This window comes from Hyposmocoma kahamanoa, unplaced genomic scaffold, assembly GCF_003589595.1.
Source record: "Hyposmocoma kahamanoa isolate Upper Pololo Valley unplaced genomic scaffold, ASM358959v1 232, whole genome shotgun sequence".
In the NCBI taxonomy this organism is placed as follows: Eukaryota; Metazoa; Arthropoda; class Insecta; order Lepidoptera; family Cosmopterigidae; genus Hyposmocoma; species Hyposmocoma kahamanoa.
Genome location: NW_020653750.1, coordinates 9,630,846 through 9,702,934, shown reverse-complemented (window position 1 = coordinate 9,702,934; position 72,089 = coordinate 9,630,846). Strand labels below are relative to the sequence as shown.

The window sequence follows — 72,089 nt, the reverse complement described above, 5'->3', positions numbered from 1 at the left end:
ATAACAAATATGCGTTTTATACCTATGAGAAAGCTGTGTATAATTACAGAGTCTAGATCCTACTTGATGCAACAAATTTCGTTGGCCATGCTGCGTGGTAATGCTGCCAGTGTTATGGGGACGTTTGCACCAGCTAAGATTCAGAGCGGTCCTTTTTCTTTTTTTCTTTTTTTTTCTTTTTTTTTCATTAATTATTTGGATAAAAATGGTTAAGTCTGGCGAATTGCATTATTAATTTTTATGTGACGAAGTTTGTTGATGATTTATATTTGTGTCTTCCTGGCGAAGCCTAACATATAATAATATAAAATAAGCCTAATGTAAAATAAGCCTGAAAGTTATAATTATTAAACAAAGATCTAACACTTAGCAAAAAATCACTTCGATCCGGCTGGATTTGAAGCAACGTCACCTAACAAACCGTGCCAGTCGCTACGCCAACTAAGCCTCATGAATTTTTCCATGTTTTTGTTGCAGATCTTTTGTTTTTTGGTTTTCAATAACTTTTTATGAAAGTTTTTCTTCACACGGGCACGGTATGCTGAAGGCGCTGGTTCGAATTCTAGCCGGATCGAAGGAATTTTTCTTAGTGTTCGATTTTTGTATTAATAAATTGTAACAAAATAGTGGTGTAACTTCCCAAAAAAAAAATTGAATATCATCATATACATATATATCATGATTGAATATCATGGTAGTAAAACATTCTGATATTCAATAAACTTCATACATTATTTATATCATTTCATATACATAATTTGTTGCATGTAGTTCGTATTATATTTATGATTTTCAAGCGATGATTTTTGACGTATGATCATATAAGGCTTTATTATGCGGAGGGTACGCAGGAACTGGTAAAAAAATACTACAACACAGTAATCTTTTGCCGAAACCAGTCACCGAAGGCAAATTAACTAGCTTCACCCTAGATTACTATCAATTTATTTTGCACGAACTTTTTTTCGTAACCTTGAGCTTTTTCAACAAGTCTGTTGTGACACGCAAAGTCACATAAATTGTGAAGTGAATAAAACATAATAAGACTAAAATTCCTATACTGCCCTCAGAACGAAGTAACAGGTTTTTTAAGTTTGTTAGCGTAAAGTTTTTTTTTTAATTTATTAACTGCCCCTGTGGCCGAACGGTTACCATGCCGAACTCAAGTCCCAAGTTGGATTCCCGGGCCTACATTCATTTCTCTCGTGAGTTTGGGTGTAATTTGTGGTTGTCTATGTGTGCCCATGGCACCTGTGACGTAGGGTTTCCCTAGTGCGGGGCTATGTGAAATATGTGCGTTATAACTAAAAAAGAAAATTCGGTACATTAAGGTATATTAATTGTTAAAAGTTAAAAAACTGTATTCGGAAAATATTGTTATTGTGGGTATTTATAGAACTGGAAACGGAGATTTTAAACAATTTCTATATTCAATAGAAAAATTATTGTCAACAATATTTGACGAAAATAAAAGGTTAATTTTGGTCGGCGACATAAACGTAGATTATTTAACCGACAACTCGGACAGGCGATGCCTAGACGACCTATTGAGTTGTTATAACACAAAAAATATTGTCGATTTTCCTACACGCGAATGTGACACTTGTAGCACTTCTTTGGACTGTGGGATAGTTTCGAGCGATGACTGTAATTACATAACCGTTTCTCCTTTAGATACGCCGATAAGCGACCACAACGCACAGCTATTCGTATTACCTGTTACGCAACACAAAAATGTAAACAAATTTATACATCGACGTATCTTTGCAGAGGAGTCTATTAATTTATTTTATATGGACATTTATAATTATGATTGGAGTTTCATTCATGTGACTGATATTAATATTAATGAAAAATTTAGTTCATTGATAAGAATATTAACTTATTATATTAATATTCATTTTCCTATTAAAAAAATATCTTTAAAGAGGAATACTATTCCATGGGTGAGTGAAGAACTTAACCACCACATTGCAATGTATAATAATTTCTGCTCAATGAAACACCAATTTCCACATGATAATGTTTTAAATAAATGTCTCCAACATCATTCAAATTTAATAAAATCTATGAGTTTGCGTGATCGTCGTCTATTTAATGATAATAAGATGATGTCTACTAAAAACTCGAGTAAGGTAATGTGGCAGATTGTGAACGATGAGGTTTCAACTAGGAATCACCAGCAAAACGTTCGACTGACTCACAAGGGAGACATTGTGCCTGTAGACGTGATACCTGACTACTTCAATGATTATTTTCTTACAATAACTTCAAAATTACATCTACATAATAACAAAGAAAAATCAATGTCATTTTTAAGAAAATGCGTGGGTGAATGCGATGTTCCTCAGTACAGCCTTCCAACTGTCACTCGTGACTCGTTGGAGGGGGTAGTGAGGGGTATGTGGCATGCGTCAAAAACTGCTGGACATATACGATATATCTATACATATATTAATGTCGGTGTGGCCAGTGATTGGAGACATACTCGTTATTTTAATAAATGAAATGTTTAGAGAAGGTATATATCCTGATATTTTAAAAAGTACTCGTGTATGTCCAGTGTTTAAGGGGAAGGGGGACGTGACCCATGTTGAAAGCCACAGACCGATAACCATAGTTCCGAATATATCAAAAATAATAGAATCTATTATATCAACAAGTATTATGGATAATTTCGAAATGAACGATTTGTTATCAGATAGACAATATGCTTATAGGAAAGGTAAATCCACCGTAGTTGCAGCACAAAATATAGTAGATTCTATTATTACCAGTATAGATGATAAAACTGCAGGCATTTTTTGTGACCTAACAAAGGCGTTCGATGTAATTGAAAATGATTTATTAATTCAAAAGTTAGCTGTGTATGGCGTCAACGGAGTCGCCCATAACCTATTAAAGTCTTTTTTATCAAACAGACGGCAAACGGTTCAGGTCAGTACAAACGGTACAACAACTAGGTCAGCGGCTGGTGACGTCACCATTGGCATCCCACAGGGATCTACCCTAGGTAATACACTATTCCTGGCATTCATCAATGATCTGCCATACTTTATATCAGGGGGTCTTGTGGTTCTATTTGCGGACGATACAACCGTTATAGTGTGTGCTAAAACCTACAATGAGTTGGAAGAAAAATTTGCCTGCACGTATGAGCAGCTGTGTGAGTGGTTCTCTGCGAATGGACTTATTCTTAACGAATCGAAGTCAAACCTTATGTTGTTCTCAGGAAGAAATTCTATAACAAAGCCAATTATCACCTCCATTGTTCCATTATGTAACACCTGTAAATTCTTGGGTTTAACGCTAGACTCAAATTTGAACTGGAAGTCACATATACAAACTCTATGTCAAAAACTTGGAAGTGCTGCATACGCACTGAGGAAACTGCGTCCTCTTGTCTCCAATGTGGTATTGAGGCAGACGTATTATGCATATTTTCATTCGTTGATGTCTTATGGCATCACACTGTGGGGTAATTCAACTGAGTCGATTAGGGTATTTATTCTTCAAAAACGTGCACTAAGAACAATAGTAGGCATAAAAAAGGGTCAGACCTGCAGAAACCTTTTTAAGAAATACAATATAATGACCATGTACTCACAATATATTTACGATATAATAGTTTATGCGCGTCAAAACTTGGCTACTTATGAGCGACGTACGGGCGGAGGCCGAGCGTTACGAAACGCGGGAACACTAAAATCCGTTGCCCACCGTACCGAACTTGCAACTAGAAATCCGCGGGTAATAGGTCCCCGATTCTACGAACATCTACCCACAGACCTGAAAAGTGTTAGAAACGATGAAACGTTTTGTACCCGACTAAAAATCCTTTTATTGGATATTGAATTGTACAGTGTCGATGAGTTTCTTTTGAAACAATTTTAATTTTATTTTATTCGACAAGCAGTAGTTATACTACTTTATTTTATATTCATTATTATTATTATTATTTTGTTACTGACGATCATAGTTATCCCTTGACATTGTATTTCCAATTGTAATATTGCGACATTGATAACATGAAATAAACGATTCTATTCTATTCTATTCTATTCTATAATTGCATCATATATGTACGTAGTTACAGATCTTATATTAAGCGTACAAGAAAACATTTATGAACCCAGCAGGGCACTGCAACATGAGGTCGACGTTACAGAAATTTATCGTCCAAATATTGTTGCAATTTATAGTAACTTTTATTAGTAACATGTTTTTAAGTTATTAATGAATTTGTTTATTTTTTATTTATTTAAAACGAAACAACTAATCTACACGAAATGGACTAGTCGGCGTCGTGTGGCGCAATCTGGTGTCAAGTAACCTGTCTCAGAATCGCCGATATATAACACCCTTGTGACGGTGTGACCTCCTTACACCGTCATCTCACCTCTTTGTATCGCCTCTCTCCGCTTGTATCTTATGATTTTTTTATTTTACATGTATTTAAATTTTAAATTTGAATTGTTCCATCTTCCTTCTCTTTCTCATTTTGTTTTCGTACCACGGTCACTCCCAGCTCGACCGCGAAAAGAGTCGGAGCGTTAATAAGCTAATCATGTTTAACATTTTATAAGTCTACAGCCTTCATGTATCTATTTCTGTAATTCAGTGTCTCGGCCCTTTTGGGGTAAGTGCCTTAATAAGTGTAGGGAGTGTTTTATACTGTTGTACCTGTTTTTTTTACATTTACCTTTTATTTGTTACAGCCCTTTCTTTAAACTTTACTTCTTTAATAAAATTTGTGGACCGGAAGTTTCCATTTCATTGTCGTGAACCAGATTCACGGCTAGTTAGGGTTACAACCCTTGCACGCTTCTGTCAAAACTCCTCCTCCATGAAGGTCGACAGATGTTCGGTAGACACTCTCACCACAAACGAATTAAAATTCACGTTGTGGCGTGACTCCGACCACTTGACCTTCGGGGTGTATTTGGCTTTTAGTCTGATGTACTTCACCATCTCCTCAGACGTCGTGGAGTAATACAATCGCGACAGGTACAGCAGTGTCGTCGGTATGGCCGGACTCAGCAGACAATTCGGTTTTATTTTCTCGTTTCATATCATCATCATCATCATCAACCCATTTATACGTCCCACTGCTGGGCACGGGTCTCCTTTCAGACGAGGGTTTTAGGCCACAGTCCGCCACGCTGGCCCAATGCGGGTTGGGGACTTCGCACGTTTTCCGATGGTTGTGAAAACCTTTAGGTTTCATCACGATGTTTTCCTTCACCGAAAAGCTCATGGTAAATTTCGAATTAAATTTTGCACAAAAATTCCGAGAAATTAAGAGGTGCGAGCCCGGATTCGAACCCACGACCCTCTGCTTGAGAGGCAGTAGATCAAACCATTAGGCTACCACGGCTTTTTTTATATGTTTCATATGCTTAGGTAGTTTGTTGTATATTTTTATTGACATTACATACGTAATGTCGGGTTGAATTTCTGCAAGTTTAATTTTGATGACGTCGCGCCGCATCTCTCAGTTTAGTATATATGGCATGTGGTTACTTTTTTACAAATTTGCAGGTTTCCAAAATATCAATCGATACCTCCAATGAACACTCAGCCAACTTAACTTTTGGAGCTGTTCTGTTTTCATTTTGTTTTTCGTTTCTTTGTTTTTTTCTCAAAATTCGCATTTTTGATTTTTTTCGAATGTTGTTTTTCGTTTTTTTAATTTTTTTTACAAAAATCAGCGAGCATAATATTAGTAAATAAATATGGCTGTTTACAAAATAACAGAAAATGACCAAAAAATAAAAATGGCATAGTGTTCATTGGAGGTCTCGAAATAGATGTTAGGGTTTAAAATTGCTTATAGTCCATTTGTTTAGGTATTTAACTAAATGTAAACAATCTTGAGATATCTATTTAATGAAATATACATTTATAAAATGATTTATACTTACCTTCAAATACAAAATACGAATATTTCGCTTCATTTGAAATTGCATGCCTATTTTTATACCTATTTATTTGTAAAGCATATATTTCAATAAAAAGATGTATCAAGACTGTTTACATTTAGTTAAGTACCTAAACAAATGGACTATAGTAATGTACAGAAGTGTGCCTTTATTATGTAGTTCAATTACAATATAATAACATAAAAAAGGCACAACAATACAATTGTGACCTTTAGTTCTATTAATGAGTCAAGTATTAGAAGTCACATTTAAATGTTTTGTTTTTTTTAATAAAATTTATTCAGTCAAAAACCAACTTAATCACATATGTCAATTCGCAAAGTAGGCCCTGTCCTGTAGACCGAAAAATGAATCAGCAAAAGGCTTCGTCGCTTAATTCGCCAGACTTAACCATTTTCATCTAACTATAACAGTGAAAAAGAATATCTGAATCATAGCTGGTTCAAACATTTAAATTAGTTATGCCCGTTATATGCAGTAATAGTTCAATTTAAAAAAGTAAACAAATTAAAAACCAAAAACAAAAACCCGACAACAAAACAGAAAAATTCGTGAGGTCCGCTGGTTCGTTACGTGGCTTAGTTGGCATAACGTCTGACACGGTTTGCAAATTCGGCCTGATCGAAGGATTTTTTCTAGGTGTTTGATTTTTGTATTAATAATTATAACAAACTAATGGAGTAATGTTACAAAAAATGAATATATCATAGGAAACGAAACTGTTTTTCCGGATTTAAATCGCGTATATTTGTTTTTTCAAACAAACCGACGTTTCGGGCCCTTTACAGGTTGACTGTCAACCGTGACCATGGGATCTGTAAGAAAAATAGTTTCATTTCCTATGTGTAACAATCGCGAAAACCATAAGAACTCGATATGAATATATCATATTCAATTTTGTTTTGGTAAACATCCTGACATTCAATAAAAACTTAATTTTTTTTTTCACGACGTCAAAAGATAAATTTAAGGTGTTTTTAAAAACGGCTGATAATAATGCAATGAAAGTTTATGTATAAAACATATAGCACAGTCAAGAGCACGTCAAGCGACACTGTGAACTTTGGACCATTTTTCGATAAGAATGGTCCAAATGGTCTATGCCGCTTACGATTAAGCGGCATAGAGTTGGATTTAAATCTTAAGTGTCAAGCTTGATGTGCTATGTACGTATTTATAACATAAATAAACTACTTAACCTAATCTATTTTTTAACAATTCTTTTTGTAAAATATGACAAGTAAATTTAGTATTTGCAGTTTGTGCCATTCTTTCTACGAAAGGCAGTTTAGTACCACTTGTGCGTACCCAGACGATGTTTATTGTTTAGTTGTTGTGAATTCCTCTCAGTAAGTTACCGCGGCGTTAAGCGTCATATTTTCTCTGAAGCTTTCTCGCGCAAAGTGTGATAACACTTGTTCATAAGTTGGGAACAACTCATAGTTACAAGGCTGGGATCAGTTACACGCTGTTTGGACACTGTTGCGCTTGATTAAACGTGTTTAGCTAGGGTCATAATACGATATATTATGAGGTGCCTGACTATGTTATGACTGATATCTTGAGAAAAACAACCACATAACAACTTTTCATATAATGTATGAACATGATCGAAAAAGAACTATATGCGATACACATAATCGCACCTCTCATGGAAAAATGGCATAAGTGGAATTACGTCTACAATATCAGTCGATAGTTTCACAAGAATTGGAGAGAATGTGAGTTATATTTTTCTGTATCTAATGGAGCAATAAACGTTTTTGACTTAACTCCACTTATGTCATTCTTCCATGAGGGGTGCGATGTTATGTTTTTTTATATTATCAAGTGACGGGACGAAAAAGTCGTGCACCTGATGGTAAGCTACACGCCTGTCCATGACAGTTGCATTGCGACAAAGAGCTTTGAATCCCAAAGATTTGAGGCCCGAAACCATAAGTTGACAAGTCCCATATGCCTGTTATTTCACCCTTACCCCTTAAAACCGAAACACAGTAATGCTAACATTACTGGTTGGCGGCAGAAAAAGGTGGCAGTACTTTCCTGAACGAATTCTTTCACAAGGAGCTCTACTGCTACTAAATGTGTGTATCGCATACAGTTCTTTTTCATGTTCATTATATTAAGGAATTTTTAAATTGTTTTTAACTTTGTTATTTTTTTTACTGCCTTTGTGTGTGGCCGAACGGTTACCATGTCGGACTGCCACGCATAGGTCCCAGGTTCGATTCCCGGGCCTACATTTATTTCTCTCATGAGTTTGGGTGTAATTTGTGGTTGTCTATGTGTGTGTTCATGGCACCCGCGACACAGGGTTTCCCTAGTGCGGGGCTATGTTGAGTATGTACATTATTATTACTATTATAACTTTAGAGCTGTTCTACATGATCTGATGACATGACCCATTTACACGTCCCACTGCCGGGCACCGATATTCTCTTAAGCCAGGGTTTAAGCTATTAGTTAGCCGCGTTGACGCGGGTTTGGGACTTCACACGTTTTCCGAGGGTTGTGAACCTTCTTCTACGTGTAGGTTTTATCACATTTTCCTTCACAGAAATAGCTCGCGGTAACTTTCAAATAAATTTATCACGTAAATTCCGAGAAACGGCCTCTGTTTGAGAGAGGGCCAAACCATTAGGCTACCATGGGTTATAAATAACATCTAACTAACATCATCAGCTTATACACAAACAATAATAATAAATTCCTTTATGTCATAAATTTTACTGAAAATTTGACATTGATAATGAGTGTATTATTTATTCAAAAGTCATTCATAATCAAATTTTGCCACCCACAGAGGTGGAATATTTTCATCAAATTGTGAATGAAAAAATGGGACCACTACTGAGGTACCTTCTTTCCAACAAAAAAAGATTCATCAAAATCGGTTCACAAATCAAGAGTTATCGCGTAACATACATGCAAAACAAAAACATACAAGTAAATTGAGAACCTACCCTTTTTTTTTAAGAAAGTAGGTCTCAGAATGTTAAGTTTAAATGCAAAATATATAATTTTAGGTGTGATAGCCGCCTCCCTGAGAGTGGAGGAAGTGACTGAATATTATGTGGGACGATGTTTGAGTTATATGTCAACTAAAAGTCTGAACGAAAGAGTTTAACCACTTTCGTTTTATAGCACCTACGAGAACATAAATAATCGCAGCTTTAGTCACTTTGAATCATCGAGTATGTAACTAGAAATAGAGACGAAATAAGGGCCATCAGGCAAATGGGCTTTATATCACTTTTAAATATCAAATCTCGTTTCCACTGAAATTACATATTACAAAGCTGTAATAGTACAGCGCCAACAACTGACCTGTGTGTGTGTGTGTTTTTCTATATTCCAAAAATATTATGTATTTATTGTAATAAATATAATATCTCTAACTATGGGGGGCTCTTCCATTCGGTTGTGTGAGAAAAACAGCAGAACTCTAATTACAAAACAAACTGAATCACATTTCATCGATAATTAAATATTAAATATGTAATTTTTCAATTATGGTCCATTATAGCGAAGCTCAAGTTAAACTGGTCGATTGAAGTGAAACAATTGTCTACACCCGTCAATTGTTTGTAATTAGGTTTTTTTTATAACAATCGATTTTATTTACGCAGAAGTTTTTATCGTGAATGTGAGCGGGTTCAAAAAAGAAGATATTTTCTGATTGGGATCGTGATGTTCCGTTTGACAATTTGTGTATTCAAGAATTAATAATTAATGTTAACGAGTGATGACGAAATGATTCCCATTCATATGGGGAAGAATCTGACAATTCATTATAATAAACAATAAGAATTTATTATAATTATTTATAATTTAGGAAATGAAACTATTTTTCCGGATTTAAATCGCGTATATTTGTTTTTTCAAACGGTTGACTGTCAACCGTGACCATGGGACCTGTAAAGGGCCCGAAACGTCGGTTTGTTTGAAAAACAAATATACGCGATTTAAATCCGGAAAAATAGTTTCATTTGCTATGTGTAACAATCGCGAAAACCTAAGAACTCGATATTTATAATTTATTTAATTTCATCATAATTGATTAGACAGGTACCAAAATTTATCAACTTGAATAATCTTCGATACATAAAATGTTGGCTCGATAAATATCGGAGCTAAACAGCACGTCGCTTCACTAAAATTAAAAAATAAAAGAGTCCAGGAAGTATGACATTTTTTTGTCTATGGTTGTATGTCAATAATTGCGGAACTACGAATGCACATGTCAAAGTTAAACAAATGGTTGGACGGAGTATAGAAACTAAAATTAGGATTAAATTATATGAACAAAAATTGAGTTCCCGCGGCAAAGTGCCCAAGACACTGGCAGTGTTCCCCCTTTGTATGGCTAATACGTTGGGCTAGCTGCCGGCTATTGGGTTTCCCAGACAGTCTATTATTTATTTAAATAAAATTTTGTCCAGATGAAGGGCACGGGAACCACACGGGCCAAGGGTTTCGATAAGATTACATTTCAAAATATTGTAAAGAGAAAATCTTCTCTCTCTCTCTCTCTCTCTTTCTCTCTATAATTTGCAGTGTCCTACGGGGACCATGGGCACTGTTAACTTAACTATAAGCCTTTTCCATCCTGTGTATCACATTGTAGTAAATGCAATAAAGATTTGAAGTGAACTGAATTTAATATATTTTCTGACTTCAAAACACGCACTAAAAGCCAACTAAGTAAGTATAGTCGCTAAATTAGTTCAGTGACTCCATTAAACAAGGTGAGGCAGTTAACAGGTAGCTACAAATTGGTTCACATAAAGTTGAACCCTATTTTTTCTTTACCTTGACCAAGTTTCTACTGTAGCACGCTCGTTCCACTCGGTCCTTCGTCTCGTGCAGTGTAGATACTGTTTTAACTCCACTTCAGGGGTAACCGACGACTCAAGGCCATTTACTGTAAACAATTTTCATCGCAAATAACAAATCTTGAACTGCCTCGATAGTCACGGTAATTCAGTGAGGTTTCTTGTATTTTTTTTTATAAAAAAACATTTTCAATTTAAAGGATGTCAAAACTGACTGCTATTACTATTCAATGGCTATACAGCCACCATCTTAAAAAGATGCTAAAGAATTATAAAACTTTAAAAATAATGCAATATTAAAAATAACTAAAATATTAAATCGTGTAAAAATTGTGACACAAAAACCAACATAGCCCCACACTAGGGAAACCCCGTGTCGCGGGTCCCATGGACACACACAAATTACACCCAAATTCACGAGAGAAATTAATGTAGGCCATCCAAATATTTCTCCCGGCCCGAAAATCGAGCCTGGGACCTCTGCGTGACAGTCAGACAGATAGTAACCGTTCGGCCATGGAGGCAGTGGATAGGTTAATTATAGCTCGGTCAATTATGACGACGACTTTGCTTGTGGACAAATTTAGTATTGAGTTATACGTCTATGATTTGAAAATTATTATCGTTTTGAAATTGCCCGGTCACCCTACTAGTATAAAAGTAACCTTGTTTCTCGTGACCATATTCACTAGTCTTGAAACCTTTGAAAAATAAATCATAGTTCATTAAAAAAGCGATTTTTAGAAATATTATACAAACACAACATACATTTTGTATTTGTATTTGGTTTGTTTGAAAAAACAAATATACGCGATTTAAATCCGGAAAAATAGTTTCATTTCCTATGTGTAACAATCGCGAAAACCTAAGAACTCGATACAACATACAGTTTTTCATACAGTTCAGTTTTAACAGAAAATTGGGTGGGTTTTTGTGGTCACACCGCATATCGCACTACTTTTAGAGTTTCATAATTCTTTATTATCTTTTTAAGGTGGTGGTTTTTTAGCCAATAAACACCGTGAACGCTGGACGCGGAGGTCCAAGGTCCGGACCAATTTGAAAAATTAACTTTTCTAAATTGTCGCGTTCTTAGGTTTTCGCGATTGTTACAGATAGGAAATGAAACTATTTTTTCGGATTTAAATCACGTATATTTGTTTTCTAAGTTGGTTTTTTTATATATTAAGTAGGCAGCAAACAAGCATACGGCCCGCCTGATGGAAAGCGGTCACCGTCGTGTATAAACTTCTTCAACACCAGGGGCCTCACGAGCGTGTTGCAAACCCAGACTATTCTAACCTCGTCAGGGAGTTCATTCCAATGGTCTGGATGTTCTGAGAAGTGTCACAGGGAAGTCCCTAGTTTGAGACTAGGCAATTGGTGTGATTGTTTGGAGCACTGCACGAATTATTGTATTATAACCTTGTAAATAAAATTTGTGTCGATAGAATTTTACTAGTAGTACAATTTATGAGTTGGAAATATATGACATAAAATAATAGGAACCATGATGTGTATTATAAAATACTTAATACATAAATAACTGCACCATAACTCGAAAAGACTAATAAGGCTCCCCGGTGTGAATTGTAACCAGCTACATGGGAGTTAAGCGCTCTTCCGACGAAACTTTTACTGCTCCTAACATATAATATATAAGTTTCTACTAGCTACACTCAAAGTTGTTTGTGGCCATATTAGGAACCACGCAACATTGCCTTTCATAAAAATCCAAAACGTTTGTTGTGTGCTCATACTTATATCGGTAGAGTCATCAAATACAAAGGGTCATTACGACCCAAAAAAAAGAGAAAACTACATCTCAAAAGTACTTACAAAGTAACACACACGAGCGAAGATATCGTTCCGCGGCCGCACATAGGCATTTCCTTCACATATCACAGTGAGAAATGGTCTACCCTAATGGCTTTACAAAACGACGCAAATCGTAATCATATACGTTTCCCTTTAGAGCAGGTAATTGTACTAGAAACGACAGGTAGCGGCCATGTTTCATCCCCTAACTGCAGCATAGTTTGTTTAGATATTTTAAGTAAGAAGCTCTAGATGGAAAGCCGCAAGGAAATGGCGATTTTCTCGGTTGTAATTCATTTCTCGCACGCCATTTTTCCATTATCTAATATCAATATTGTTTCGTCTTCATCGTTCAGAAATGGAATTCAGAGGCTACACTAATGATGGCATTGCATGACCTTAGAGAAAAATCGTATTTCACGTGTGTGTTATTTTCCTATGTTGCGTCTTTTAAACGTAATAGCGATTAGCACAAATTTCGCATGAAGGTTGTTATTTACTTATAAATTATTGCTTTTACACCAGAAACAAAGAAAACTATGTGATATGTTTAGAAACACTGCCTCCTTGTGATAACTAAAGCATTTGCATTTCGATAACTTTCGAGATACATAAAGTTTCCTTTTGCTAACAAAAAAATGTGAATTACGCTGATTAAAACTACATAAAATAAAATTTGTATTGGATTGATATTCAATTATTTTTTTGTGAAATTACTTCACCAGTTTGTTATAATTATTAATACAAAGATCGAACACTTAGAAAAAATTCCTCCGATCGGGCCGGATTCGAACCGACGTCTTCTAACAAACCGTGCTAGAAGCTATGCTAACTAAACCTGTAATATCCCCGTCATAGAATTAAAGCTCTCTTTTAGACGGCAATCGTAGTAATTCACAGTCGCGGGTCGCAACTCGCCAGTTTCTAGTCTATGCACCTTACATAATCATCTAAGCATTAACATCAATAATCTAAATACATTTCGCACCCCTCATGGAAGAATAGCATAAGTGGAGTTACGTCAAAAACACTTATTGCTCCTTTAGTTACAGAAAAATTTCAACTACAACCTCTCCAATTCTTGTAATTCCGTCTACAATATTAGTCGATAGATTTATAGATTTAGATTATAAATAAAATATAGATTTTTTATGATTTGTATCTCATTAGATACAGAAAAATATAACCGAGTAGATGGAGAGGATATGCATCCACTCTATCTGCTCCATTGAGCAATAAACATTTTTGACGTAACTCGACTTATGCCAACTTCCATGAAGGGTGCGATTTCACGATTCTTTGTTTAAATTCCGTAGGTTTATCACGTCATCGTGACCTATTTACCTTTTTTTAGGCACAAAATATATTGTGGTACTACACTTTACGTTTATCTATTTTATTTATTTTTGTTTACTATCGAAATGTCTCCGTAAATACGAGTCGAGCACATATCCATCACGGACTACTTAGAGGTGTCCACTTTTTACTTGCATGCTGAGGTCGTCTGTAAAAAAATGTGCAATTAGTATAGTACAGTCATATACATGGGATACCTGACACCCTAACATACCCAAACCGACCTTTTGGTTCTAAGAGCCATCTTACTTTAAAGTTGTACTGAAGTACCTCAGTGTGTATGGAAAACACGCGAGGGTGGCGCGTGCGGTTCTACCGCGCCTCCGCGCGGAGGAGCGCGGCGAACCGCAGGGTACGTACTACCGGTGGAAAGAGGGCTTGGCGGATCCCCCCTATGGTGCTCGTACCATAGAGGCGATTCGCCCTGTTCTCGTAGAGTGGGTAAACCGGTCCCACGGGCCATTGTCGTACCACCTTGTGCAGGTGCTGACCGGACACGGCTGCTTCGGTCACTACCTGCACAAGGTGGCGAGGAGGGAACCATCCCCGTCGTGGAACGAGTGCGGCGCTGCGGATGACACCGCGCAGCACACCCTAGAGGTGTGTAGCCGGTGGGATGAGCAGCGCCGCACTCTGACGGGGACTATAGGGCAGGACCTCTCGTTGCCGAGCGTGGTTGCCGCCATGCTCGATAGCGAGGAGTCCCGGGAGGCGGTGGCCTCCTTTTGCACAGAGGTTATGTCGCAAAAGGAGGCCGCGGAGCGGGTGCGCGAGGACGCGGCAGACGCGCACCCGCTCCGGCGCAGACGTACGGGGAGAATGCGAAGGCAGTTCGCTGCTTGCCTGATCCCCTAGTGAGACCAGCGGGCTCTGGACAGGGACTCCGGAGCCTGCATTGCACGGCCATTGCATCGTCTGGGGGGCGGGTCGGAGGACAACCGACTCGCCCCACCGTTGGCGCGGGAGCCCTAGCGCCGGGCGGCGTCGTGGTGAATTTTCACTGATCCCACGGCGCCGACTCAACCGGCGAGAGGGAAACCCGGGGGGGTTTTAGTGGGGTAGGCCTTCCAGTGTGGAGGGAGAGTCCCCACATAACCCCTGAGTCTCCCTGGGCTCAGGGGTATGCATAAAGATTTCCCCCGTCAAAAAAAAAAGGGTACGCACTGCCGCGCAGATTTTTAAGCTTAAGGACATGTTTAGTTTCCTACAATAGATCTCGACGTCGATAAATTAATATTTGCTATTGACAATCGACCAAATATATCTTCATATTTTCTTAAATCTTTGTAATGAAGTTGAAATTATACATTTATCGATCTGGCCTTCCGGTGAGTGTCGTCAAGACTGACCTAAGAGACGAGCAGTAATATCCCCTTATATAACTAATAAATTGCAGATATACTGCTATAGGAAATTGCCGATCAAATGCCGCTGTTATATGGCAAGACCACACATTTCGGAATTTTCAACAAGTGACTGTAGCAGGTTGATGGGCACACAAAGTATATTATTCACAACATAGTAGTTAATGATTTCTAAATATGTCTATACTTGTAAACTCAATTGATCTGAAGGACAAAATGTAACTTTTCAGAAGAAGCGGAAGACGTTTTTTGATCTATAGTTTTTGATGTTTACAAGAAGAATCTAACAGTGTTTGGTTCTACAGCAAAGTTAATTTACTATTATGAGCAAACCTGTATTTTAGAAGTTAGTGTCCTTTACACAGCTGGTAAATAAAATTGAATTCATTTTACACTGAAAACCTCGCATGCGCCTTTTCACATGTAAGTTCGTTTTACTGATATTTGTTGGAGAAAAACTTATAAACTTCTCGCTCAAATATATTATTAAAGTAATATAATATCTGAAAGAGGTATAATTTAACTAATTAAAATGCTAACTACAAATATTATTGCGTTTACCACATTTGACACCACATTTTTATCTTTGTCCTGAAAAATTACGTACAAATCACATACGAAGTATTCACTCTAATACGACGTTATGTCCTTTACACACCACTGTGTAAAAAATAATATATATAATGGTTTATATCGTAAGTAGGCATTGTCTCAAATAAAATTGTTGCAATTTTTGGGGTAAAGTATGTATAAACAAAATTAAACGAAATAATATCACCTGAGGTTGAACTTACTGTAAGTAGTACAAGAAATGGAATTATCCTTTATTTCAGTTTCATGAACTAGGTGTGGTATTTAGTTCACGCAGTTATTTGATTGATTATATCAGTTACAAGAGAATTATGTGGTTGTTGTGGCCTTATACGTGGCCTAATGCAGTTGTTGTGGTGTTTTACTTTGTCATTATTACCTCACGGTAGTCCTTCATTAGATTTATATGTATATATAGTAGCAGTAGAGCTCCTTGTGAAAAAGAGATTAACCTGGGAAGTACTGCCATCTTACCTATTTTTGCCGCCAAGCAATAATGTGAGCATTACCGCGTTTCGATGTTGAAGGGTAAGGGTGCTAGTGATATTCGCAGAGCGGGTGCGCGAGGACGCGGCGGACGCGCACTCGCTTTGGCGCAGACGTACGGGATGAAGGCGAAGGCAGTTCGCTGCTCGCCTGATCCCCTAGTGCCAGCGGGGTCTGGACAGGGACTCCGGAGCCTGCATTGCACGGACTCATTCGTCTGGAGGGCGGGTCGGAGGACAACCGATCTGCCCTTCCATTGGCGTTGGAGCCCTGGCGCAAGCTAGGGCGGCCGGGCGGCGTCGTGGTGAATATTCACCTATACCATGGTGACGACTCATATGGCGAGAGGTTAAACCCAGGGGGAGTTTTAGTGGAGTAGGCCTTCCAGTCTGGGGGGAGAGTCCCCACGTAACCCCTGAGTCTCCTGAGTCTCTCTTGGCTCAGAGGTGTCTGTAAAATTTCCCCCCGTCAAAAAGAAAAAAAAAAGGGTACTAGTGGTTACAGGCACATGGGATTTTTTAACTTATGTATATCTCAAGGTGACGGGCGCTGTGGCAGTGGTGAGATTTAAAGCTCTGAGTGGCACTGCTATTGTTATGGACTGGTGTGTCGCTTACCATCAGGTGCACGACTTGTTTGTCCAGTGGCTTAGTATCATAAAAAAAGATACCATCATTTAAAAAAGCCGTGGTAGACTAAAGGTTTGACTTACCGCGTCACAAGCAGAGATCGTGGGTTTGAATCCGGGTCCGTAACTCTTAAGTTCTTAGAATTTATGTGTGAAATTTGAAATTTACTATGTGCTTTGCAGGAACACATCATGTTGAAACCTGCACGTCGAAGAAGGTTCACAACCCTCCAAAATCGTGTGAAGTTTCCAACCTGCATTAGGCCAGCGTGGCGGAATATAGTCTAATTCGCGCCTGAGGGGAGACCCGTGCCCAGACGTGGGATGCATAAATGGGTTGTTGATGATGATGATGTTGATTATTTAATAATTATTTAAGTCATTTCACAGAAAAGCTAAAAGCTTACTTAACTGCCTCTGTGGCGGAACGGTTACATGCTGGACTGCCACGCAGAGGTCGAATTCTCGATAGAAATATTTCTATGGCCTACATTTTCTTCTCTCATGAGTTTGGGTGTAATTTGTGGTTGTGTATATGTGTGTCCATGGCACTCGCAATGCAGGGTTTCCCTAGTTCGGGGCTATGAGTGTGTGCGCGTTAAGATTATTATGTTAAGATTTTTTCTTGTACTCGACTGAAGGTCGGATATTTGGAACCAGGTACGGGCCTAAACCAAGTATTCTGGTTCGGTTGTGGTATGTGAGTGAGTGGTGATTTTTTGTGGAGTTTGTTGAATCAGGTGTATTTAAGAAACGGCGGATTATCGAGCATGTGTCTAGTACAATTGACTTTTGTAGAGGTATGTAGGTTTTAGGATGCAGATCTATCATTTTTAAGGCGGTATGTAGGGTCTTCGGTATGATACCAGTTGACGAAAATATAATGGGGACTATCTTAATGGTTTCTTGGTGCCACTTCTGTTTGATTTTGTCTGCTAAAGGTTTAATTTTTTCAATGTGTTTCTGTTTTAGGTTGTTTGTATTGGGAATGGCAATATCTATGATGATCTGTTGCTGAGGATAGTGCGGTCGGTGATGATTTCTCGATCCCAGTAGAGTTTTACTTTATTATTTTCCAGCACATTTTTCGGTTTGTATTTGTAGTAGGGTGTATGTGTTTCTGTCAGACTTTGTTTGAGTGCAAGTTGTTGGTGAATGTATTTGGCAACATTGTCATGGCGGTGTGTCCAATCTTTGTTGGCGAGTACGCTGCAACCTCCTGTTATATGATCTATAGATTCGGTGTATTGGTGGCACAATCGGCATTTGCCGGGGTTCTTTTGACTCTTTTAGGATACATATATTTGGAGTAATTGCGTGTTTTATTTACTTGGTTCTGTATAGCTACCAGGAATCCTTCTGTTTCACTAAATATGTTTCCTTTGGTAAGCCAAGTGGTTGATGCAGTTTGTTCTATGTGATCTTGTTCCAGTTGATGGGGATATTTGCCGTGAAGTGCTTTGTTCTTCCAGTTTTCTAACTTTTGTTCTTGTTTTAGAATTGTGGTTTTTGGGTCAAATTGGTTATTGTTCAATTGTAGAGGTGTTCCAGAGTGAAGTAAAAGTACTATTACTTTGTGTAGTGTGCTGTCGTTAGCTTTTCTGATGAAATATGTTCGCAGAGAAGATCGCAAGATTCGCAGATTGTCTATTTGGGTATAGTGTAGGTTTTTAATGTCCATGAATCCGCGACCACCTAATTTTCTTTTCAGTGTAAATCTTATTATTATCTTTATTTTTCTCAGCTTGTTAAGCATAGTTAATTATAACTAATGTAGCAGACAACTACAGTAATTCTGCCGCCGTTAGTAGAAAGGGTGACATTTATTTAAAAAAAAAATTGTATATTGCCGTCATCTGTAAAAAAAGCTGATCTTTCACTATTTTTATTTTTTACTAGGTGGATAAAGTATGAAGTTACCGCAAGAGAAAAGTATGTAAATATTTTTAATTTCATTTAACATTACTATTATTCGGTGTTGAGTTTTTATCATAAACGTCCTTTCAACTAACGGTGGCAGAATTGCCTGGTCTCAAGCTAGGGAATTCCCTGTACTATGAGTACCAGAGTAACGGAATTCACTCCGGGACACTTTCCAGAACACCCAGAATAAAACCAGTTTAGAAAGTTCATTTCCTATATTGGCCCTATCGGGATTCGAACTCGGAACCTCCTGATCCCCACAGTGAAAACCGTTGGACAACCGAGATCGTCAAAAAATTTTGCGGTGCACGAGTAAACCTCACTCAAGTTTTTGTTGTGCCGCCATGTAAGTATTCTTTATGTAATTTTTTTAATAAATAAAAAACATTCATTATTTGTTTCCAACAGCGAACTATTTAAATGAAATCTCAATTTAAAACACTCTTACGGCAAATAACAAATAGTTCGTGGAAAATTCTGCTGGAATTCGCTTAATTTAGCAATATTGTTTCATTTTGCAAAGGTAAACGAAAATACGCTATTCCAGTTATTTTTCAATAATATGACTTATTTACCAGTAAATATGGCACCATATATTATAAGTACCTGTACTCAATTACCACATAATTATACGTTTAAGCTGTAATTTATATTATTTAGCATTCTGTTTTCAACAATACTTCTAGTTGTATGTAATAATGATATATTCTCGTCGCCCTTACAAAATTTAAAACATTTATAAACAAAATGGGCAGTGTTGTATGTTTACAAAAGTAACTATGAAGCAGCAAAAGGTTAATTTTATAAAAACTTACGGTTTTTAACTAACTTCTTACTCACAAACAAATTACTTAACTTTGTGTGCTAATTATGAACAGCTACTAAGATCAATCTAATTATAATAGAATCAAAATTAGTTTGAGGAAAATTGTGAAGAACTCACAAAAAATATGGTTTTGGGTAATTTTCAAATATACCTTTTCGACGAATGGTTGATGTAAACGAGCGGATAGTATGAATGGAAGTTATTTTGATGAGCGAATGGTTGGGGTGAATGAGAACAGATTATGCGAGATGACAACTTTATTTTATTGAAATAAACTATTTAAAACAGTATTAAATAGTTTGGTTTCCTTCACACGATCGCAGATTTTGGGATTATTTGGGATCGCACATATTGGAAGATTATTTCTTCATGATTGTATTCTAGAATGTTCATCACTTCATACTTCACATTCATACTGAAGTATAGTGTCTTGAAACATTGCTTAACGATATTACATACTCGCATTGTTAAATAATAAAAATTGCCACCGAATGACGTAGAGAAAACCAATCTGAAAATTGATCTTTTACTATTATGCTTAAATATGCTTTTATACGCCTATAGCTTTTATTGTTGATTTTAAATTTTGGTACTTTTGCCCTCGAGACATAGAATGTTGGTATTAAACAAAAGAAAAGTATTGGTAAGTAAATTTTTTTTAAATATATCAAAATTATCCGAATCGAAAGAATCAGGAGCTGGAGGACATCGTGTCTGAGCCCAATATTATCTGAGAAATCAAGTTCGCTGGATTCCATTGGCTCGGACATCTCGAAAGGATACCAGCTCATAAGGCGGTAAAAATGGCTTACATGAGACGTCGTAGTGTTGACCGGTTGGTCGTCGAATACTGATCCAAATACTGATCGAGATACGAAGTGGAGAAAGGCCTCCGCGACCAGCACCCAGACAAGGGAAGAGGTCGCGCGAGACGGGGTGAGCTGACGCCAACTCGACTTGGATACGTAAGTATCAAAATTTTAAGTATACAGTTCGATAGTGCTTAAAAAACCTATATTAATAAACTGATTTCCGACATTTTAAATTTTGATTGAGTCTAAAGTTTTATCATTCAAGTGTATGCTAAGAAAACAACAGTGTCGTATGCAGGTAAATTAGAGTAAACTGTCCACAGATTCTGTTATTTTAGCACAATGTGATGTAAGACAATGTGTACATTACTCGAGTTCGTCGGCAGATTGCGGGTTGACATGCGGTCCACGTACATACATCAAAGCTGTGCTGTAAGCTGATTCAATCCGCCTTTGACATTGCACTACAAGTGTAATGTCAACTAGTACATAATACGCCATAGAACGAAAGCTCGTATACAAGTCAAACATTTACTTCGCTCCCATAAAGAAGGTAAACGTATTTGTAGTATGGGAGTTCATTCGTGTTATTTTTCTTCACCATTAGTGGTAAATAATCGAAAAGGGCCGACCTAGTTTGGAGAGAGAGCCCCGTAAACTTGTGTTTTAAGTTGCGCGTATCATGATCAAAACTTCGTTTATACACATTTTTATCTTCTTTCATTGCTACGCCATTCGTTACTAAAGCAGGTTTAGTAATAATCGAACTCGTCTCGGTGATTGTGTGTTCGATTTTCTGTAATAAAAGCTTATTGCATGACTATAACAGAAGCGAAGATGTTTTTTAAAGATTTGGTTACAATTAAATGAAGTTATGTGATAGCACTTAATTTGGATAATTAAAATGATTACCGGATTGAGAAGCCGGAAAAATTTTGTCAAATGTGTGATCCTCTGAGCATTGAGCCGGCTCAGGCGAGGTGCAAACTATGCCGCGAAAGAGTACCATCTACGTTTGTCCCGTCTTCTGAGAGTCTTCCTCCTGGACACGAATTGCCATTGCCGATCTGAACATCTTTGAATAAGCTTGAAACTCAGGTTGGTCGGACCAAGGACAATTTGTTTAGGTGGGGACCTTTGGATGGTTCTAAGTTGAACTGCTTGTGCGGTGCGACTCAAATGATGGCCCGATGGATGGATTTAAAGGCGGCTGCCAGTGACACGGTCAGCGTGGCTGAGTTCTGGGTCACAATAATATAATGTATGTCATCGATATGATAAGAAGACAACTATAACGCTAACGCGATGGTAATGCTTTTGATTTGCGCAAACTAAACTAACTTTTAGGCTGAGATTTATAAAGCAAACTTTGATTTCGGCTAGGTAAAGATGGCGAGTTAATCCAGTTTATCATATTTATAAAACGCACTTTAACTTAGTTTAAGGCGAGATATTTCAACACGAGACTAGATTTTGGTAGGTGAGATGTTCGCCTCTCGTGTCCCGCAATCCGCGCAATGAAAATTATATGAATAAACACGTGGAGAAAATTCGACACAGATCCGACGCCGACAAACACCCGATGAGGATGGGGGGCACATGGCGTGCGTTAAACGGCTGGAGAATTTTCAAAACTGTGAATTAATAAATATAAAGGCTAGAAACAGTTGAAAATCAAGCAAGCTCAAGAAAAATCTTCATATAAAAATGATGTGCAAAAGTTATATATTTATTCTTAAATAAATCGTTTCAAACTTTTATTTTAGCTTGTTTTCAGGATTTTATATGATCGGATAAAGTACATCCTGTCGTGTACCAAATAAGCACGTTCTTTAGACAATATCCTTAAGTGTGGCATATATTTTTTGTACGATGTTATTTAATAGCAAATACCTAAACAATTTGATCTAGTCAAACGGTTTTTCTCGCTTCTCCTCCAGCGCCTCGCTTTAATCGAGAAATTAAAATAAAACTTTGAAGTTCATTCATAATTTCAATCTTAGTACGCCATTTTTGCTTAGTCGAAGTCAAAGTTTGTTTTAGAACTCACATCCTAAGTTCAGTGCAACTGTACCGTTCGTTATCGGTAAAAAAAGGATAGAAGATTTAATTTTATTTAGAGTTGTTTGTTGTTGTGATTATTCATGAGATGGCAAAAGTTTCTATTTATTTTAAATTTCTTATCAACGGTGTTAATTTGGATACATTACTTTAAGATTAGGTAAAGGCCAGTGTATAAATATCACAGACCACATAAATACTGTAAATATAAAAGAAATGTGATGTCAAGTCAGCTGCAAAATTTGTATATACAATCCATTTTTTGCATTTCAATAACTTTGTGCTTTAAGATACGAGTTTGAGAAAGTAAGGCGACTAAATTCTACATTTTTTTATGATACACGTCCCATCACTATGGGACGAACAAGTCGTGCACCTGGTGGCAAGCGACATGCCTGTCCATAACAGTTGCTATATCGGTCAGAGCTTTAAATCGCAAAAATCTGAGGGGCACTGCCACTGCACTCATCACCGTGAGACATAAGTTGGAAAGTCGCATGTGCCTGTAATTTCACTAGCACCCTTACCTTTCAAAACAGAAACGCAGTAATGCTCACATTACTGCTTGGCGGTTGAAATAGATAAGAAGGCATACTTTCAAGGACGAAGTCTTACTCAAGGAGCTCTACTGCTACTAAGGGCTATTGTTTTTTCTGAACGTACAATTTGTTTAACGCCAATGTCATATAACACGAGGAATCCTGATGTTTTTGGAGTGAACTGGCTTTTAAATGTACGGCGCACAAAATAACAAAATAAACTAGGTGTGTATTGTACGCAGAAACGGAATTGAAAGTACGTTTGCACGGAAAATGAAAAAGATTCACGTTTTATCGCTTGCGTACATGCACGTCGCTGCGAACGAGTGACATATTGACACAAACTTTGAATTGAAGTTGAGCGGAAAGGGAAAACAAGAACTAACTGAACAAAAGTGTTTTATGGATGTTTTTTTTATTTTGGAATAAATAATGCATGCCAGTTTGTTATTTATTATATATATTTATTATTATTATTTTATAAAGTGTGTATAGAAATTTATATATATATATATAATGGCTACGGTTAATTTAATTCATCAAATTTATCATTATTTCACCATTAACATCGTTGTTGACGTCTGTTGTTTCATGTATAAAATCATGATGTTAAAAATTTACATTCAACTCTATGCCGTTTGCGATAAGAATGGATAAAGTCCCAAGTTTCAAACCTGATGTGTTCTTGATTGTACCAGCACAAAAGTGTTTTTCAAACTTGTTTAGATCGCCTTTTAACATTCTCGAAATCGTACGAGTCGAAATTAACCTTAAAAACTTGACTAAACGTGAATTTTATTTGTAATGTAGTATATTTTGAATAAATAATAACGAAGATGACATCGTACATGAAATCAAATACTGTCGTAACTTAAAATTGCGGAATGATACAATTTGAAAATATAAAATATCGAATAATGTAATTAATAACATAATAATAATAAAAGTCGCGGGTGCCATGGACACACGCATAGACAACCACAAATTACACTGAAACTCACGAGAGAAATTAATGTTGCCGATACAAATATTTCTCCCGACACGGGAATCAAACCCGGGACCTCTGCGTGGCAGTCCGACATGGTGACCGTTCGGCCACAGAGGCGTTGAAGATTACTTTTATTTATACATAATTATTTTTTCATAAATGAAAATATATACATTGTTACATTCAGTTTTTTTTCCGTGTCCTCTAAATTCCACATTGTTGAGTTACGAAAGATTTTTCCAAGCTCTGCCTCTGCAGCGAGCGCTGAGATGAGATTGCTAAGTTAATATTTAAAGTTTGATATTGTAATGGACCGCCATTGGTTTACTTGATAGATGACTGTCCGCAAACTTTGCAATAACAGACCATCGACATAACTTAGAGATTGATTGGATTTTGCGATAGTTACATAAGATGTGAGTATCCGATACGAGCAACAGAGGGCAGCGTTGTTAAGAGATCTGCAGATTAATCGAACATCTGTAGGTGACATAAATTTTATACTGGGCAACCTCCATACGAAACAGGTAAAAAGACTTACTATTTGTTGAATCGGTTCTTAAGCAGTGCTGCCTAGACAGCTAATAAAGACAGTAAGTTATAGTTTATATTATAAAGGAACTGACATATACGCGGTATAATTCTAAATAAAGAATTAAATATTCTCAGTATAGAGTACTAAAAAACCGACCTCAAAAGTTCGTTGAATTACATTTATTTGCCAAGTTTTATTGAAATCGGTTACTGGAAAGTGCACGAAACCGGATTCATCCCCTAGTTTGCCACTCTTAGAGGTGGAATATTTTCTTCAAATTTAAATGGGACCATTGCTGAGGTATCCCCTTTCCAACAAAAAATAATCATGAAAATCGGTTCATAAATGCCTATTCACAAATGCGTAACATAAATCCGAAAAAACCATACAGTCGAATTGAGAACCTCCTCCTTTTTTCGAAGTCGGTTAAAAAGAAAGATGTGGGTAATTGGTCACTTGAACAATAATAGTTTTCTAAAAAAATGCATTCAAGTATTTTTTTATTTATTCATTTAATTGGGGCCATATGATATCCATATATGTTAAGGACTAACATACGTACAATATAATATTATTACAATATCATAAACTAACTAATCTACACGAATTGCACATGTTGGTGACGTGTGGCGCAATCTGGTGTTAGGTAACCGGCCGCAGAAGCGCCGATATATAACACCCTTCGGCGAAAACTCCTTGTTTAAGAAGGTCGACAGAATGTTCCGTCGGCACTATCACCACAAACGAATTAAAATTCACGTTGTGGCGTGACTTCTGTCGCTCGACTCTCATGGTGTATTTGGCTTTTAGCCTGATGTACTCCATTATCTACTCACATTTCGTGATCTTAATGTAGTCGCGATTGGTACAACAAAGTCGTACTTGAGTTAATAGAACAAAAGTGTTATCAACCCCCTTAAATGATTCTGTGTTATATACAGGTCTCCTCTAAGATAAGGCTATAAGCCGCAATCTACCACGTAAGCCTAATGTAGCGATCCCATGTACGTAGGTTTCAAAAGGAAGCTTGCCTCCACAATTTACTTTACCACTCTTTATTTTCATGATCTGTCATATGTCGTGAAAAGAATGATTCAAAAGTAGTCTAAAAAACTGTTCCCAGAAGAAGAACTTTTGAAACATTTAGAATTTATTAACGATATTTGGTAATAATGAAGTTTCTTTTTTACTTCTCTAAATTACTTATTGGTTTGTAAATATTTTTTAATGGTAGTTACTTATGCATTTTCGTGTTTTATTTATTTTTTAATTAATAAACTAGTTTAGGCTGATGTCTCTGAAGTTAAAAGTAATAAAAAAATAATAATTGGAACTTTTACGTAGCAGTGGAGTTCCTTGTGAAAGAGTTCGTCTAGGGAAGTACCACCTTGTCTAGTTCTGCAGTCAAGCTGTAATGTGAGCATTACTGTGTTCCGGGTTTGAAAGATAAGGATGCTGGTGAAACTACAGGCATGTGTCATATCATCTTATATCTCACAGCGCAGTGGCAGTGCCCCTCAGATCTTTGTGATTTAAAGCTCTGAATAGCACTGTAACTGCTCTGGACAGGCGTGTCGCTTACCACCAAGTAAGTACACGTACGCACATAAACGTGTGCACGTGCCTGTGCGCACTTGTTCGTCACTTTGTACACTATACTATAAATTACATGTCTTTTACATGTAATTTGAATTAAAATTGTCATTCGGGATAGGCTAAGGCGTCTGAGCCATACAGCCAGAAATGAAATTTTTTGACAGATAATTACAAGAAACAGTAGTTTTAAGTTCGTTCATTCAATGCCAGCAACCTGTATTTCCCCGTTAACCTACTGATTTATGTCACGCACCTAGTGCTCGATTAATTTGTTCATGGCTACATATATAGTTATATGAATTAATGATATATTCTTTATTGCACATAAAAAACAACAGAGCAAAATAACGTACAATAGGCGGCCTTATTACTAAGTAGCAATTTCTTCCAGGCTACCTTAAGATTGGGAGAAATTTAACAGTTGGAATGGGGGTTCAACCAAAGAATACCTTGTAATGAACGTGGTTATAAATAAATACATTACTCATCTATAAAATAAATATATAAACAATAATATCAAATATATGTACATACATTCTTAGAATAATAACGCATAGAATGATAGTTTCATATCAAACGAACTGTCACAAGTGTGGCAAAAATCAAATTCATGTAGGCTAGTTTTAGTAGTAGGTTAATTTTCGGTTTTAGTGAATATTTATATAAAAATACTAGTTGAAACGCGTTACTTCCTTGTGGAATGTGATGTTAGTATCTATTTTATGTTTGTCTGACGTATTTTTACACTCATTTACCGCACATTTCGTCATTTTTAGCTAAAATTCTTGATCTGTTCGCGGTGCAAGTTGACCTTGAGCACTGACGGCCCGCCCGCTCGTGTAGGCCTATTGGGCGCGCTTCAATTTGCCTCACTTAGCGTGTGGGGACTAGATTTCTATGTGTTATTATTCTAAGCATACATTATTAGAATAAGTACACAAATAATAATAATATACTCGCATATATATAATAAGAATACTTAAATACTATCTTATATCTTTTGAGCTGTTTATGATTCATGTACTAAGGGATTGATGCGTGTGCGATACAGGCTTATGTGTACTTGATTTGTTATTCTAATTGCAAGTAATTTCGCAAGTAAATCCTAATAGGGTTTGCTTTTCGGTGAAGATCTCGTGTTGCAAAATTTTTGTTATTATGACCTTTTGTTAATATTGAAAGTCATGCAATATTCTAAATACGAAAAAATCTGCATGTAAAGGTATCGACGTATGGAAAAACTGTTTTCAAATTTTTATTGCATTTTTGTGTAGCAAATTTTCATTGATTCTCTGCGTTAACAAGAATAACGTTATTGAATCATTCAGTGTTCATTTTCGAGTGAGTGTGCGTACGCGTGTGCATATGCGTGTTCGTGTGTGTGCGAAGTTAAATTGTAATTCGATCGAACCACAGTCAAAGATGAGCAACCCATTATATAGCAGGTTTTTGCATTTAAATTACCAACAGAGTATATAGGAATGTTTGTTAATTTTATTGCATAAATATTTACCAAGAAATCAAAAAAACTCTATTTAAAGCTTGGTGTTAACATTTATGGACGGGTTGGCAGTATGTATCCTATGTTTAAGTTATGCTATATAGCTATGTTTAAGAAAAGTCCCGTGTGCCCGTAATTTCACCAAATGTCAGGCACATGGGACTTTTCAGTATATGTATGTCTCAGGTAGATGGGCGCAGAGGTAGTGCACCTGAGATCTTTGCGATTTAAAGCTCTCAGTGGTACTGCAACTGTTATGGACAGGCGTGTCGTTTACCATCAGGCGCACGACCTGTTCGTTTCGTTTTTAAGCAAGCGGGGTAGGGTTATAAATAAGCTGACCATGGTTTTTAGCACAACGTGAGCAATTATTAAGTATCTTAGGCTCAACTTACACTGGCGCAGAGTCGAAGCATCGCGTCGCATCCTGTTTTTCAACTACAACACTTGGCGACGTGTGTCGTCGCGCGACGACGCTCGCATTAGTGCGTGGGGACCACAGTGTGGTCGGCGTCTGACGTCTCACTACGCTCAAGGGAAGCAGACGTGTCGACGCCCGTTTCCGTATTTGCATAACACAAATTGCCTTGTACCTTAATAATGGAAAAATAGAGATGAATATACTACAGGCGAAAAACATGACGCGTCGCGACGCTTCGGCTCTGCGCCAGTGTAAGTTGAGCCTCAAAGTTTAAAACCTTACATTTTAGGTACAGTTCTACGCACGAATAGGAGTATGGTAAAAAGAAACTAACTTTTAGTGGCCGTACTGAGCATATTTCATGCATTTACGAGTAAATTTACTAGCACCCGTCCAGGGCTTGATGGAGTAAACTATTGAAAATTATACTAATGCATAATAAACAGTTATATTATAGTCACATTAGGTGCATGGCATAAGTATTTATTAATTTAATATTAATGTTTACTCCATATTCCATAACAATGTTATACTTACGAGCACTGTGAAAATATGTTACTTTAAAACGAACGAAGATCTGTAAAACAAATGAAATCCGATTCGTTTCGTAGGTTTAATAATAAAAAAACTGCACGGAAATAAATGAAATGGGTTGTCTCTAGACATCGTCGCAAATCGTCGCCATTTGTCTTTGTCTAACTGCAGAATCAGATATAGTGGAGCAACATGCGTCTTACCTTGCTTCTTGTGTGCCACGTGTATTAACAAAACCGAGATGTGGACATAGTGTAATACAGTAGAACAGTAATCTGAGTTATGTACATTTTGTATTGCATATGCTGATGATTGTAGCAGTAGAGGTCCTTGTGAAAAAGTTCGTCCAGGGAAGTACTGCCGTCTTACCTATTCTGCTGCTACGCGGTAATGTGAGCATTACTCAGTTTCGATTTTGAAGAGTAAGGGTACTGGTGATATTACAGGCACATGGGACTTGTCAACTTATATCTCAGGGTAACGGGCATATGTTGCCACTGGGCGGTGCTCCTCAGATCTTTGCGATTTAAAACTCTGAGCGGTACTGCAACTGTTAAGGCCAGGCATGTCGCTTACCACCAGGCGCACGACTTGCTCGTTCCGTCACTTGGTATCATACAGAAAGATAGAAACAATAAAACAAATAAAATTTTGTTGTTCAAGTACAAATTAATAGTCTTTTTTAAACGTATTAAGAAAAAGACGATATTGAATTAAATCGAAGTAATAACATTTCGTTACATACTAAACTTGCATGGAGTGACTTAAAAATATAATAGTATAAAGCAAAGGTTCCCAAAATTGTTGACTCACCGCACACTTAGGCAATATAAAAAAAAATTATAACACAAAAAATCACAAGAAAAAAAAAATGTGTTGTGCGGTTTATATAGATATAGATACTTGAGGTATTTTTTTCAAATGAGGCAGCATCTCTTGAATAGCATCAACGCCCCCCTAATTGCTTCCGAGGCCCCTAGAACTCTTCAGCACCCATTAGAGGACAGCAGGGACCACTTTGGGAAACTATGATATAAAGAGTATCTAATTAATAGTTATATAGGGAGAGTTATAACTATTTGTTTTATCTAGGACAGGCGTGTAGCTTACCACGACTTGTTCGTCCCGTCACTTGATATTATTAAAAAAGTTATCTCAGACCATAAGTACGTAGTAACTGCAAGATATTGTTGGATTGCAGTTTTAAACCAATTTGGGCGCAGTTAGCGCGAAGCGTGCTGTTATACCGGCACTATTACGATTGCCGATTACTAGCGCAGCTAGGACATGCGGACTGCATCTAAACTGTAAGTGGACTGTTATAGAAGTGTGAACTCGTGTCATAGCTCGTGTGAGCGACTAGACCTGACTCTATGGTTTGAAAGGGCATCTACTTAAGATGACTTACTTGACAAGTGCTCATTACTCTGTGGTATGTATACCAGAGTCGGGGGCGTGGCATAAACAAAGTAAGGCTTTATTATGTTACTGCGTAACCGCTACAAGATTAATGCGTGCGTAATGAATCAGCTCCCGTGACAAATCAGCGCGCGATAATGGATAAGGCTTTGTTCACTTACTCTAGCCTATCGAACACTATGTTCCGTATTCATGGTAATACCTTCCTGTGACATTTATGCTATAGTATTTGGTCTTTCCAACTAAATGATCTCCTCATGACAAGACATGAAAAAACTGTTTACTATGGTCTGTTCCGAAAGTTATTAGCCACTCTACGGACGTAGTTGTCTATGGCCTAATTTTATATGATTTTGTCAACTGTTCTAGGATTTTCTGATCTGAGGGTCATTGCCACCCTAAGACATAAGTTGACAAATTTGAAATAAATTCAAATAACAATAGTTTTGTCCCGCAAATCCTTGATTAATTGATCCTTGATATATACTTCAAGTGAAACCTATCATCACTAGAAATTGACGTTTCGAGAATCTGCCGACTCTCTGTCCCCTATTTCTTATTGGTTTTGTAAATTTAATCGAGGCCTGAAAAGAGGTTACCTATCAGTAGTCGGAAATGACATTTTCCAGAAATAACGTTTGATCGAAATTTCATAACCTCGAAAGTAATTTGTAGAGTCTACACCAGGGTGACCGTCGTCTGCAGAGATCGATGAAACATTATGTGAAGTAGTTAATAATAGTAATTAGATCACGGGCAGATTTATTTACCTTTCACGACAGCTTAAAGTCAGAAAAATCGCTTGGCGGTGGGTAGTGAATCAAAAGATGCGGTGAGAACGCATTGAGAACGTCGAAGGGCAAAAAACTTTCATCAATCCAATGCAGGTTTATGCTGGAAAAATTTAAAAATTTGATCAAGGTAGGTCCCAGAAAGTGTCCTATGTCTTGACTAGTGACGATATTTGAATTTATTGTTGTGACCCATACAACGCAGTGAATGTCGTATTGAGTACTTGAATCGATCGATTTGCTTACGAAAGTTGTTCGCGGGTGAAGTGTAAACATAGAAATATCTAATATTAAATATCACGATGTTTTACTGCCATGATATTAAATTTCTTTTTGTGTAATTATTCCACTAGTTTATAATATTTATAAACACAAAAATTCCTTCAATCCGGCTGGATTCGAACCAGTGCCTTCAGCATACCATGCTTAACGCTCTCCCAACTTAGTTACGGAACAAACCAGGCGATTTTTTCTATATGCTTGTTGCAGATCTTTGTTATTGGTTTTTAACATTGACTTACAATTATACAGGTATGGACGTCGGGTCCGCGCTAAAAAGTGTCCGCACTTGTAAGGCGCTAAAATCGTATACAGAGCGCCAAACTCCGCTTTAGTCTTCATTTGTTCTACTGACAGCGCGATACTGCGATGACATTACAATTTAAATTTCGAATAGGTTGACTTGGGACATTTTTTTCGTGGTTTTTGTATTAGACCCGTCGTCCATTTATTTGTAAGTCAATGGTTTTTAACGACTTTTTTGCTCGGTGTGCTGAAGGCGCTAGTTTGAATTCAGCTGTTTTTTTTTGTGTTCCATCGTTTTTTTTCCTTCCCGGTGTTCCAGTAGCAATAATTCCTATGTAAAATTAAAGCCCTATTAATAATCAGTGGTACAATGAAGTTTATTTGCTTCGAGTATTCGAACAATTTGGTGAGGTTTGTCCCGGGGCTGATATTTGCACATTATCCTGTGGATTATAGTTATTTAACAGATAAAATGGTTTTATAGTTGGCCTGTTGTTGAGCATGTGGCTAATTGACATATGATATATTTTGAATGCGTCGGTATTACAAAAAAAAATTCTTGATACATTTTCGACACCCATGATTGGCAGCGTCAATCCAAGATATAAGGTCCTACGAAAAAAAAAGCGCGGGAAACTTCGACCTGAACGACGCGATTTTTTATTATAAATTTTTAAAATTATATATTGTTCGTTAAATAACTTTCTTCAAACGGCTTTGCGATGGAGAAGCGTAAGAGGAAGAAGGGAAAAGACGGAGAAGAAGAAAGCCGACAAAACACAGATTCGGACAACGACTCCATATCCTCCACCAGTACCGCTGCAAATAAATACGAACCTTTCAGAGTACTGAACTATACACGTAGTTACCCTGAAAATGGGGGTAACTTCGAATATATAGTATTTTTTGAGTCCACAGATCCCGGAAAACCGATAGGCGACAGGGACATGATGGGTATGTCCACTTCCCTAAAAAGGTATAATAAGGGAGTTAAGCAATTGGTAAGAATTAACAAATATAAAATAGGAGTCATATTTGAGCGAGCTTCGTTTGCTAATGCTGCCCTCACAAACACCAAATATTTGGATTCATATAAAATGAAAGCGACAATTCCTGCAGGAGCCACAGAGGTGACAGGAGTCATCTCACACGTTCCAATCAATCTATCGAACCAAGAAATATATGACACCATCTCCAGTACAAAACACATAGTACAAATAAGACGTTTTATGAGACGAAATAAAGTTGACAATGATTTTCAGATTACTCCTACCCTAACCGTGTCCATTACCTTTTCCTGCCCAGTCCTGCCAGAATCCATAGACCTCAACAGTTGGCGTTTTGATGTAAAACCCTACATCCCACCAGTGAAGCAATGCCTACGGTGCCTCAGGTATGGTCACATTGGCAAATTTTGTAAGAACTCAGAAAGATGCTCAGTATGTGGAGGCAACCACAACTTCAAAACATGTACGATAGACACTAAAGACGCTACCTGCATACATTGTCAGGGTCGGCATATAGCTATATCGAAGGAGTGTCCAGTAAAAATACAAAAATTAAAACAAAACACAGATTTGTTTCAAAAGAGAGCATATTCCGCAGTAGTAAATGAAAAGTCATTTCCCTCCCTACATAGAAAAGTTTCACAAACTGATCAATTTATTTCCCTATTAAACTCAGAAAAAATTTTAGACATTTTATTAAATTCAATAGTTAAATTAATATCCCTCAATAAATTGAATCAAAAAGAAATCAATTCAAAATCCATCAAAGATATTCTCATAGAGACATTTAATGTAGAAAAACAAAATAACATATTACACTAATGGACAGTCTGAACATAGTTCAATGGAATGCTCAGAGCTTAATGTGCCATAGACATATTTTTTCACAATTTTTATATGAGAACAATATTCACATTGCAGTAATTTGTGAAACGTGGCTAAAACCACATCACAAAATAAGATTTAAAGAATATAACTTGGTTAGGTTAGATTCAGGCAACACTCATAATGGTGTAGCCATACTAATTCACAATAAATTAAATTACACTAGTATACAAACAAAATATGATGATTCACTTCAAAATATTGCTATTAGATTAAAATATTGTAATAAAGAATTATCTATAATAAGTCTATATAGTCCAGGTAATTGCACTCTTCAGTTTTCAAAGAAAAAGTTAAATAATCTCATCCGTAATATTCCGGAACCAATATTTCTAGCAGGTGACTTTAATGCCCACCACCTGCTTTGGGGATGTTCATCTATCGATGCTAGGGGTCGTGACATCTATGAAAGTTCAGATGAAAATGGTTTGGTCATACTTAATAATGGACATCCTACAACTGTTGGCTCACACATTTGGCAGCCCAATGCCTTGGATTTAACCATTGTTTCGCCTTCTTTGGCTCTTAATTCTGACTGGATAGTAACTGATGACCCACTTGGTAGCTTTCATTTACCTGTAATAACAAAATTATTAATTAATGACAATTCCCATGATTCTGTACCTAATTATCAAAACAATATACCTTTTCCTCATCATTTAAGTAGTAGAAACATTGATTTTAAAAAATATACAAAGGTGTTAGATAGTTTGATGTCAAACCATAACTTCGACCTTTCCAATCCATTAAAGTCATATTCAGAATTAACTGCCATTATTAATGTAGCTGCAGAACAATCTACTTTAATTCAACACAAGTGTGCACCTTCACATATATATCACTCCTTGACAAAACCTAAAAAACAAAGAATACCTTTAGCTTGGTGGAATCAAAACTGTGCAAATGCTGTAAAAGATGTCAAACAAGCATACTTAAATTTTAAAGCAGATCCAAGTGAAGTAAATTACTTGACTTTTAAACAAAAACAGGCACAAAGGAAACTGATTTTAAATAATGAGAGAAAATTGAGCTGGTATTCTCTAACTGAAACATTCAACAGAACAACTCCTTTATCATATATCTGGTCTATGATGAGAAAATTTAATAAGAAACCCAAAAGCACTAATGTCATAACCAACATAGACTTGATCAATAATTTTCTTAAAAAATATACACCAGACACCGTTGAGTCTCCATTGAATTTAATTGAACAGTCTGTACCAGCTTCTCACTCTGAATACTTAACAAACCAGTTTACACTAGGGGAGTTTAATGCAGCGATATCTTCACGGAGAGATACAGCTTGCGGACTTGACGGTATTCCATACAAGATGCTAAAGTATGCCAGTATAGATTCTAGAAAAGTAATACTGAATATTTATAATTCTCTATGGGCTACAGATTTAATACCAACACAGTGGAAAACAGATTGTCTCATCCCTGCACTTAAACCAGATAAGGATAAGGATAATTATGAATCATACAGGCCAATAACTTTGACATCTTGTATGGGGAAAATATTTGAACAACTTTTAAAACAGAGATTAGAATTCTATATAGAACATAATAATATATTACCCTCCAACCAGTTTGGTTTTAGAAAAGGTAGATCTGCTAGAGAGAGTATAACTCATCTTCAATTAGATATTTTTCATTCTTTTAAACAGCACAATACATTGTTCGCAATTTTTTTCGATATCATCGGTGCGTTTAATAATGTCAATCTTCACATACTGTCAAAAGAGTTAATGTTGCTAGGATTACCTAAAAAAATCGTACTATGGATTTTTAAGTTTTTGCATGGACGAGAAGTTTATGCCAAGGTAAAAAATTATCTGATTGGCCCCAGAGAGTCTTTTAAAGGTGTATGTCAAGGTGGGATATTAAGCCCTTTAGTGTTTCTGTTGTATATAAACAAGCTCAACTATGTTTTGGGTTCAGAAGTAAGCAACTTGCAATATGCTGATGATCTTGTGGTTTATTCCTCAGGCTCAGATTTACAATTGACTATAAACAAATTAAATCTTGCTTTAAGTAAATTAAATAATTATTTCAAATATTTAAACTTAGACATAAATGCTGATAAGACCAAAGTAGTTATTTTTAATGGAGTGGGCATTAAAAGAAAACATTACAAACTTTTTTATAATAATTTAGAGTTATCTTTTGCAGACTCCGTAAGATTTTTAGGTGTTACTTTTATGAAAAACATGTCCTGGAATAAATATGTCGAGCACATTACCGCACGAGCTTCAAAGGCATTAAATATTTTAAAATCATTATCATCAACCTATTGGGGTTCAGATCCCAAAATACTATTGAATTTGTATAAGTCTTTAGTACGCAGTCACTTCGAATATGGTTTCCTTTGTTACGCATCAAATGATAAGTTGGTCCAGAAATTGGATATTCTCCAGAACCACAGCTTAAGAACTATTACAGGTGCTTTCAGAACTACTCCAATTAATTCCTTGCAGGTGGAATGTAATGTTCCCCCTTTAATCCTGCGATTTAAATATCCAAAATTTAATTTTCTTCTCCATTTATGTTCGTTAGATCCAAATCTTCTTTTAAAAAAAATATATAATTTATATAATTCCTTTTCCTTCCGTGAACTATCTTCTGCCCCGTTTATTCTTCATGACTTTTCATACATAAATGAAATAAAACTGCGCAATAAACTATATACAAGTGAACAGAACTGGATTTGTTTTAATGGAAGCTACGAAAGCAAATATATTACCATCCCTATTCACATTGACCTAAACTTGAAAACCAAAGAAGAAATATATCAGAAAATTTCCACTTTTAAAGATTTGATACCAATTTACACGGATGGTTCAAAGTCGGCATTTACCTCTTCATTTGCTTTTTACGTACCACATTTAAAATTCGGTTACGGAGAGAAGCTAACAGAATGTTTTAGTATCTTTTCTGCGGAATCTCTGGCTATTCTTAAAGTTCTCCAGTTTATAAAACAAAGCAAACAAACTAACAGATGGCTTATTGTGACGGATAGTATGAGCGTCTTAAAGTCTCTACAAAGCACAACTATGAATAGCAAAGTTAATTTTATTATTTACGATATTAAGGAAACGTGGTTGCAACTACGTAATGACAACATTCACGTGGAATTTATGTGGACACCGGCGCATGTAGGTGTGAGAGGCAATGAAAGCGCAGATTTCCTTGCGAAAACTGCATGCAACTTCAATAGATGCCAGGACACTGATGAGGGTACCACTGTCTCATATGGTGTCCATTATACAGACCTAATATCCAAGATCAAGAAAGATATCCTCTCTGAATGGTTTACTCGTTGGAACGATATTAAAATACGTAAAGGTTCTTGGTACGCTTCAATTAATCAAGATATTGGGAAAAAACCTTGGTTTTCCAAATCACAACAATACAAAGGAAGAAAATTTTATACTCTTATATCTCGTTTACGATTTGGCCACTGTCGCATCAATGCTCATTTACATAGGATGAAAATAGCCCTGTCGCCTAAATGCACAGAATGCAACTTAGACTTTGATCAAACACTGGACCATATAATATTTGACTGCCCCAATTATAATATTCAGCGCTTAGCCTTAATTGATAAGCTAATATCTATTTACCAACCTTCGAGTCCGATCCCGCGCGGTACTCAAGAACTTCTCAAGAATCCTGAAACTTACAATCATATTTATAATTTCATTTGTTCTACAATAGAAGATCTTTAGAATGGATTTTGCATTAATCGGAATTGTCGATCACTGGACTTGACGAACACTCGGAGTTGAAATTTTAACCGGAATTGGAATTTTATACCCTGACTTGACCACCGAAGACGAGGCTTATCGCCTTTAAAATGTATAATGAAATGAAGACTTGGCGTATGCCTTTATTTTTCACCAAAAAAGAATAATGTACCAAGACTTGGCTGTATGGTGTAAAACCTTTGCCTTTTCCTTTATGGAAAGAAGAAGAAAAAAAAAAAAAATATAAGGTCCTACGATATAAGGGGCGATACGACATTGAATCCTTTATTTTGAGTCAAATGTTTTAGCTCTAGGGTATACAGTGAAGAAGTAAATTTAAAGTACACTAAAATTGCCGCTGTTTATCAGCTTTACGTGTTTTAACAATCATTACGCCAAATTCGAACTTACGATGTATTTGCCAAAAAACGTGCAATTTGTTTTAACGTTCCTCATCCCCTAAAAGGTGCAGTAAAAGGAACAGGCATTGTATTTCTTACAAAGGTAAGAGCCTATGCACATGGCGTATGTTATACATGCCGACGATGTGCAGATGACGCGTGTAAACGCAATTCAAACGCGATGCAGTCGCAGCGAGTAAGCCTTTGCATACGTTCACAAATTAGTGGCGCCGTAAACGCGCGTCATCTGTGCGTATACGCACCACAGATGCGTTTCTCGCGCGCGTTTGAATCGATACTGATTTGAATTTTTTACCGTCTTTTGGATTTGGACCGCCGTAGCGACATCTCTTGAAAATAGTTTAAACTAATTTATCTTTTATCGACTGAGAGACTATAATGATAAACTCTTTACATTGTCAGTTACGGGTTTAAAGCCCCTTCGGTGTTCTTCTTTCTCTACTTGACCCTAGTACAAATGTCGAGATACATAATTTAATGTATGTATACTTCGTTTCAATCCATTTTGAACAAAAAATTTAAACAAGTCACTGACCCGACCATAGACGGGTTGGTGATGTCCAATTGTAATGCCAACTACAAATAGATTAATTAATTGAATGAATCGATTTGTTTAGTTGAGTCATACTAGTGGTTTTCCCCACATAACCTATGTAAGCATATTTGTATAAATCTTAATTCTAAACGCTCTTTCAAATCCTTACACTTAGATACTCCTTCGATTGCAATTGAAATATTCGATCTACTAATCGATTACAAAAACTTAAATTGAATGAAACGAATGTTTTTTTCGTACAGCACTATGCAATCATAGACAAGTCATAGATGTATAGATGAAAGAAACCTCACTTTTGTACCACCATTTTTCAAATACAATTTTACGATGCTGTTCAAATAAATATTGTTGGAAAAAGGGACGAGATATTAAGTCGCAATCTTCGAAATATACGTGAAAGTGCTACCTAATCGATTTATTGAGTGATTGCCTTAGAATTTTAACTAAACAGGTTTATTTACTTTTTGTTGAAAATGGATTGGAACAGACTTTACAGTATGTTGAGATATCTGTACAACTATGCTCTTCGCGTGTTACTGTGACTGCCTGTTTGATGTAGTGGGAATGTTATTTGCCGACTTAAGGGTGTTTGACTTCTATATCACATTACGTGACACGACGAGCTCTTTGTGGGAGAGAATTCATCACAGTAGTAACGAACGCTGCGACATACAAGGCGTCTCACGGCTATGCCACACGGAGGGAAAATACCTTAAATACCGTAGATATAAAATTTTACCGAAAAAAGATTTTATTTTGATTTTATATAATAATAATTTATTCTCAGACAACATGATCCATAATATTTGTTAGTAAACGGAGTACTTAAGCTAGTGTTAGTGAGAACTTAAAAAAATGAAAACATAAATATAATTTTGTATAAAAGTGGGATTACATTCAATTCAATTCATTAAAAGAAAACTTGTAATTCTACTACACTGTAAAACACTTGTACATTTACTATACTGATGGGAAGCTTCAATTATAAGGATTGTTTTCTTCCAAATAACATATCATCTTAAATAAAAGGAAGACCACGAAATTTAACATCTCTCAAATTAATTTGCAAAGCCTTTTTTTATGATATCAAATAACGTTACTAACAAGTCGTGCGCCTGGTGATAGGCGACATAAATGTTGATGACAGTTGCAGTGCTGCTCAGAGCTTTAAAGCGCAAAGATCTGAGAGGCACTGCCACTGCGCCCGTCACTCGGAGGCATAAATGGATAAGTGCCATGTGCCTGTAATTTCACCAGCACTAGGGGTGCTTTTGCCCTGTGCTTAGCTTTGCCCTTCAAAACTGGAACTCAGTAATGCTCAGAAAGGTGGCATTATGACGAACTCTTTCACAAGGAGGTCTATTGCTACTAAAGTCTTCGGCTATTCGTCTATCGTTATTAGTTTTCAATTCACCACATTGGGACAAGAATGGCAGTTTTAACAATTTACATTTCTATAATATTTATTGAAATTTTTCTAACTTTGCATCATTTACATTTAAATAATTTTCAATTTTATTTTTGTACACGTAACTTTGGAATTTTTCCTGTTAACAAAACATTTATTATTGCATTAATACACCTTTTAACCCTGGTTCCGTCGAGTTTGGACCCGGCCGGACCCACGGGTAATTTTATTTCCCCGTAGTCCCAAGACACTAGAGATGGAATTAAAATCATAAACTTCCATAATTTATGGTTTTTAATTAATGAGAGTTTTCCGAATGTAGCCATATCGATAAAGGATAAAATAAACCACGTGTGTTGTATAACTATGAATGAATTATTTAAAGGGCATTACATAATCACATTCTAATGCTTCAAACAATAACTCTTTATTGCGCTTTAGGTGGCGGTGTTTTACTAAATATTAGCACTACGGCGCTACGGTACACTTGTAGCGACAAACAATGTCAAATTCTTGTTTTACTGAGTCGATTAAATTTAATATTAAACTTTTGGGTTTGAGGAGAGTTTAACTAAGTACTTAGTTTTGTTCAATATCTAAAATTAGAAGCGTATAATTTTAATAACCCTTAACAACGTTAGAAATTTCGCCGCTTATTAAAACTTCAGGATGTAATAATTGGATTGTCGATTTATAATAAAGGATTAGAGAATACTGCGGTGTGTTATCTTATGCCATAGAATCAGCCCGCTTATTATCTTCTGAGTATTTTTATTTATTTATTTTTTCACAATTCAATAATGTACAAATGGTGTTATTAATGATAAGGCATTCTCTGCCAGTCGACCATTGGGGCAAACAGAAAAAAAAAGGTTAGTGCTACACAACAAAAATTAAAGAAAATACCACTCCCAAGCTAAAATTGGATGGTTAATTTAAACGGTAGGTATAAAATAAACAAAATATAACATAAACATACTTAATATAAAAGTACATAGTATATAATAAACAGTACATAATTAATATATAACTAACATTTTACAATAATACTTTCTCACGAGTATATTCAGTAACATGTGAGGACCATAGGTATAAACGTATAAGTATCTTTTGTAAAAGATAATAAAGACATTTTCATTCTTACATATGTACCATAGCAGCAACATTACGCAGAATCTTGATTTGGAAGATTGTCAAAAAGATAATTGCGCAACATGCGCTTGAAAGATAACTTAATCTGAGCTTGTCTATTTTTCATTTTTCATGCAATTTTGTACCACTGATACGTAAAAAGAATCTTATATGTAAACACAAAAAGCAATTTTGATTCCGATGTCTTTCTGACTATTAAACTATAGTCTATAAACTTTTTTAAATGTAAGCATTGATTTAGAAAAAGCATAATGTGTAGAGAAAATTAGGTGAGAATTATATTACATTCAAAAACAAATTACCCCTATGATATTCAAAATGATAATAGAACATGTCCTATACTCCCTGGTGGAACGTCATTTGAAAAGCGGTTATAATTACCTATGCCGAGATAACGGCGCTACAGATTGCTTGACTCCTGCGCTTGACAGGTTGTTAGCTGCACTGTTGATGTTACTTGATAGAATACTTTAATCGTCGATTATATAGTTACATCTTACTTGGTTAAATCAATCAAGAACGATACGGTAATTCTCGGACTAGCGTTCACTACCTAATTCCGTGACAATTTTTATTATTTATTGTGTGACTCTCTGGACGAACTCTTCAATAAAATAAAGAGCTTCACTGCGACTAAAAGGAGATAGAAGAAGAAGATAACAATATACCCTTGAATATACAAAAAATACCACGTCACAATGAAAACTACTTTTGAATCGATTTTTTTCCATTAGATGGAAATGGAAAAAAATCGACAAGATCGACATCGATAAAACATAGACATTCGAATTAAAGGACTGTATAATAAATATATCTACATAGTGTTATACAGGGTGTTTAAAATCAAAGGAAGGGATTAAAGACGTCCATGAAATCTGCCTTTAAATCTTTATACTTTAAATTTTAAATCTTAAACTTTGCATTTTAAAACGTTACAATTTAAACCTTTAAAACTTCTTTAACTGCCTCCGTGGCCGAACGGTTACCATGACTACCACGCAGAGGTTTCAGGTTCGATTCCCGGGCCGGTAGAAATATTTGTATGGCCTACATTTATTTCTCTCATGGGATTGGGTGTAATTTGTTGTTGTCTATGTATATGTCCATGGCACCCGCTACACAGGATGTCTCTAGTGCGGGGCTATGTTGAGTGCGTTCCAAAAAAAAAAATAATATAGACGGAACACTTAATATATATATCAAAAATAAAAAAATGTCGTTTATTTATTAAGCGTATAGGTTATATGAACCGCATTTTTTTGTGTAATAATTTTTTTGTTTATAATTTATTGTATTCTGAACAATTAAAAATGGAACTTTCAGCTAATGATCAGATCTTTTATCCGACCTTGTTTTCATAAATAGTACCGAGTGAAACTACGTTGAAACAAGTATTGATTCATAGGAAAATGTTTGCTCATACGCATGTAAACACTAGGCATTTGAACAATACTTTTACATCAAACAATACTCACCACCGTTTTTTGCCATGTACAGTGTTCCTGTAGGGATATGAATCCAGCCTATTAACCTCTATCATCTAAACATCAATACAACGTTTCTCTAGACAACTTATTGTCTTATAGTCTGAACAAAATCAATATGCTGGTAAACTTTTTCATCTCTGAAGACTGAATTTGAAATGTTACATACATGAAAACGAACCGGATGCAATGTGTGTCTTCGTGAACTGTATGTTTTGCCATTTGCACGTAGGAATGATATTTTTTAGGATTATTTTTGAATTGTTTTCAAAACAGCACATAGTATTTGCTCTTTTTTAGTCGATTGGTTGATAATGGATCCTCCCTAGAAAAATACGAGTGTATAAAATACTGTTGAGCAGTATGAGCTACAAAATTTCATTATCGGACATCTTTTCAAAAGCGGGACTAAGATCTTCGAGTAGATCCTTTATTGCATCTCGCCTGTCTTTTACGTTAGTGGCATCTTGAGAATTGGAAGAGTATTTTGGTGAACACACCGGAGATTATTCTTGTCGCTGAAGTAGAAGCCGTTTATCGATCTTCTCTGGAAGGAGGTACTGTTCCGGGTATATATTGTTTACCGTGTAGTCTAAACGGCCTCATGAATTTCGATGTATCTAATGATCTTTGGAGCGTCATGGGAAAAATTGTATGCCTTACATTTTTTGGCATACATACAGCGGCATTGTATCGAATCGAATGTTCTCAGTTGCTGTGCCACTAAGAACTTTAAATCATAAAGATCTGATGGGCACTGCCACCGTTTCCGTCATCTTCTGACGTAAATTGACAAGTTCCATGTGGCTATAGTTTCACCAGTACGCTTAACCTTCAAAACCGGAACGCAGTAGTGCTCACATTACTGCTCGACGGCAGAAATAGTTATGATGGCCAGTACTTTTCTACGAATCTTTCACAAGGAGCTCTACTGCTACTAATTCCCGAATCTGCTGTTAAAATACTAATATTTTCTTTTTGGCAGAGATTTATATAATAGGTTTGGAGATCACGTAAATGAAACACGATGTTTACTTTTAACGTTAACGCGAAGAACGATTAAGAATAGAATAGGAAATGTAACTGTTCGGATCTAGGTACATCGCGTACATTTGTTTTTGAAACAAACCAATGTTTCGAGTCCTTTACAGGTCCCATGGTCACGGCTGGGGCCTGTAAGGACCCGAAACGTTGGTTTGTTTGATAGAACAAATATACGCGAAAAAATTGTTTCATTTTCTATGTGTAACCATCGCGAAAATCTAAGAACTTGAAAAGAGTAATCATATTGAGAAATCTCTTTGACTAATAATTAGACTTAGCTTAATCATTAAGAGCTAGGTAACACTAAATGACACTACTATGATATGACTATGAAATTAAAGGTCTTACTAAAATTATTCTAAAATAAGTAACGCCTAATGTACTACGTACATATTCAAGTACGTAAGGAAACTTAATTTTACCACTATAAATTGAGCCTCTACAGTTGGAAGAGACCTCATGACTGGAAAGTATATTATGAATGAAGTTTCTTTCTTTTCTTAAGCTTTTCAGTAGCTTATAGTATGTATATTAGTTAGTTTATTGATATATAAAATAAAAGAATTAGATTTTAGTTTTGAAATTGAAACTATTTTTCTGATCTAAATAGCGAAGACATATTGGTTTTTTTAAACAAATCAATCAACCGTGACCTATAGAGGTTAGAGAGACATGTAAAGGGCTTGAAATGTTTTTTGAAAACAAAATTGCAAAAACCTAAGAACTCGATAAATGTTTAATATGTTTAGTTAGAATATTTTGATTTACTTAAAAAAAAAACATCGTGATGCATTAAGCTCCTACAAGATTCTTGAACTTGTTTTCCTCTGCAGTCACATTTTTTAAATTATTTATTAAAAGGTGTTCTAGAATAGAATTAAATAAGTACTATTGGAAACAAGAAGAAGGTGTAGCCTTACCACGACTTTTATTGTCTGAATGATCCTTCAATTTACCTATATTAATTAAATGAGTTCCTGACGGTTCATGAGGGCCATGTAACATTAAAATAGCGAAAAATTTTATGATTAAAAAATGTTTATCGTTAATATAACAAAAGATATCAGAAAACGCTAGCTCAAGCGAACCAGTAGTGAACGCACTGTTTTAACTATTGATACCTTATACGATAGAAGAACAAGTGCCAAGAACAATTGGAAGTGACAATAATTGCATTTTCCATCCCAGGTAAGTTAACGGTTAATAAATTAAAATACTTGTACTTGAATAGAGTAACCACTAAAAGCAAAATATGAGAGTTATTTGAAGTTTCCAAGTGCCGCAGAGAGCTTTGCTCAGTTTGAGAGTTAGATCTTACGTTTAAGTATAATAGGAAAATGTATTATAACCCAGACAGGTGAAAGCCGTTTGAAAGAAGGTTTTTAATATTCAGTTAAGGAATTTGTGATGTGATGTGCTGAGAACTTATGAAGGTTTCCTGACAAGATTTTATTATAAAGTTTTGGGAATAATTACCGTGTTACAGAGATGAGATTAATTACAAATAGTGAAGTGAAACTAAGATCAGCTTAATACGTTCAGGATCAGCCATCGTCTTTGATACACAGTTCATTAATACAAGTGAATCAAAGGCACCAAAACTTTCTTTGCCAGAAATAAAAGTTGAATTCTAAAACATTAAGGTTATTTAATATCACGATGGTTTCCTACCACGTTACAATACAATTATTTTTGTTATTATTAATACAAAGATCGAACACAAATAAATAATAAATAAAAAATTCTTCGACCCGGCTAGATTCGAACCAGTGACCTCGTCATACTGTGGCTGATGCTCTCCTAAATGAGCTACGAAATGAACTAGCAGAACATACGCTTTGCTGTATGCTTATTTCAGATCTTTGTTATTGGCTTTTAACGACTTTTTTGCCGTTACGCCATCTGTGAGAAATCATCAGCAACTGTATGGTGAGGTTGCTATTCGAATCTAATAAAAATAAATCTGAAATCTGTCATCTCGCTGAAAGTGCTGGCACGCTGATTTACAATACACCCGGTTAACATTAATACACGTGCCATAGAATATGTATCAGTGTTAACGTGTTCACAACGTGTGTTGTAAATAATAATAATAATAATGCTCATTGAAAACCAGTGCCACATTCAATTATGGCTGTGGCATAAGCTGAATGAAGCCCTTTTGCGTACGCCACAATCGCACAAATGACAGTACAACATTTGTAGTCGTTATATTTAGTTTATTTTTGCCTTTTGTCTGTTTTGTCTTATTTTATTTTGTTTCTTTTGTATTTTTTATTTTATTTATTAATTCCTTTGATTTTGCTTGTCTGATTGTTATCAATATATTTTTTTTTGTATCTATGTGTTGTGCCATTGCAATAAATATCTATTCTATTATGCTGTTATTTCAGCAGCAGTAGAGCTTCTGAATGTGTTCATCCAGTGAAGTACTTCCATAATATTTACAACTGCCACCATACATTAATGTGAGCATTGTTGTGTTCTAGTTTGGAAGGGTAAAGGTGCCTGTGAAACTATTGCCATAAGGAACTTGCCAACTTTATGTTTTAAGTGTGACAGTGTCCCTTATATCTTTGCAATTAAAGCTCTAAGTAGCACTGCAACTGTCTTGGGTAGTCTTGTCGCTTACCACCAGCCGCATGATTTGATCGTCCCGTCAATTAATATAATAAAAAATGTATAAACAGTGTCTATATATGTATAAACAGTGTCTATATATTTGATTTGGTGGAATATGAAAGAATAACAATTATCTTTCAGAAGTTTCACAAATTGGTATAAATTAAGTAAATAATGAATAACTAATAACCAATAAAATGGAAACATCCCCGTCACATCAGCAGTTACATTGTGGATTTTTGAGGTTCAGACATGTGCACTATGAGTAATTTAAAAAAATGATATGGCGTTTTTAATGAGTGTAGTTATTACAGTTCCAGTATTTCGAGTCATTATACGTGAGACGCACTATAAGTTTTCAGAATGAATAAGAAAAAAATATTATAAATGATCAGAAATTAATTTATTGTTTCTCAAAATATTTTCCGTTAGCGTTAATGCGCTTTTTCATACGAATGAACCAATTTTGAAAAATTGATGCCACTCCTCCGTGACAATCTCTGAAACATGTTTTTCATACTCTTCGACAACCTCTTCAGGTGATGAAAATCGTTGACCGCGCAACTGGTTCTTAATTTTTGGAAATAAATAAACGTCACAAGGTGCCAGGTCGGGACTGTACGTGTGATGGCTCATAAGGTCAACGTTGTTCACCTTCAAAAATTCATTTGTCTGTCTGGCCATGGGAGAACTGGCAATATCGTGGTGCAAGATGATACGGCGTTTACGGTTTTTTTCCCGGAATTTGTCAATAACTTCCGGCAAACAAATGGTCGTGTACCAATCACTATTCACGGTACAACGATTCTCCAAAGCCACAGTAGCCACGTGTCCAGTTTTATTAAAAAAAGAAGCATTCATCCGCTTAGAGGCACTTCACACGCGCGCCACTTTGGTTGGTGTCGGCTCATCAAGTAACGGGACGGACAGGTTGCGCGCCTGATGGTACGCAACATGCCTGTCCATAGTAATTGTAATCAATTGCCACTCAGAGCGATCAATCGCAAATATCTGAGGGCCACTGCCACTGCGCCCGTCATTTTGAGACATAAATTAACAAGTCCCATTTGCCTGTAATTTCATTATTAATAATTATCCTTCAAAACTGCAACGTGGTAATAGTTAAGGTGGCATTACTTTCCTGGATAAACTCTTTCGCAAAAGCTCTACTACGTCTCGGAATAGTTACGCAAACTTTCAGCGAACACGATATATTTTTGAATAGTTAAAACTTGTTATAGTTTTGAAAAAAATAAAGTTTATAAGACGTAAATTACGTATTTTTGGCGGTAGAACCACATTAGAATAGTCATGCTATGTGTATTGTGTTGTGGCATTGTTCGATTCGTGCCCGTCACGGCACTAATGCTGTCAAGCCACCAGGGAGCGTGGATTCAATCAATAATACCCGTTCGTTACCATACCGTGACACGTCGCTTTACTTATGGGACGAAAGATCTTATAATTAACATGTCTAATTAGTAGAAAGAAGGTCTATTTTAAAGTTATATCTTATTTACCCAACTACAATTTAGTTATTGCTACTAAAGGTCCTTGTGAAAGGGTTCGTCCAGGAAATTTTAAGCCTTTTTACTTATTTAATGTGAGCATTACTGCATTCCGGTTTTTGAAGGGTAAGAGTGTTGTTGATATCATAGGCACTTGGGACTTGTCTCCGCATGTCTCAGGGAGGTTTAGATCTTTGCGATTTTAATGAAGCTCTGAGTGACACTGCAATTGCTATCGACAGGCGTGTCGCTTACGACTTTTTCGTCCCGACACTTAGTATCATAATAAAAACGACAATATGGGAAGTCCTTGGGTTGGATACTGAAAATTCCTTTTATTTGTAATCAACACAGTTGTAACAAGGAGGTCCCGGTACGTTGCAATGACGGCAATAGCTTATTTAAAATTTTGTATTAAGAGTTACTGGCGTCGCCTACGTTTAATGAAACAAAAGCTACAGGGAAGGTTAACGTAATTTAAATTTGAATTCGTAGACGGGTGGATACGGCCAAGTGTCGTAGTTAGATGTAGAATCTGATGTATGTTCTGTATATTGATGTTCGTTAATGTTCCTGTTTTATCTGGAAAGAATTATTTGAAACAATCGCTCCACTGTCCATCTAAACTCTTTTGCAAAAAAAACGGGCACTTTAGATTTTTTTCTCTACTTCAATGAAGAAGAACAAGAAATAGGTTTTATTAATTTGACGATATACTGGCATGTTATTTGAAGCATCCTGGCATGATTCTTTACGTTCCAAATTTAAAATTTGAAATTAACAAAAGAAAAATAATGATTATTGTGGATTATTCTAAAATTGCTTTACTAATGGCGCGAATTGCTGAAACGATTTTTAACTGATTACGATATTTTAAAACTTTTTGGATATTTTCTGCAAATTAAACGATTTAATCTTTCTTTTTACATTAAATACCACTTTTTGATATGAGTGATAAAGTGATAAGGGCCGGTAAAATTATAGCCCTACTTGAAGAAGGTTGTTCGCAAACTTACGTGTCTCAGCGGCTAAATGTGAGTCGTTCAATTGTCCAGAGGACTTGGCAACGGTATGAAGAGACCGGTTCGGTCAAAAGAAGACCCGGTTCGGGAAGAAAACGATGCACAGAACCAAGAGATGACTGCTTTTTGTTGAGTCAGGCGTTGCGGAATCGTAAGGCGTCAAGTGTGGACCTGAAGAAGAGCCTTGAAGAAATAAGAGGAGTAGAAGTTAGCTTGTGGACGGTCAGGAGGAGGTTTTTGGCTGCCAATATCAGGAGTTACCGCCCAGCTCGGGGCCCTAAATTACTCCGTGAGCACCGTGTTGCTCGACTTCAGTTTGCTCGGAACTGTGCTTCATGGACTCTGGAGGACTGGAATAAACTATTGTTTTCTGATGAAGCTAGAATCTCTTTGTGTGAAGAGGACCGACGCCGGCGAGCGCTGCGAAGACCACGGGAACGCTATGCGGAAGTGTGTTTCGAAGAAATCACTCCTTATGGCGCAGGCTCCGTTATGTTTTGGGCAGCAATTAATTCGACGGAGCGTACGGAGTTAGTTTTCATAGAAAATGGAACATTAAATGCACACCAGTACATAATGGAAGTCCTAATTCCATATGCACAACCCACATTGACTGCACTTGGGGAAGATTCAATTTTTATGGACGACAATGCTCGTCCGCACCCTTCTGGCGACGTGGAAGCGTACATGCAAGAAGTTGGGATCCGTCGTTTAGATTGGCCAGCTCGAAGTCCTGACCTCAATCCAATTGAGCATGTCTGGGATGTTCTAAAGAGACGGGTAAGATCAGTGCAGGTTGCTCCACAAAACATCAGGGAGCTAAAAAGAGTCATTGCAGAAGAGTGGGAACGTATTCCTCAAAACGTTATTAAAAACATCGTGGAAAGCATTCAAGCTGATGATTCAAGCTGTGATTTTGGCAAGAGGAGGTCACACTCGTTATTAGGTTTTTACATTTGTAACTTTATTTACTTAAAAAAAGTAAAAAAAAAATCTTGTCTTTATTGCCGACCACTTCTTATTGTTTGGGCGTGTACATCGGTTTTAAAGAATCCATCGTTTTTTTTCTTTTAATTGCCCGGATTCACTTCACGCGCATTAATTTACACGATTATAAGTATACAGACTAAGTCAAAGAAATAAATTTCATTTAATTAACTCAAATCGACTTTAGAACGTAAATTTCCTTAGGTGCCCGTTTTTTTTTTGCAAAAGAGGATATTATAAAGTTCGTGCTGGTATGAGCTTTAGACGATGTCGCTCTTACTTAACAAGTCAAGAATGTTGGCTGTCTGACATTAGTTTGTGGGACAAATGCACGCGGTTTTAGATTTTAAGTAATAATAGCAAACAGTAATCGTGGAAACCTAAAAACTAATAATGATGGACTATAACATAAAGGGTATTTATTTCAAGAAGGTCAAGAAGGCAAAATTAGAATGTATTTATTAGTTTGTTATTATTTTGTATTTCCTAGAGACATGAAATACAGACTTAATATCTTCGTTCCAGTTTTAAAAAGGGATTTGTCAACTCTATGTCTCATGGTGACGGGTACAGTGGCAGACAGTACTAACGATGGAACGAGTTGTATCTTTTTCAACTCGAGTTACTCCAGTTGACGTGATTGCTGACTCGAGTTGACTCGACCCGTATATTCGTTATAAACTCGAACATCCGATTCACCGAGTTGGGCACGAGCGTGCTCCGAAGTTCTCCGAACTCACCGAGTGAGAACGAGTACCCGATGCGCCGTATGAATTAAGTATTCGGCTCGGCGGGGTGGGTACCGAGCCGAGCCAGCTCGAGTTCATTAAAAAGTAGCTCAACTTGTCTCGTTGTGGGAGTAACTCGAGTTAATTGAGTTAAATAACTCGACTCGCCCATCGGTAGTCAGTACCTCTCAGATCTTTGCGATGTAAAGCTGGCCCTGCGACTATTATCATACAGTTTGATATATAGATAGATATACACTTTATTGTTCACACACAAAAAACAAACAAAAACGCTAAAAAAACAATTTAGAATTAAAGTGTGCAAAGGCGGCCTTATCACAATCTCTTCCAGACAACCTTTGAGACAGATGAGAACTAAACAGGGGGGTAGACGTCGACGTAGTGATAAAAAATATAAAAAAATAACTAATTTACTGTGGTTTTATAATTCATTATTTTGGTGTAAAACGGCCATGTTCGCTTACTTTTTTGGCCTACTGAATAGAATAACTATTTTATAATTGAGATAGAAAGAAATAAAGTTATGGAGTTAGCCAGCAGTTGTTTGATAATGCAAATATTGATATGCCGTCTTTATGGTATGTCTATGGATATACCATCTCTACATAAGTATTTCCAGTTCCATTACATACTGTAATGCGATTCATTATAGTTTCATCACTGAAACATCGCTACTGTATCGTGACATGTCCCTTTACCCCCAGGACATTGCCTTTTAGGATTATTGTGCATTATTAGCATTAATAAGGTACAATATAAAACAAAATGTTGTTCCATTTACCGTCAAGCCACAAAGAAGCGTAGGTTCAATCAATAATTCCATTTCGTTACCACATCGTGACGTATTGTTACGCCTCAGGGACATCGCCAATACAATTTAATTTGTTCACAAGTTACCAATTAGTGTAAGACCCAAGGGCATGCAGGTACATTGTCAAGTGCATTAGCATAGTCATACAAAGCTGTCCCCCACCTGCCAGCCCCAGGCACCTCGTTGAGGAGGCCTAATTTCATCCATTTAACCGTTCAAGCATTCTAGAGACATACTGTGTCGCTAACATACACCTGCGTTTCACCTACCATTAAAAAAAATAACGAAAAAAATTATAAAAAATTTTAAAAATGCCAATATCGTTAGGGACACTGTGTGTCTCCAGGACTTACTGGAGACACATATCCTGTGTGTCTCCAGGATGTGTGACTGGTTAAGTTAGTGCTAGTAAACAGTATTTGTTCCAAACGGATATTAGGGTTCTGTATCATTAATAAAAACGTTATTCTTGATATAAAAAATAACAATGAAAAGTAGAAAAGAAAATATTCGTATTGTATATTCAGTTCCCCAAGTTTTCATGGTAATATGAGTGACATGTACGTGAGTAGTGAGTTCTACGGTACACTGACTCGGTAATTTTTTCCGTTTCGGTTATTTGTGTAAAAGGCATTGGTAATAAGTTATGGGATGATATTATTTGATCCTCAAAGAAATAACTAATATTTGTATATGCGCACTTTTTTAAATAAACCATTTTTTTTTATGTTTGACATATTAATTGTTCCATCTATATTGATTGATGTACGGATAAATTATAAATGAACTGCATTCAAGGTAAACACTATTATTATGTTTACGCATGATGAATTAATATTTGGTATTAAAAAACAATATTTGATACACTTTTTTTATCATTGGTCTTTTCTTTTAACGATTAATGACATTTATAAAAAGAATATCTATTGATATTGATCTCCTAATAAATCTTGGTTGCTTGGATGCGCCCTTCATTCAGTAGGTTAGATTAGGTTAGTATATGAAAAAGTAGAAACCAATTTGCTTACGTTTCCAAACACGTTTCCGAACAGGTCAAATTATATTATGATTAATATAATATTAGTATACAAATATTATCAAAAATTTACTTGGTTTTAAAAATAAGTGTCTGAATTTTATTTTTAATGCCAATTTGTCTCAATTTTGAGGCCCAACATAAAACTATCAAAGTTAATTTATACAAATCAAACATTTATTGCGTAGCTCAGAACAGATTAAAATGTCTCAGAGAAAGAGGATCAATTATTAAAAAAGATGAGCGTTTAGATTTTTTTGCTTTCTGCTTTTGCAAATTTAAAAAGACTGTTTAAAGACACGCCATAAGATATTTCGGCATGCGACAGTGAGCCAGCGGAATTCGAAAAACACGAACAGGCGCATGTTGTACTGAACAAGTTTTCAAGCACTTTATTTCCGCAGACGTGTTGTCGTTGTCTCTACAAGTTACCGAGACGTAAAACCCGATAACCATATTAATAATTAATCAAGTTTTAATGTAAAGCACATAAAACAAACCTGCTAGTATTGCTCATTTCAGTGGTTTAAACAGCAACGCTGAACCGGAAATACACAACATATAAAAATATTAAACAAAAAATTCAAAATGGAAAATGGAGAGTCCACGTCATTCTTAACAAAATCAAATTGAGAAGACTATGTTTTGCGACTTGCGCTTCACTCAAGTTGAGTTAATTCCACAATATCCGTCAAATCACTTGAAATACTTAAATCATACAAGTTTGCAAAGAACAATGTTGATGATAAATGACAATGTTTCCTAATAGTTTTTACAATCACCCACGGGTAATTGCTTTTTTATGATACCAAGGGACGGGACGACCAAGTTGTGCGTCTGGTGATAAGCGACACTCCTGTCCATAGTATTTATAGTTCCACTCAAAGTTTTGTAAAGATCTACGGAGCACTATCACTGCGCCCTGCACCCTGAGACACAAGTTCCGTATGTGTGTGTTCCATGTAATTTCACCAGCACAGTTACCCTTCAAAACCGAAGTGCAGTAATGCTCACATTACTGCTTGGGAAAAAAGTCAATAAAAGCAGTGGATTTAAAGGCAGCGGGACGAATAAAATGGGTTAATGATGAATAAATGAATGAATGTAGCCCTCGTACGTAAGGTTTTAAAGCTTTTGTTTGTGAATGGAAGCTTTTAAAGCATGTTAGGCTATGTATTTGTAAATAAAAAAATGTTTGATAGAGCAAATATTGTTGTTACAATTATGTCAATGTAAGGTGTTTGAATAATGTTACAAAACCGTTAATTACATTTACATTGACCAAGCTTATTGTTTTGTACTAAAAACTATCAATCAACGATCAACACAAAACGAATTCTCAAACTTTTTTGCAATGTAATGTGGCAGTATATTCCTGGACGAAGTTTTTTTCAAGGAGCTCTACTCCTACTAGCAATATTAAAGTGTGATTAATTAAATTCTATATTTATTATATTAATATCAATACCGCCGATCTCTTTGCCTTTACGCAGCTAGCAAACTGACCTTTTGTGATCATAAAAATTTTATGTTTAATTTACATTTGATATGATAACGTTTGATGAATTACACATGTGACATTTATGCTTATCACGGCACTAATGTTTACAGCCCTCATGGGAGTGGGGGTAGATACAATCGATAATTTCCATTCGTTACCGTACTGCGTTAGAACAATTAACGCGACGGCTCTATTTTTTAAGTTCTTTACACGAAAAATGTTACCCAGCGACTTCTTGAAAGTGCTGTCAGTGTTTTAATGGAAGTGTCGTATTTTGCCCGCTGGGCGCTATCTTCATTGTTTTGTTACTTTGTATTAAATTTCTTCATAAAAAAGGAAAATTGAGAGTCGTGTTCTCATTTATCATATTATATTATATTATACTAAAATGAAATGAGGTTTTTGTCTTAAATGTACTTTTATGCGTTGCCCAACGTATTAGTTTCAAAACGGAAAAGCTGCCATCATTTTGAGCAACGTGTTTTTTACTCTTTTAATATAGTCCAAATAAAAAAAGCCGTGGTGGCCTAATTGTATGCTCTACCGCTTCTCCAGCAGAGGCCGTGGGTTCGAATCCTGGCTTGCGCTTCTAAATTTTTAGAGGGTCATGTGCGAAAATTTAATTTGAAATTTACATTGAGCTTGTCGGTAAAGGAAAACATCATAATGAACGTGGGAAGTCCCCAACCCCCATTGGGCCAGCATGGCGAACTATGGCCGAAAAACTTTCACCTGAGAGGAGACCCGTGCCCATCAGTGGGACGAATAAAATGGGTTGATGATAGATAAATGAATGAATGTGTTTGTGAATGGAAGCTTTTAAAGCATGTTAGGCTATGTATTTATAAATAAAAAAACTGTTTGATAGAGCAGACTTTGTTATTACACTTATGTTAATGCACGGTGTTTGAATAATGTCAATAAACCATTAATTACATTTACATTGACCAAGCTTTTTGTTCTGTACTAAAAACTATCAATCAACAGTCAACACAAAACCAATTTTCAAACTTTTTTACAAAGTTAAGTAAGTAAGTTATGTAAGGTCAACTACTTGAGTGTCATGCGTTATGTATAAATTAATTTAAAGGATAGATGAAACAGGTATGCACTATGAACAGAACTAAATTAAATTTTTTTTGTGAAGGCTATAAAAATAAATATTAAATAACATACTTTCATTCGGTGATCACATTTGAACGATGACTACATAATATGTATAAAGTATCAAGTTCTTAGGTTTTCGCGATTGTTACACATAGGAAATGAAACTATTTTTCCGGATTTAAATCGCGTATATTTGTTTTTTCAAACAAACCGTTTCAGTCAACCGTGACCATGGGACCTGTAAAGGGCCTGAAACGTCGGTTTGTTTGAAAAAACAAATATACGCGATTTAAATTCGGAAAAATAGTTTCATTTCCTATATGTATAAAGTATATTATGCTTAAAATACATATACATGCACTTTCGCGCCCATTTTCTATCAGGATAGGCAGAGACTGTGATTTCTACTTGCTATGATTCTGACATATCTTTCGTCTCTACAACACGCGTCAATGTTTTCATACACGCTCGTTATTGAAGGGCACCCTTAGGCTGCCTTTCCACCAGAGATGTGCGACGTAGCGAGGCGGTGCGAGTATGTGTAGCGGTGTTGTGAAACGGTATGATGTTTTCTGACAAAGCTGTGTGAGGTAGCTTGACGGTGAGATGATGTGCAGCAACGCGGTGCGAGGATGCGATACGGACTCTTTTCAGCTATGCGCGAGTGGAATACGGTATGGCGTGGTGAGCGGTGGCGATGTGTCAGTGTAAGTCAGTGTTATACTTTCAATAGCTCTAGTTTCATACACCGTTTTTGCACACATTCCTCGCTCGCATCTCTGGTGGAAAGGTAGCCTAAATCTGATTATTTTAGGACGTCCTCAATTCGGCCGTGTTACCTAGCTCAGTCCTTACCAACTTCTACATGTCCTTATCATCAGCTTACACGATGGATATAAGCCTCTCTTGGAGTCCTTTTTAGTTCTCTGACGAATGACTTCATTAGGAATTCGGTACATCGGAGACATCTCAAGCAATTCTATGTCCATCGCACGCTGAGTTACTTTAAATTTGTGGATGAGGCCTGTTGTTAATGTTCACGTCTCGGTTTGGTAGGAAATAACTGGTAAAACGCACTTTGTTTTTAGATTTCTGACGTATGACTTCAATAGGAATTCGGTCGTTGGCCGCAGGGTGGAATATTCTGGCCCGCAGGCTTGCACGTTGTGCTAGAAACGTAAAGCTCACGCTTTTAAAGTATTTTTTAATATTTTTTACAGGTGCAGCTTGTAGGTCAAATTCACACAGAAAACGTATCGCGCTCAATGCGTCCAGTATAATGACGCTCTCAGTATGTTGTACGCGTTGACGTGCTACTGTAATGCTTCGGGAATGTTTACTGAGGGCCGTATTCCAGAACTCTACTCAATGCTCAAGTCAGGATTTGAGTATGGTTTAAAGCACTCGAAATCATACTCAAGTCCCTGCCATTAGGGTCGTATTTCCAGTGCTTGAAATCATACTCATATCCTGACTTGAGCATTGAGTAGAGTTCTGGAATACGAACCTGAGACAGGTGTTGACGTTAGCGCCATGTTGCAGAAGCGAGTAGTTTCCATAATGCATAAGGGCAGCGCCAATGGCCTTCTTCAAACAGTGGCCGAAAAGAACGATGGGCCCATATTGTATCAATTTCCAGGGGTACAGGGTGTTTAGATGGTTTTATATTAACATAGTATGGAAGGATGTTGTTACTAACACTATATGAATATTTTGTCTAAAATAAATATTTGAATTGAATTGAATAGTCCCGCATTAGGGAAACCCTGTATCGCGAATGTCATGGATACACACATAGATACCTAAACTTACGAGAGAAGTAAAAACAGACCATATAAATATTTCTCTCAGCCCGACAATCGAACTCGGGATCCGTGCTTGGCAGACCAGGGTGGTAACCTTTCGGCCACAGAGGCAGTTAACTGATAGAACGCACATAACTGATAGAATGCACTGGTTAAATGCCGTTGTTTTTAGAATTTGTAGGATTGACGAATTGAAGAGGTAAGTTAAGTTTTTCGAATGCCGTTGAGCTCAAACGATTTACTTTTAGAATTTTTTTATAATACTAAGTGACGGGACGAACAAGTCGTGCACCTGGTGGTAAGCGACACGGCTGTCCATAATTATAGCAGTGACACTCGGAGTTTTAAATAGCAAAGATTTGAGGGGCACTGCCACAGCGCCAATCACCTTGAGACATAAGTTGACAAGTCCAATGTGCCTGTAATTTTATCAGCACCCTTACCCTTCAAAACCGGAACATAGTAATGCTCACATTACTGTTTGGTGGCAGAAATAAGTAAGGTTCACAACGTTTTGCTATCTTTGTCACTACCACTTTCCCCACGCCGTAACGCTTTTGTATCACACTACTATAGCAGAAATACACACAACCACACCAATTATCTTAAGCTACAGAATTTGCTGTACTATTTCTGTACCAGCTTGACGACATTAACTCCAAAGACACTACCTAAAACACTCTCACCAAAGCCAATATACAAATAATATCTGTACTCAGGTTAACTTCACTGTAAATTCATTGATTCACTCAATCATTTAGAGATCGGGAATGGTTCTATTAGCGATAGCCCCCTTTATACAGTCACTCTATAGATCAGGAGCGTACAATATGCAATAGGCGCGTTCCCACTATGTCGTCACGTTTTATTATCGTTGGACGACTGTCGTGTCTAGCTAGTTCCCATATCACGATTATCTGTCGTGGACGATTTTTTATCGTTGAACGACTGTCGTGACTAGCTGTTCCCACTAGATCGTGACGACAATTTATCGTTTCACGACAGCCTCCTTGCCTATCTCTGGCTACGACCCAACGCTACTACCCAGCGAGCAGAGGGCGCGGGGTACGAGAGGGGAGGGCAGGGAGCAGAATACGTGCGGACAGCGATAAATAAAACGTGACGACAATAGGAGCTGCGATAATCTGTCGTCACGTTTTATCGTGACGTTTTTTTATCGTCTGACGAGTATCTTTTTAGCTGTTCCCACTGTGACGACAGTTTGTCGTTGTAACGATAAAAAATCGTGAACGACAGTTGATCGTGTCGTGCTTTATGTGAACAACTTCATTTAAATATACAAGTCACGACACTGTAAACTGCTATTGCAGCTAACGCTATTGCTCGTGTTCGTTTTTGTTACAACGGAAAGAGCATCCGTGTAAAAGCTAATATTGCAGGATAGACAGCGCGCGACGGTGTTACCTCCTTACATCGTCATTCCACCTTTTTATCGCCTTTCTCCAGTTCCTGGTCACTCGTTTTTAAATTATGAATCGTTCTTTAATTCCTTTGCCTCGCCATTGTGTTTTTGTTTCGTTCCATCGTCACTCCCTGCTCGATCGCGGCAGTATACAGTGCTGTTAAAATTTCAATTGAGTCTAATTTTGATTCCATTACCAGGTTTAATAACGATTTATAATAGCTATAGTAGTAACTATTACAAATCATGTGCCAATTTTGATAACAATTATAATATCTACAATTATTATTATAATAACTACTGCTAAGTGGGGGGTAAATGTCTGGTTTGTTTATGAGAATCCGTTGTAAGGGAGTGTTTTATACTGTTGTACCTGTTGTATACCTTTTCTTGTCTTGCTACAGCCTTTTCTTTTCTTTGCCATCAACTTTACAATAAATTTCTGTGGACCTGGGGTTTTTTATTTAACTGCCGTGAACCTGGTCACGGCTCATTAGGGTTACAACCTTTTCACGCGTGAAACTAGCGCGTGTTGTTTTACACGCGCGCTCGGTCGCGCACGATTGCTGTACCACGCGCGATAAAGTATCTGTTTAAAGCCCGCTAATGTTATAGACGTGTAATTAATTTAAATAATATTAAGTGTCATTTATCGCGACCTTGGTGTAATAAGGTCACATTTGGAAAAATACAACTTTTCAGGAACTAGATATTATAAAAAAACTAAATAAATTGGTAACTTTTTATGCTTTAATAGAATATCACATATACATAATTTGTTTCACATAAGTAGTGCGTATAACTTTTGTAACTTTCAAATAATTTTAATGACTTGACGTGTGATCACATGTAGCTTTGTTATACCAAGGGCACGACATAATGAACATAACTTTGATAGAACGAGATAGATAGGAAGTAAAGCTCGAGACTTGAAGTACTAAACCAAAAAACGTTGACCTAAATAGATTCGTAATGGTAGTTATGACAGTTAATCAGGAGAGGAATGATATATTTGTTGTCAGTCGGCTTACCTTTTGGGCCTTCTCTAAAAAAATAGACTTTGTTGCAGGAATGATCTAAACGTAGACAAATATTTATGGCCATAATCCATTGATTAAAAAAACGCAGACGTTTACTATCATAACTTACAAGTTAAAATTAACATTTATGAAATAGTCTTTTCTTTGCGAAGGTTTTGTTTCAACTCGATCCGTTCACGGTGCAAAGTTATAAGTTAAGAAGTGAAGTCTTTAAAAGTTGTTAAAAGGCTGTACTGAAATGCTGGAGCAAAGTTTGTACCGTATCCGCTGACCGGTTCTCTCAGAATGATTTAACTCACAGAACAGTTTCGAACAACATGGTTATTTTAGAAATGTTCGCTTCTAACGAGCAGGGGATGTCTTTCAATTGGTGAAAGCAAAGTTGAATGAATTTTAAGCTCGAACGATATTATAGCAACTAATATATGATATAGGATGTAATAAAAAAGATTATATATAATATTTTATAACAAATATATTATTTTAGTATAGTCTACCGAAAACACTGAACAATAAATACAGTTGCTATAAATACAGCAAGAAGTGCTTCGTTTGCATGACACGTGTGCCGACAGTACCAAGTTACACATACATGAGCTCAGTCCGCCAGTTTCGGTTTGTACGTTATGGTCGTGTCAATTATCTCGGAAATTGTAGAAAAACGGCTTATTTTGCTACTTTGGAGTGCAAAAATGAGAGACGCACTTCTAATATTAATCTATGGTATCATCGTTAAGTCTTATTTTATTTAATTTTAATAAATTTTCTGTTTATCGTAATGTTTTTTTTGTTACAAGAAACGAAAGTAAACCTTATATCGCTGCGATATGGTCGCTCCTTTTTTGGAGAACTAAATGAAATCTCGAATTCGTCCTCATTCAGCTATTTACCACTAGACGGCAGCATGTTGATTGAAATTTCAACATAAAGTCAAAACGTAACGTGCTATAATATTGATGGTATTGTACCAATCATTATCAAGATTTCATAGTGTTGCAAATTATGAATGTGTGAGTTTTGCCGACAGCGGTTTCGGGGCCCTACCACAACCTCTTAAACAATATTACTTTAACCTTATATTGACTTTTGAAAGTTAGCTTATTATAATGTTAAAACTATGATGTTTTATTGGCTGCTTGTGACTATCCATTCACTCAGTTCGTTCTATGACGCGACGTTAACATTAAAGTAATAATTGTTCTTATGTCAAATTTAGCAATCTTAAAACATTTACACGGATACAATGGAAACAATATTATTTTCGAATTTATGGTATAAATATTGATTTGTAATGATTAAAAGTTAAGTTGAACTTATTTATTTACATATATCTCTAGAATACTTTGTTTATTTTTTTTAATAGTTCATAGGAAATAAATTCTCGGTAAACAAAAATACGCGATGTTTATTTCGTAAAATTATGACAGCGACATCTATATGCTCTTTGGCGACACTAACAGTTAACACTAGACTATAATTCCGAATTCACAACTTGACAATCAAGACTTAGCTTGTTTTATTTATTTTCTTCATGGAATTGCGGAATAACAATTGAAACCAACATAGTTGTAAATTTCATTATCACATACATATCTTTTTTTGGCAGTTAAAATTCTCTAAATGTAAATAATATTAAATACTTCAACATTTTACTACGATAAGACAATTCGGAACATCAAACAAGAAAGAGATGGCATTATACAGCTCATAGAGCGTTATTTCTTCCCGTCACCGCCGCGAAATCTCATGATTAAGGACCACGAATTGGTTCGAAACATGTCGAGCAAAAATTCGACTTAAATACGTGAGTTATCCGTTATTTTTAGAATTATAATCAGTTATTTAATAAATCGTTTAGTTGTCATTTGATAGTAAATATTCGAAACTACCCAATAATAAAAAATATTCACAATGGTGAAAATAATTGTGCAAAGTCTGCTTTCATAACGTCATTAATAATTAAAAATAGTAATATACAAGTAATATAAACGCATTTACGATGAAAAGTAGGTAGAGCATCAGCACTACCGTTAGAAGAACAAAAAGTGTGATTTCTAAGATTGAGTGTTTTTTAGATATGAATAACCTTCCTTCACCCTGTGATCCAGCGTTCAGAAACCTTAGTGAACTGTTACAATATAAGATGTTAGAAAAGGTTAAATTTTATCCGTGGGCCAGTTGATAATTACTTTAATTTCCGCTTGACACTGCTTACCAGCTCCAGTACATATAATGTATTCCTCCTTTCGAATACAATAATTTAAAAAAATCCAATTACACGGGCTTCGAATTTTCTTCCAAATTTCTTCTCTTAATAAACAGGCCCACTGATGTTTTGGCAAAAGAGTTTTTGTCCTGAAATCTGATAATTTGTCTCTATTTCGTCTGATGCACTTTACGACTGGCTTGACTTTATTTTCTGCTATAGATAAATGTCTATATAAAATTCAAATCTTTTGCCTGTGGAAGACACATTTGGGGTCCTCTTAAGCACTTCATTATCTTCCTCTTGAGATTTATTTTTATGATTTATATTTATTATATGAGTCTGGTTGATCGAAAAAGAAGGGGTAGTTTTAAATAATTGACTAATATATACCTTTTTCTGACGTCTTATATTGTAACAGTTCACTAAGATTTCTGAACACTGGATCACAGGGTGAAAGAAGGTCATTTATATCTAAAAAGTGCATTTCAAACCTAAAAATCACACTTTTTGTTCTTGTAACGGTATTGCTGATGGTCTACCTCTTTTCATTGTTAATGCGTTTATGTTACTTGTTTATTACTATTTTCAATTATTAATGACATTATGAAAGGGGACATTGCACAATTATTTTCACCATTGTGAATATTTTGGGTAGTCTCGGATTTACTATCAAATGACAACTAAACCATTATTACATAGGTAACTGATTTCAATTCGTTCGCATTCCTTAATACCTACACATGGAATTTACATTTGTAATAGTGGATTCAACTACTAATTAATATAATAATTGTAATAAAATAAAGCATGCAAAGATAATTCAGACACCATTGTTGGCTTAGTCTGAGCGCCTGCAAAACTATTATTAACAATTACACTAGAAGATAAACTGTCTTTTTAGAAGATAATTTTTGCAACGGCGTTTTATAATTTTTTTAAATAACTTTATATTTAAAAAAAGAGCACAGTTTGATTTGTATACGAGTATCTCGTTTGGTCCAGGCATCCTGACGGATACGTGTTTCAGATTTGAAGGGTAAGACACATGGGACTTGTCAGCTTATGTCTCAGAGTGGTAGGGCGCAGTAGCAGTGATCCTCAGTTGTGATTTAATCCTCTGAGTGGTGTAATAGAAAAAAAAGAAAGAATGAAAATAATATTTATTTGGTCTCTGCTAGCAAAACAAAGTCAATCTTAATATTAAACATTGAGATTCAAAATGGTCACCACTCAGCATTTGTCGAGTTGTGCATGCTAAACAACCCAACGCTGATATTCTGTGGTGGCCGACGTACGGAGTGGACGCCACCGACAATGAATCAACAAAACATATAATAGGCGCACGGCTTGTTCATCTTGTCACTTGGTATAAAAAAGCAATCCCTTACGCGTGGGTAATCGTAAATACTGTTATGAAACAGTGTTATATCTTTGAAAACATATATAATTTAAGTATTTCAGATGATTTGACGGATATTGTGGAATTAACCTGACGTTTTGAGTGAAGCACAAGTTGCAAAACATAGTCTCTTGCCGCCGAAATGTACAGACAAATATAATGTTACTTATGAAAATTACGATATTGTGAAAACCAAAAAATATGGTATTTTCTTACAGATGTATCTCGCATGTCACGGGTGGCTTTTATTATTTCACGATAGTTGAAGGGGTGTTTGTGTCCTTTTTATACAAACATTCCCATTGTAATAGTTGTTCATATTGATGGGTGTATGTGGTTACTATTTCTTTTTTAATTATGTTCCAGACAACCTGGTGTCAAACTAGGGCAATCCCTGTACTATGAGTACCAGAGTAACGGAATTCACTCCGGGGAAATTAATTTACAAAATGTTATTTTGCAAATTGGTCCTACTGGGAATCGCACCCGAGACCTCCTCATCCAGCGTCCACAGAGCAAACCTTTGGCAAACGGAGGTCGTCATAGATAAGCTAGAATAGATAGACTCAAGAATGATTCGTACAGGTATGAAATTGAAAGAAAAAAAAATCGGTTCCATATATGTATATTTGGGTTATATTTTAAGTAGACCGGGTAAGCAAATTTTGGGTTTTTATTAGTAGTATGGTGTAGCCTGTTGTTTTTTCGTTATATCACACCTTAAAACATCTAGAAATTGAAAACGTCTATACTCAAAGCAATTTACAAAATGAAAATAGCATTTTTAACTGCCTCCGTGGCCGAACGGTTACCATGCCACGCAGAGGTCCCAGGTTCGATTCCCGGGCCGGGAGAAATATTTGTATGGCCTACAATTATTTCTCTCGTGAGTTTGGGTGTAATTTGTGGTTGTCTATGTGTGTGTCCATGGCACCCGCGACACAGGGTTTCCCTAGTGCGGGGCTATGTTGAGTGTGTGCGTTATTTATTTATTTATTATTTATTTATTACGTAATGCTTACATATTGCGCTGGTACGTGTTTGTTCTTCCCAAATAGGTTCTGTGCGTTTATTTTATTTTACTATGTGCTAATGCTACGGAGCATTGACCGTGACGTCACTACCATCGTATAATAATCGTTATAGTCATTGACTAACAATTATATGGACGTCGGGTCCGCGCTAAAAAGTGTCCGAACTTATAGGGCGTTAAAATCGTATACAGAGCGTCATTAACGCTTTAGTCTTCGTTTGTTCGACTGACAGCGAAGCAAGCAAAATTAGACAGTACTGCGATGACATTACAATTTAAATTCAACGTTTTAGCTTTTTCATATTCCTTTACATGTAACTACGTTTAAATATGTTGACTTGGGACATTTTTTTCGTGGTTTGTGTATTAGACCCGTCGTCCATTTATTTGTAAGTCAATGGTTATAGTATAAAAAACTACATACTATTTTATTTATAACACAATATTTTACGCTATGTTATTGAGTTTCAGATAAAGCATATGTGTGCATTCCGTGTGCATCGTCTCACTTATATTTTTCGCTCGCTGAAATAATCGGTTTAACAATTATCGGTTCTGTTTTGTACACTATTGCTATATTGGTTTTGCATTGGGTGGGTTAAGGTGCGATTGTTAGATTCCCGCAACAGCGGCGCGGCACGCTATCGTACTAGTTTATTACGGTAAATTGTCAAAAGCGTATGTCGTGACACACGGTAATAAACCGCAGCGCTGCCAAGATATCGTATCTGAATGGTTTGGTTTTCAATATATTATACATGGAAGAAAGACGAAAGATCTTAGTATGGAATCAAATTGCATTAGAAGCTAATTTCCAAATATATGCAGTTGCATATAATAATAATAAAGAAGTGTATTACAGTAAATGAAAGCCATGATGAAACCTTTTATGGAGATCCTATAAACTCTTTTGATCAACAATTTAATAACGAGTTAGTGTAGGGTTGTGAAAATGCGGAGAAACCTTGCGCAGCAGGTAATTTCAAACAAGTTTTCCGTCGTTCTACATTTTCTCTCTGCGGAGTTGCAGCAAAAATAATCGCTCGATACAAAAAGCGGCATCGCACCTGCTCTCACCGGCACCGCCGGCCACCGAGCGCAGCCGCCACACCACACCCACACGTACGCCAAAGTAAAAGATTTTTAAAAGCACCCACAAATGCCAAGCCATTGCGGCGAGCTTTAGAACATCGAGACTCGAAGTTCCTCTCAAAACACGTCTCCATTATTTTCAGTAATATCAAATTCAAATCCATCGGCAAAACATCCCCTCATTTAACGTAACACGTAAACAAGTATTTCATTTAAAAAATAAAAACGAAGCAATACTAAGAAAAGTGTGGGCGATATTTCCAGTGTATGCCTTCTACGTGCTACGTCGTAGCAAATGCTACGAACGTAGATATTACGCTTCAATAGGCACGTTTCAGAATGAAAAATTACTTTGTTCTGCACGGCTCGTATTTGTTAAAACATAGATATCCGAAAGTAATGAAAATTTGTTAAAGACCACCGTCGCCGTATACATTCATTATGAAGGCACAATTTTCAGGTAGGGCATTGTTAACGAGTAGGCAAAGCGGCGCACTATGGCTCCGTTAATGAGAACGTAATAGCTGTTCACTACGGTACGATCTGAACGGTGTTCCACTGCCGTGCCTCTATTAGCGTGCGTTTAATGTTAGTTTGCGAATCCACGTGGGATTACATTTGAATTCAGGCAATATTGAACTTATATTCATATGTCGAGGTCTGTGAAACAGTTGCAGTGGAGCCATTTTGTGTTATGGTGATTGGTGCTATTCTCTTTATGTTATCATGTATATTGAGTACTTAGTTTCTTGATTGCACTATTTCACATATAAAGAAAAATAGACAGAGGTACATAATCACTATACAGTATCAAATATAACACAATTTCAATTCTAACTTAAGAGCGAGAAGATTCAACGTTCATGTTGAAACTTCACCGCAAATTATAATCATCTGTATTTAAAATGACATTCAATCTTCTATTGAAATTAATAATCATTTATGGGCGATTAGATGCAATAAGTGTGCGCGTTTGCAAAGGCGACTGCGGTCCCACTAAAGCGATTATTGTTGCAAACTTTATGCTTATGTAATTGTATGGCAATCTGCGAGCCATCGGATGCAATTAGGAGCGTGCTACTGCTTCAATTGTTTAACACTACAAAGCTCGTATGAGATGCAATTACCGTGTGGTTGCTGGTTAAGGCAAAAACATATCAAAGATTTGTACAGTGGGGGAGAAGCTGCTTTTTCTGAATTTAATAAAGCTAGTATGAGAAACAATTACGACATGGTTATGTTAAAATAACATTTGACGACCTTGGTGGCCTGGCAGTTCACACTGTAGGCGCTGGATGCGTTCTTCCCAGATTCAATACCCGGTAAGACCAATTTCGGAAATGTACTTCTTTAAATTGGTTCTGGTCTGATTGTTCTGGAACGTGCCCCAGAGTGAACTCCGTTGCTCTGGTACTCATACAGGTACAAGTACAGGGAATTCCCTAGTTTGAGAACAGGCATGGTGTGGTTGTTTAGTACCTTATTATTATTATAATATTAAAGATTTTCAAGGATTTTGTGAATACAATAATAGTTTAACTCAAAAGATATGTAGCAAAAGAAACGCTGCAATTTTTTAAGTTTAATAAAGCCAGTATGAGAAATAATCACCGTACACTTTCAGGTTACGTTAAAATCATACCAGAGATTTGCTTGAATATCGTGGAAATGCAATAAGGGTTAAATTTAGAAGTATGTAGTAGAAGAAACGCTACTATCTTCTGAATTTAATAAAGCCAGCATGAGAAGCAATGACCGTACAATTTTAGGTTCCGATAAAAACATATCAAAGATTTTAGAACACACGGATGTGGTGAAAAGAAAATAACGGCAAAAATTAGAAGATATGTAGCAGCGCCTTTCTTTGCACAGACAACAGTGTTTGGGCTTCATACTTTAAAGTTTGAACCGTCTTATAACAAGCAGCGAAGAGTTGGGTTTCCGTTGTCCACATTTTGTGAGTATTGTAGCTTTAATGCGATAGCCAACATTCTTGCTATGTGTAGAGATAATAGCTAGTCTCTTTTCAGATGTGCCGTTTGTTCCAACAACGGAGTTTTATCATTTGTCATATAATACATAATCTAAATTTATAAATATTTAAGTAAACTCAAAACCTTCTCCTTCGAGGAAAATGGGGTACTTTCCTACAAGGAGAGCAGTAAGACGTATATAGAGTAATAAACACATAAGGAATCTATAATACAGGATAATAATTTGGCCTATTCCACTAGTCTTTACCAGCTGTCCACCTGGTGGGGACAAGTGGATTTAATTCCACTCTTGCCTACCACACCGTCACTGTTTGAGTTAAGTGGAATTTCATTTCCACTTATCGCTACCCAACCGTTTCTTATGTATGTTATGTATGTTAGTCTATAAGGTATGTGTTTTATGGGTCTATTGTAACCTGAAAATAAATAAAATAAATAAGTACAGTCGAGAATAAAACTATGGCAATGGAAAGTATAACTTTTATTTAAAAATATGGTATTTATTACCCGCTAAGAGCGCCTTCAAATTAGACGCTGTTAGAAGCGTTGCAGTGGTAGCGCGCCTGTGGCGCGTCGGTGTCGTGGCAGCCGTGCCACTATTAAATTTTCATACAATATGTGAAGGTGTTTCTAAATATTGTATGAAAATTAGTATGGCGCGACTGTAGCGCTTCTGTAAGCATCTAATTTGAAGGCGCACAAACAGTATTGTGTAAATTTAACTAAGCATTCTGATATTAAAATAATAATATGATATTTTGATATTTCTTGGGGTGACGGATGCAGTGGTAATGCCTCTCAGATATTTGGCACTGCAACTGTTCTATTTTTGTATTTTTTTTACACTGATATTAACCATTATAAAGTAAAACAATGTTTCTGTTACTTGTCCCCACCAGGGGGCCTAGTTGGTAGGGACTAGTAGAATAGGCCGATAAATTTACATATAAGGCCGGTAATATAATACGAGTAATAATGTGTGCCAGACAACCATACCACCACCTACCAGCGCATCGGAATTCAGTCTGTGCTCGCACTTCCCAGAACACCTAGACCAGAACCAATGTAGAAAAAAGTCAGCTTTCCTTACCAACTAAGTAAAACATGGAGTATATATTTTTTTCGCAATTTCGCAATGTTTGTTGTAAGAATTGGTAGTATAAATGCTCGGGATATCAACCTTTGAGTCTAATGCAATCAAGACAATATCTTGTATAATCTATATATAACATAAAAGTATATATTAATCAACTTCTCTAACTTTTTAGATTATTTTGTATTGCGGAGTATTAAACATCAGGCATCATCGCGAGTACAACACACGTTTTCGTAATAGAGCGGCTCGGACTTCAGCCAACAAACTTAAATACACTCTATACTATATATACTATTCTAGAAGAACATAGTTTAATATACTTTGTTTTCGCTCCACTGTCTTTCCAAATTCCGTATAAACAAGACTGCATATTGCTTGGAAAATCTTTGAAAATGCTAACACGGAGGACAAACCTGACTTATTTTGAATATAAAATAGAATCACTACTTTACCGAGTTGAGAGAATAGGCTGTGTAGTGAGTACTCAAGAGAATACTGTTTCTTTGGAACTGCGTGACTCCCCTTATTGAAGAAAGTATACAAATAAAGATACGTGTCTACTGGCATGGAAATATTTCAATCGCGGGAGAATGTAACGAGATCCCACGCGTACCTCCTCGAGCCACCGCGCCGACATTTACGCTACATAATAACTGCTAAGAAAATAAAATAACTTAGCTCGAGCCCAAATAGTATTTTGCCTATGTAAATACGTCGCTGAGTACCCGAATAACATATGTTCCCACGTAAGTGGGTAGAAACAGCAGAACAGTGAGAATGAAAATAATATTGTTGTTAGCGTAACACCCGAAGCAAGTTCGTTTGGCGTTTGTTTTTAATTGCGTATCATAGTAATTTTTTTACGATACCAAGTGAACGTACAAGTCGTGCACCTGATGGTAAGCGACACGCCATATCGGTTGCAGTTCCACTAAGAGCTTTATCAAACACAAAGTCTTGAAGGACACTGCCACTGCGCCTGTTACTCTGAGACATAAGTTGACAATTTTTATTTAATTTATTGACTAGGAAAGCATATTATAAAGTCAACGATTACTTAAATGACATAGAATAACAGTTACCTACTGCAAAATTTTGTAATTAAAATTTAGTGTATACTGTTAAATTATTTCAATCCACCGCCGTTCGCAATACGTACTGACACCACAATGTTAAATAAGACGTTATACACGTGCGTATCACCAGCATCCTTCAAAACCGGAACGCAGTAATGCTCACATCACTCCTTGGTGACAAAAATAGGTAAGATGGCAGTACTTCCTTGGACGAACCTTTCACAAGGGACTCAACGCTACTAAAATGTTACGTACATGTGGGAGTGATTTTAAAAAATAATAATAAAAAATCCGTTACGTTACGAATGGTCCGATACTTTAATAATTTGAACTAAAAAGTACCTTGCATTATTAGCGGCGTAGGTGTGATGTTCAAACTCCATTACATAAAATTAATTACGTCATCCTTTATAGTGGTTACATACAGCGACTTTTAGCAGCGATGCAAACGCGATCCAAGCGCGCCGCTGCATTCATACAAACGCGCGATCGCATCGCTACACATGGGATTCGATGCAATCGCGCGTTTGTATACATCCAATCGCGCGTTTGTATCGATGCAATCGCGCGTTTGTATCGATGCAATCATGCGTTTGTATCGATGCAATCGCGCGTTTGTGTAGATGCAATCGTCTATAAACCGTACGTGTAGCGATGCAATAACACGTTTCACGAACCGTGGGTAACCACTTTTAGGTGTTATAATTATATATAAACTTATAGTCTCAAAATAAGTGAATTTGAGTCGTTTATACCTTTAGCCTTGCGACGTTGTCAATGCGTCATAAGACGTAGTAGCTAATCGACGTAAATATGTAAACAATTACCATAATACTGTGCGGTGAATTTCTCCCGAATGGGGTCTAAACATTGCTCTGCTCGAATTTTATTCCCATTTTATAAAGACGTCATAAAAGCGGGCATTTTCGAAGATAAGGAAGTTATATGAGGTCGTCCCTGCTCGAACTGAGGCGATCCATCTCGAGTAATTGCATTATATTCGGAGTGCGTACCCCTGAGTGCCCGGAAGGAACTGCTAGTTATCATTTCTTTCCAATATCGACACTTTTTGCGACATTTTTTTATTAGTTCGCTCTTTTATAACCTTTTCGGTATAATGGCTAATGTCAACTTCGCGTCGGGAAATAGAGTTTGTAAAAAGTTTTGCGTAAAACTGTCCTATTCTTTTTGTTTTGAAATATAATGTACCTGTTACTTCTTTATAAGTCAAAGTTGAAAGTATCAACGGAATCATTTGTAAATGGAATGCGTAAGTTTTACTAACAGTAGAGAACCATGTGAAACAGTTCGTCCATGGAAGTACTGCCGCCTTACCAATTTCTGCCGCCAAACAGTAATGTGAACAATTACTTCGTTCCGGTTTAGAAGGGTGAGGGTGCTGGTGAAATTACAGGCACATGGGACTTGTTAACTTAGTTCCCCTAAGATCTTTACGATTAAAAAGCTCTGTGTGATACTGCATCTGTTTATGGATAGGCGTGTCGCTTACCACCAGGCGCATGACTTGTTCGTCCCTTCAATTGGTATTTTAAAAAAAACCTATAGCTACATATTTCGGATCAGCATTTAATTATAATTGATTAAATTTTTAAATTCTCCAATCATTCCCTAATTTGTTTAAAACCAATAATAATTTCGTAAAAAATCCTTTAATAAACATGTTGCTTAAGAAACTCCATCCGCATAAACAGGAAATAAAGGCAATAAATAGAAAATTGCAGACTAATGGGGTAGAAGGCTAATATCGCACACCATTTTTAAAACGAATATTTTTGACATCCGCTTCGCCGTTAAAAATAGTCCTGCGAAAACATTCTCTGAAGGCCCGAGTTGGTGTAAAATGTTCCATTATTTTTCTCAATTTATTTTCAGTGTGGAAACCGCAAGTGACTCGCTTGATAGTTGGGTTTGTTCGTCTATAACTCGTAGCGTAATTCTATTTTCATATTTCCGCATTCACGCTCGTCATACCCGCAGCTTGACGCACCTACATTATCTGTCCAAAACACGCTACGACGCTGACATATTCAGAATTTTGTGCGATTTTGGCTCGAGCCGTCCATAGCTCGGGTTTCACATTCCACGTCGCTTTCACTTTGTAAGGGAAATATAACGTGCTGTCAGAACAAATGTGTTTGAGGCGCAGGCCGTCGAAGCTCGTCACTCTGTTAACCACATATTGACAAACATTTTACGGAAGGGACCGGAGTGTCGAAACAAAAGGACAAATTTGGGTTAATTAAATTCCAGTGTCAAGCTTTTGGAGCGTGTCTCGAGACGGTCACGGCTTCTTGAACAAAGTAAAGCGTAAAGCCTTATCACTGCTAGTTGGTTCGCACCCCAGTTAACCCGCCCCGATCTCGCTCCCGCGTCCCGCGCCCGCACCTCGCGTCCCGCGCCACACGGTCGCTCGCCTTGCGCCTCCACCGAAGATTAATGCGCGTCTAATGAATCAGCTACCGTGACAAATCAGGACCCGGTAATGGATAAGGCCTTCCTGATCTTGTGGCCACAATAAATTGGCTGACTGTTAAATTTTTGATTTGCTCTTTTTTCGCTTTTATCGGGGAAACTGAGAGAAAAGAGTCGTTAGAGAGTGCCCGGTTGTGATTCACTACAGTTCTTTGCAGATTGAGATTTGCATGCTTGAAAGCTTCCCATCATAAGTTAATCAATCAAATGTGTTACAATTATATATAAATAGTTTGAAAAGAGGTCCTAAAAGCATTGGTAAACAGCGGCTTAGCAGGTCATATAAAGGCAAAGGCACTTGTACAGGATATCGATATCATAGTAATATCCGATTGTCACGTGGCACTTGATGTCTATAGGTTTGTACAGGATTTTAGCGAGTGGTTTCTGATTCCCCTTACCGATTTTGAGAACAGTAAGCTTTGTAATGTAATCAACCAAACACTTGCTAAGGTAAATTAAAATTTTCCACACAAAATTATACTGAAAATGTTTAAATAATTATGAACAGATTTATTGTATTTGTAACGAAAACTAAGTAAATAACAGAAGAGAAAAGAAAAGTGATGGCATTCTACTGTGTCCGGGAAGAGTCTCGTATTGTATTGCATTAATACCTACTCTCAAAGTATACGGGTTCTGATACATTTGTATTTCCTTTCACTCACTGCTCACACATCTAGAGCGTGGATAAGATTAGCATTCAGAATCATCATCCTAACACAATTATTGGTGTATACATAATTTAAGATCAAGAAATTACTCGACGTAAAACAAGTGTAAAATTGAAAGATACGAATTACATTTCTCTTAAGAATTTGTCTTAAATAACTCGCAAGTTTGTTTTAATTATGTAAATGTAATTTTGTTTCCACTCGTACTGTCTTA

General features: G+C 36.4%; 2 long non-coding RNA genes across 2 annotated transcripts; both read right to left on the bottom strand.

The window, feature by feature from the left end:
- Positions 1 to 33,281: 33,281 nt before the first annotated feature.
- LOC113228513 lies at positions 33,282 to 34,911 on the bottom strand. Its single transcript, XR_003310315.1, has 3 exons — positions 34,319 to 34,911; positions 34,032 to 34,241; positions 33,282 to 33,962 (listed from the first exon to the last, which is right to left on the bottom strand). It is a non-coding gene; the product is annotated as an uncharacterized LOC113228513 (long non-coding RNA).
- Positions 34,912 to 35,079: 168 nt separating this feature from the next.
- Positions 35,080 to 37,230, bottom strand: LOC113228514. The gene is made up of 3 exons (XR_003310316.1): positions 37,203 to 37,230; positions 37,014 to 37,064; positions 35,080 to 35,150 (listed from the first exon to the last, which is right to left on the bottom strand). It is a non-coding gene; the product is annotated as an uncharacterized LOC113228514 (long non-coding RNA).
- Between the last annotated feature and the right edge of the window lie 34,859 nt (positions 37,231 to 72,089).